Here is a 72,089-nt window from a genome sequence, read left to right on the forward strand (position 1 = left end):
GCCTCAGACAGTTCCCAGAGGGAGGGATGGACTCGGTGAGGGAATGGGAATTTTAGTGGTGACCGAAGACAATGGTTCTGGTCTTCCCAATTTTTAATTGGTGGAAATTTCTGCTCATCCAGTACTGGGTGTGTGATAAGCAGTTTGATAATTTAGTAACAATGGAGGAATGGAGAGGGATGGTGGTGAGGTAGAGCTGGGCATTGTCAGTGTCCATGTGAAAACTAACATGGTGCTTTTGGATAATGTCACCGAGTGACAGCATGTAGATGAGAAATAGGAGGGGCCAAGGATAGATCCTTGGGGGACACCAAGTACAAGGACTTTAGAGAGGAAAGGGAGGTTGAAGCTGGGGCAGTAGTTTGTGAAGACAATGGGGGATCAGAGGTTTTTTTAGGATGGGTGATGACGATGCATTGAAAGGTGAAGAGGGACAGTCCCAGAAGAGAGAGAGAGAACCATTAACAATATCAGCTACATGGAGAAATTAGATGATCAGCAGTTTAGTGGGAGTAGGATCGATGGGGCAGGAGCTGGGTCTCATGGACAAGATGAGCGCTGAGAGGGCACGAGGGGAGATGGGAGAGAAACTGGAGGAAGATGTGGGTTCAGAGCTCGGGCATGGGGGATCTTTAGAGACAGTTTGTCTCGGTGGGATAGTGGAAGGGAGGGAAGTAGCAGAGGCAGCTGATTGGATTGTCTCAATCTTAGTGGCAAAGAAGCTCCATGAGCTCCTCACACTTGTTGTTGGAGGTGAGGATGGAGGAGACAGGGGAGAGGGAGGGTCCTTCAAAATGAACTAACTTGTGTTAGAGCCACTAAAAAGACTCAACTCACTGTATTTCATACAAAGCTGATTTATTTGACTTTATCATATCATATATTTTTTTAATATTAACACCTATAACTGGGCTGATGTTTACTAACATCAGCAGAAACAGACTCCAATGTACATGGGTCAGTCCTGGATGTGACTAACAGGAAAATCCACTCAATGTTCTGAGTTACTTGTGAACTTGCTGGTGTCTCAGCAGGCTGGATCACCGAGTGAAACCCTTCCCACACTTGGAGCAGGTGAACGGTCTCTCCCCAGTGTGAGTTCGCAGGTGTAAAGTGAGCTGAGATGATTCCCTGAACCCAGTCCCACAGTGAGAGCACCTGAATGGTCTCTCGTCAGTGTGAATACGTTGATGTGTCAGCAGATGTGATAATTGAATGAATCCCATCTCACACTCGGAGCAGATGAACAGTCTCTCCCCTGTGTGAACCCGCTGGTGTCTGAGCAGGAAGGATGACTCAGTGAATCCCTTCCCACACTCAGAGCAGGTGAACGGTCTCTCCCCTGTGTGAAGTTGCTGATGTTGATGCAGCCCTGATGATTGGGTGAACTCCTGCCCACACTCGAGGCAGGTGAACGGTCTCTCCCCAGTGTGAACTCGCTGGTGTGTCAGCAGGCTGGACGATCGAGTAAATCCCTTCCCACATACGAAGCAGATGAACGGTCTCTCCCCAGTGTGACTGCGCCGATGAGTTTCCAGCTCAGACGGGAATCTGAATCCCATTCCACAATCCCCACATTTCCACGATGTCTCCCCACTGTGAACGGTGCTTTGTCCGTCCATGTTCAATAGGGCGACTCCGTCAGATCCTGATGTGATGTTTGGTTTCAGTTTCCCGACTGCAAATCCTCCCCTTCGAATCCCCTGTGAAATTGATTTAAAACAGAAAAAAGGGAGTGAGAGAGAACCCACAAAAACACAAAGGCAGGTTGTGAAATTGAGCTGAATGAATCTGGGAATTTGTGGGGCCGGCACGAGGAAAAAGTGACCATGAAAACTGCTGGATTGTCATAAAAACCCAACTGGTTCACTAATGTCAATCAGGGAAGGGAACCTGCCACCCCGTCTGGGCCAACACAAGACTCTGGTCTCTATAAGAACATACGAAATAGGAACAAGAGAAGTCCTGACACCCTGTCGAGCCTTCTCCACCATTCAATACGATCGTGGCTGATCTTGGGTTTCCCGCCCACTCTCCATATCCCTCGACTCCCTGAGAGACCAAAAATCTCTCCATCTCAGCCGGAATATATTCAATGATGGAGCATCCACAACCCGCTGGGCTGGAGAATTCTATGTGACAGAGAGAGAGAGAAGGGGAGTGGGAGAGACAGGGAAAAGCGGACTAGGAGAGGCAGAGAGAGAAGCTGAGTGGGAGAGGCAGAGAGCGAAGGGGAGTAGGAGAGGCAGAGAGAGAAGGGGAGTGGGAGAGGCAGAGAAGGGGAGTGGGAGAGGCAGGGAGAGAAGGGGAGTGGGAGAGGCAGAGAGAGAAGGGGAGTGGGAGAGTCAGAGAGAGAAGGGGAGTGGGAGAGGCAGAGGGAGAAGGGGAGTGGGAAAGGCAGAGAGAGAAGGGGATTGGGAGAGGCAGAGGGAGAAGGGGAGTGGGAGAGGCAGAGAGAGAAGGGGACTGGGAGAGGCAGAGAGAGAAGTGGAGTGGGAGAGGCAGAGAGAGAAGGGGAGAGGGAGAGGCAGAGGGAGAAGGGGAGTGGGAGAGGCAGAGAGAGAAGGGGAGTGGGAGGGGCAGAGAGAGAAGGGGAGTGGGAGAGGCAGAGGGAGAAGGGGAGTGGGAGAGGCAGAGAGAGAAGGGTAGTGGGAGAGGTAGGGGATGAGAGGGTTGTTATAGATCAACAACTAAACCAGAACTTTGACAAAACTTCCCAAACCCTCAACCTCCACTACCTAGAAGGACCAGGGTAACAGGTGTATGTGAACACCATCACCTCCAAGTTTCCCTCCAAGTCACACACCATCCTGGCTTGTCTGACATCCAGTACTGGATGTACAGAAATTTCCTCTATTCGAATATTGGGAAAACTGAATCCATTGTCTTCAGTCCCCACTACAAAATCCATTTCCTATCCACCGACTCCATCCCTCTCCCGACAACTGTCTGAGACTGAACCAGACTGTTCACAAACATGGTGAAATATTTCACCCCAAGATGACCTTCCAACCACATATCCACATCATCACCAAGACCGCCTATTTCCACCTCAGTAACATCGCCCGACTCCAGCCCAGTCTCAGCTCATCTGCTGCTGAAACTCTCATCCATTCCTTTGTTATCTCTAGACTTAACTATCCTAACACACTCCCGGCCGGCCTCCCACATTCAACCTCCCTGTAATCTTGAGGCCATCCAAAACTCTGCTGCCGGTGTGCTTACTCGCACCAAGTCTTGTTCACCCATCACCCCTGCGCTCACCGACCTACAAAGGCTCCGGGATAAGAAGCAAAATTTTAAATTTCTCATCCGTTTTTTCGAATCCCTCCAGGGTCTCACCCTCCCTATCTCTGTAATCCAGCCTCACAACACTCTGAGGTATCTCAGCTCCTCTAATTCCGGCCTCCTGAGAATTCCTGATTTTAATTGCTCCACCATTGGTGACCAATCTTTCATTTGCCTTGGCCACAAGCTCTGGAATTTCCTCCGTAAACTTCTCCACCTCTCTTTCTCCCCTGTAAGATGCTCCTTAAAACTGACCTATTTGACCAAGGTTTTGGTCACCTGCCCTAATATCTCCTCATGTGGTTCAGTGTTAAACCTTGCTTTGCAACGTTTCTGTGAAATGCCTTGGAATATTGTCTTACATTGAAAGTGCGACATAAATACAATAATTTGTCATATATCACTGTTCCTTCATCATCACTGGGTGAATAACCTGTAACTCCTTACCTAACAGCATTGTGGGAGCACCTTCACCACACGGACTGCAGCGGTTCAAGAAGATCAAACATCATCTTCCCCACAGGCAACTGGGGTTTGACAATATATGCTGGTATCTGTGGAGAGAGAAACAGAGTTAACATTTCAGGCCATGCAGAATGAATTACAGAGAATAAAAATTACACAGAATTTGATGGTCAATATAAGCTCAGAAGTGGAAGAGAAATGGACTATAGTGCAGGAAAAACAATTCCTGACTATGAAAGATGGGAATGTAAAGCTGGGAAGTCATCAGCACATGGTCGGGGTTGGGGAGCGATGGAAACTTCATTTAGACACTGTCCGCAGAAGTAACAGTAAAATCCCAAATGGAGTTAAAATACACCCATTATTAGAGACAGAGGAAGTTCGACAATGGCAGAGAGGTGATCAGGGAGGGCAGAGGTGAAACAGAGGAATGGATGAACATGGATTTAGATCCACAGTAAAGAAGTCACACCAGCCCCTGAGGCATGAAACCTCTTACAGATAACAGAGCACAGCACTAAAGGTCTCGATTGTAGATGAATGGGCAAAAACATGCAGCTCTGAAATAAGTTCAGAGTTTGCAATGTTAAACTCTCCTGCTGGATCCTGCAGCTAGAAAGATATCAGAAGCACTGGAGTCAGAGAAAAATCTCCCAGCTGAGGAAATACCCGGGGAGCGGGGTGATGTCACCGTGTAATTGTTGATGTGTGATGATGTCACAGTGTAATTGTCAAAGTGTGATGATGTCACAGACACGGACACAGAACATCTGGGTCTGTGCAAACCAATGATCACCACACATTGTGCAGGATGTGGAGGGTCCTTGAGAGGAGGCAGAGGAGATTTACCAGAATGGGTCGAGGGATGAGGAACGTTGTAAGGTTAGTTTGGAGAAACTGGGGTTGTTCTCCTTGGAAGAAAGTAGATTGAGGGAAGATTTGATAGAGGTGTAGCAGTTTACAATTGGCTTACATAACGTAGTTAAAGCAAAGCTGTTCACAGTATCTGATTGTAAAGGATTACAGGACTACAGATTTAAGAGATTACAGATTTAAGATTTGGGCAAGATCTACAGGGAGCATGTGAGGAAAAATTTTTACAAAGTGAGTGGCAATGACCTGGAACGCAATGCTTATCCTGAGAGGCCGATAACATCAAGTTCCAATGAATCAAGTAATTCTGTCAGATTTTAATGTGATGTTTGGTTTCTGTTTCCAATCTGCAAATCCTTCCCATTTATTATACCAGGGTGTTGCCTGGGATGAAACATTTAAGTTGTGAAGAGAGGCTGGATAGACTTAGGTTGTTTTTGTTGGAGCAGAGAAGACTGAGTGGCGACCTGATCGAGGTGAACAAGATTATGAAGGGCATGGACAGGGTGGATAGGGAGCAGCTGTTCCCCTTAGTTGAAGGGTCAGTCACCAGGGGACATAAATTCAAAGTGAGGGGCAGGAGGTTTAGGGGGAATGTGAGGAAAAACTTTTTTACCCAGAGGGTGGTGACGGTCTGGAATGAGCTGCCTGCGAGGGTGGTGGAGGCAGGTTGCCTGACATTATTTAAAAAGTACCTGGATGAGCAGTTGGCACGTCAGAACATTCAAGGCTATGGGCCAAGTGCTGGTAAATGCGATTAGGTAGGTAGGTCAGGTGCTTCTCACGTGTCGGTGCAGACTCGATGAGACGAATGGCCTCTTCAGCACTGTGTGATTCAGTGATTCTGTGAAAAAGTAGTTTACAAACAATCCATCACTGTTAATCCGGGACATAAATTGAGAAGAGACAAACATTTCTCTTGGCTTGAGTTTGCTGTGTGTAAATAATCCCCTTCTAACCCCCTGTAAAAGGAGTTTTCAAAATTCATCCCTGTCAGTCCAGGGCAGAAATTCACAACATTCTCTCCTCCTGCTACCTGGACCAAGATGCCCGCACATGCGCCCTGCTGCACATTTCCCCCTAAAAGATGGCGGCCGTTACCCAGGGCCTGGCGAAGAGAGAAAATCAGAGCTTTCCGGCTCGTTCTCTGCAACCGCAAACCCCGTACCTTGTTATCTGGGGTCTGCGGCCTGCACTGTGTCTTTATGAAGCCTCCGTGCCCACTCCGCTGGCTCCATTCCTCCTCACACACCCACTAACTCTGTTAGTTTGCTCCGCTCGACATTCTCGCACCCGCTCTGAGCAGCTTCAGTCACAGACCAGCACTGCGCATGCTCATGAAACTGACCGCACTGCACACGCTCCAAGCATATACAACAATGCGCATGTGCGAGGAACTGTTGTTGTGAGAATAGGACACATTCTGTCCCGCAACGAATGCTGGGTGACCGCTCCGCCATTGAAGGGCGAAAATGTAGGATAGAAACCTATGTCCTGTAATCAGATACGATGGGTGCCATTGCGGAAAGGCATCAAATTGTTGAATCAATTGATATAGCGACCAAATTACTCTGGACTCCACCATAATTCTCTCCTGGGTGTAATGACCAGCAGAACAAACCCCTAGAGTTAGAACTGAACTCAACGGAATCTCAGCAAATGGGGTGAGTTGGTGATGTTTAAACCGTATTTTGCCACTAGCAATCCCTTGATTGTGGATCAAATCCTTTGAACCTTTAAAGATGGAGTGTTAACATGTGGGCAAACTGAATAAAGCCCTTTGCTCACGTGAAGTATCTGAATGGTCTCCCACCGGTGTCATGAAGCTATTAATGTACATTATATTTTGGAAAATACTTTTCTTTTAAAATAGAGGTTTAGTCTGTGGGTGTGTCTTATTTGGATTAAGGCCAGCTAGCCTGGGTGCTTTGATGTGTGCTAGTTTTGAGATGTAAGAGGAATAACGTGCATTTGCAATTTTGTAATAGAGCATTCAAGAACTAGGGTGAAAATGGACACCTACCTAGCAGCTACCAAGCAATATATTTATATTTTTAAAATAAAATTGGTATTATGAAAGGACTTTCATTGTTTAAATGTGGTGTTCAAAGAGGCTGGTGGGAAAATGAGAATTTGCATTCAATCAGTGATAGTATGGATAACAAGACAATCATTTTGGGTGTGCAGAACAGAGGCAACGTGAGATCAAAAGGCAGCTGCAAGCCTCCAATTGACTCCACAAGGAACAAATGAAAAGAACCTCATTTTGAATTCGTACGGTGAAAATGCTTTGCCTGGTGTCTGGTTAAGTCTATGGGTTGCTGTTGCCTTAATGGAGATTAGTTTGGGAATTTGTTAAAAGTTCTGAGAGTAATAATTTGTAGCCATGTGTATATATATTTTAATCTGTGTAAATTAGTAAAATGTTTCATTTTGTTTAATTTAAAACTTCGAGAGCTGGTGGTCTGATTCCTGAATTTAGGGTCGCATCTCAAACATAATTATAGGCTGTGATAGTCGTTTAAGGTTTCCCCCTGGGAATTTTAAATAACTCCGCTTTACCAACTGCATCAGCCATAACACCGGCTAGACTGTGTTGCTGTGTCAGTAATTGGGATGATAGGGCGAATCCCTTTCCATCTCCACCTGGTGAACAATCTGTTTACAGTGTGAGCTTACCTGCACGTTTTCAGCTCAGACGTGGATCTCGAAATCTGCTGGTAATGGGTTCCACATCCTTAACACTACATAAGAACACGGAGCAGGAGTAGGCTATTAGGCCCCTCAAGCCTGCTCCATCATTTAATAAGATCATGGCTGACCTGACAGTAACCTGAAATCTGTACCCCGTCTACCCCTGATAACCTATCACGCCCTTGCTTACCAAGAATATATCCATCTCTGCCTTAAAAATATTCAAAGACTCTGCTTCCATAGTTTTTTCAGGAAGAGAGTTTCAATGACTCATGACTCTCTGAGAAAAAAAAACTTTGCCTCTCTGTTTTAAATGGGTGACCGCTTATATTTAAACAGTGACCCTAAGTTCTAGATTCTCCCACAAGAGATAACATCCTCTCAACATCCACCCTGCCAGGTAAACTCAGAATCTTATATGTTTCACTCATCAGGTAAAGAAAAGCAACATATTGCAGATGCTGGTCATCTGAAATAAAAACAGAAAATACTAGAATTCTCAGCAGACCTGGTAGCCTCTGTGGAGAGATAAACATAGTTTTCATTTCAGATCTGTAATCTTTCATCGGAACTGCATTACATCTGAACTATAAATTATGCCTCTCAAATCAAAGGTGCTGCCAGGTGTAGTCAGGGAACTCAAGGAGAAAATGAAAATCCGCTTTGAGGAATGGAATCAGAGAAGGAAGGGTGAACAGCCCGACTGACCAGAGACAGGCAAGACACCTTCCTCTTCTTTAAGACGATGGAACATTGACTCTGATGTTATCAGTGAAATTAACTGATCTGAGACATTTAAATGATTCTCGTTATTGCACATCAGGAATTCAAACCTAATATCGGCCTCGGGACAATCAGAATACTTGGTAACAGAAAAGAGACCGAGAGGCTTGAAGGGAGATGGCATCGGTTGTAGGAGAGCTGGTTCCCGGTGATATGGATGTGTCTGCAGTGGGCGGGATCAGACTGTTTCCATGTATCCACAATGAATGACCCAACTTTTAGTTTGGAAGCGCAAGACGGATAGAGAGTGACAGTTATCTGGGTAATAGCAATCTGAAGATTTGACTCACTGACACCCTGGTTAGGATACCTTGTAGACTGAACTTGTATAAGTCTCTGAGGCACAATTGGTCAGTGTGTTTTCTTGTTAACTGAAAGGTTGGTGATTCAAGACCATCCAGGAGTGAAGACTTTACTGTTTTCCCCCTATCAGCATTCTTTGTCACGCAGTTCAGGGTTGTCATTGGGTACGGTGGGCTACAAGATAATATCCCCAAAACGGTTCCAGATCTACTGTTGTCCAGTGAGCTCCCGCACAAACGGCTTTTTGAAAAATATTATTTTTTCTGTCCAATATAGTGAGAAAAGATTTGTACGAACTATGTACCTTCATCTAACCCAGTAGAAATGTAAGAAATTATTGGTTTCAGACAAACCCATCAATGATTCCCTCATCTTCAGCTCCACCGTGAGTGAGACAGGGAAAAGCAGCAATATTCCGGCCCTGCACTCTCCAATCACCCGCTGCCAGCAGAAAGCGGCGACTGCAGCTTCAATCAGCGGGTTACTGCCCATCCCTGGGACGCGAGATACTCCAACCCGGGCCAAACCTCCCAATACACCGAGCACAGGCTCAGGAAAACGCAGGTAAATTATATCCCGGTCACTGAACCTCGGAGCAGCATTTACAGAATTCCCGAGTGAGTGAGTCACAAATAAAAATCGCACCACCTTTCCAAGTCTTTTCACTGTAAAATTCCTTCATTTTATTGAAAATCTGACTGTTAAAGATCTGAAAATGAGCACCATGGGATTTGTGTAACTGAGTTACTTGTTTTCCATTGTTTGTCCGTCAGGTTTGCAATTCAATTTGTGTGGATGTTGAAGATAATCTGATTTCAAAATGAGTTCATAAAGCAGATAAATATTAAATCCAGGAACAAATCCTGAGGAAAATGGATCACAATGTTTGGAAGGGGGTGCAGCTAAGAAGTGGAAGATGTGAATGATGTTATTAATGATTGAGAGGAATGCATTGCAACCTTGGGGCTTTTGTAGGGTGATTACCTTACACACATTGATATTCAGAACAAGCTGAGGTATCAGGTTGAAAGCAACAAGTGTCTCCATGTGTGTTGGGATATGAAGCGGACCTTGATCACTTGCCCAGCTAGCTCAGTCGTTAGAACATGTGACTTTTAATCTCAGGGCCGTTGTTTTGAGCCCTCCGCTGGTCGCTGTGGGACTTTTAAAATCTTGCTTCATTCAAAAAGGGGAAAAAAACCTCCAACTAATCGCTGCAAGGCAGGCATTCACCATTGAAAGCAACTGGCAGACAGCAAATTCGAAGCACATTCACGTCGCATCTCTTTCTGCTTCTGTCATTGTCTCGTGTCCAGCTCTCAGGTCAATTAGCTGCTGGCTGCAGACAGAGTCAGTTCGTGGGAAAATAAGATGCAAGGCGATAAGTTTGCAGACAATCTTGCAGGGTAAAGAGACACCAGGATCTCATCTTCCTGATACTCCCAGATTCTGATTACAGGAATGTCCACAGTGCCTATTATCCACAGTCACACTCTCCTTCTAGTCCATTTGTACGTTGTACGAGCACATTCTAGTACGTTGTTCAGCTTTGAACTTGTTCATATTTTCACACTGGTTTTCAATGTGAAGAAAGCAGAGCTGTGATAAGCTTATATTGTTCAGCAGATGCACTACAAGAAGGTACATAACAGGGTGATGGTAACAGTGCTCTTTGGACGTGGTGAGCTCCAGTGAAGAATTGGCACCATTCATGTGTCGTTCAATTAGTCTCGTAACAAACCTGGTACTAGAAATGACAAGAAAATTCGCTGAATTTTCTCCGTGTTTTGGTTTGTTAAGAGCCGAATACAAGGTAAGAAAGTACATCTCGCTCGAGTGGGTTAATGAATGGCAGAATGACCCGTGTTGTTGGGAAACATAAAATTATAAAAGTTAGAGCAAAGAAAGAGGCCATTCGTGCTGCTTTCAAAGAGCAGGGTGATTGATCAGGAGTGATAGTTGTGACGGTACAATCAGTAGGGAGCAAAATTTGTCCTTCTCCCACCCATATTTTGCCTCGCACCAACATCTCTGGTCAATGCTTTACAACCAGCCCTACTCTTCAGCCATTCCCTCACTCCGCCTCTGTGTTATCCACTTGTTCCAAGTGTGATTTTTCCAGCTCCGCGGCGATACTCTCACTCTTCTGCTTCTGGCAGAGCTGCAAAATATTTTCAATCAGTAAGTTGTCAATACTTGCTTAAACAATTTCTCAAAATCCACAAACCTTCATTCTTTGACCGGGAATCAAACCCAGGCCGCAATAGTGAAAGCGCTAAATTCTAACCACTAGACCATCTTTTTGTCCCATCTCGAATCTCTTAAACCACAAAACTGCCTGTTTAGGTTCAATACAAACGACTTCTTCAGCCAATGAAAATAACGGTATCTGTGAGCTGGAACATGAAATTGACAGTGAAGTGAAATAGTCCCACAAGCTGCTCATGTGTAACTTTCAATTTCCAAAACCCTCCACCCTATTCGCTGTTGGTCCAATGGAAGCGTCGATTCCTGGTCAGTTGTCATCAGGGAAACTACCAATAAACTGGACATTTGGCTTTTTTTTCATTCCCGATCTCTTCACCAGAGAAAACTTTCTCCGACTAAATGTCTTGTTAAACTTGAACACAAGTGACTTCTTCACTAATGAGAAGCACCATTGCTGTTAGCTGGAACATGAAGTCGATACTTTCCTACTTTAAGACAGTTCTTAAAGTCTCCCCCTTTGACCGAGATTTTAGTCCTCTGACTGAATATGTGGCTCGGTGTCACACTTTGTTATATAATGCTCCTGGGGAGCGCCTTGTGACGCTTCAACAGGTTAAAGGCGCTTTATAAATATAAGTTGTTGTAGGATATACATAGAAAGGGCCAATCTCTTATTATATCTTTCATGCTGATATTTTTCTTTGTTTTATCCATTCTCGGGATGTGGGCATCGCTGGCTAGGCCAGCATTTATTGCCCGTCCCTAGTTGTCCTTGAGAAGGTAGTGGTGAACTGCCTTCTTAAACCGCTGCAGTCTGTGTAGTGTAGGCACACCCACAGTGCTGTTAGAAAGGGAGTTCCAGTATTTTGACCCAGCGACAGTGAAGGAATGGCATTATATTTGCAAGTCAAAATGGTGAGTGACTTGGAGGAGAACTTCCAGGTGGTGGCATTCCCATCTACCTGCTGCCCCTGTCCTTATAGATGGTTATGGTCGTGGGTTTGGAAGGTGCTGCCTAAGGAGCCTTGGTGAATTCCTGCAGTGCATCTATAACACTGCTACGGTGCGTCGGTGGTGGAGGGAGTGAATGTTTGTGGATGCGGTGCCAATCAATTGGGCTGCTTTGTCCTGGATGGTCTCAAGCTCCTTGAGTGTTGTGGGTGCTGCACTCAGCAAGGCAGGTGGAGAGTATTTCATCACACACCTGACTTGTGCCTTGTAGATGGCTTTGCGAGAGTTAGGAGATGAGTTACGCATCGCATGACTCCTCGCCTCTGACCCGTTCTTGTAGCTACAGTATTTATATGGCTAGTCCAGGTCAGTTTCTGGTCAATGGTAACAACGAAGATATTGACACTGGGGGATTCAGTGGTGGTAATGCCTTGAACATCAAGGGGCGATGAATGGATTCTCTCTTGATGGAGATGGTCATTGCCTGATACTTGTGTGGCACGAATGTTATCTGCCTCTTGTCATCCCAAGCCTGGATACTATCCAGGCCTTGCTGCATTTGGACATAGACTGCTTCAGTATCTGAGGAGTCGTGAATAGTGCTAAACATTGTGCAATCATCAGCGAACATCCCCACTTCTGACCTTATGATGGGCGGAAAGTCATTGATGGAGTAGCTGAAGATGGTTGGGCTGAGGACACTGCCCTGAGGAACTGCTGCAGTGATGTCCTGGAGCTGAGATGACTGACCTCGAACAAGCACAACCATCTTCCTTTATGCTCGACATGACTCCAACCAGTGGAGAGTATTCCCCGCTGATTCCCATTGACTCCAGTTTTGCTAGGGTTCCTTGATGCCACACTCGGTCAAATGTTGCATTGATGTCAAGGGCAGTCACTCTCACCTCACCTCTGGGGTTCAGCTCTTTTGTCCATGTTTGAACTAAGGTTGTAATGAGATCAGGAGCTGAGTGGCCCTGGCGGAACCCAAACCGGGCATCAGTGAGCAGGTTATTGCTAAGTAAGTGCTTGATAGCATTGTCAGTGACCCGTTCCATTACTTTACTGATGGCAGAGAGTAGACTGATGGGGCGGTAATTGACTGAGTTAGATTTGTCCTGCTTTTTGTGTAAAGGACATACCTGGGAAATTTTCCACATAGCCGGATGCCAGTGTTATAGCTGTACTGGAACAGCTTGGCTAAGGGTGCGGTAAGTTCTGGAGAACAAGTTTTCAGAAGTTTCCAGAATATTGTCGGGGTCCATAGCCTTTGAAGTACCCAGTGCCTTCAGTCGCTTCTTTATATCATGTGGGGTGAATCGAATTGGCTGAAGACTGGCATCTGTGATGCTGGGGACCTCTGGGGGATGCCGAGATCGACCATCCACTTGGCACTTCTGGCTGAAGTTTGTAGCAAATGCCTTATCTTTTCCACTGATGTACTGGGCTCCCCCATCATTGAGTTTGGGGATATTTGTGGAACCTCCATCTCCAGTGAGTCGTTTAATTGTCCACCACCATTCTCGACTGAATGTCACAAGACTGCAGAGCTTAGATCCGATTCATTGGTTGTGGGATCACTTAGCCCTGTCCATTATTTGCTGCTTATGCTGTTTGGCATGCAAGTAGCCCTGTGTTGTGTCTCCACCAGGCTGACACCTCATATTTAGGTATGCCTGGTCCTGCTCCTGACATGCCCTCCTGCACTCTTCACTGAATCAGGGTTGATCCCCTGGCTTGCTGGGGATGGTACAATGGGGGATATGCAGGGCCATGAGGTTACAGATTATGTTCAAGTACAATGCTGCTGTTACTGATGGCCCACAGCGTCTCATGGATGCCCAGCCTAGATCTATTCGAAATCTATCCCATTTAGCATGGTGGTAGTGCCACACCACACGATGGAGGACATTGTTAATGTGAAGACGGGACTTCGTCTCCGCAATGACTGTGCAGCAGTCACCCCTGTCAATCCTGTTATGGACAGATGCATCTGAGGCAGGCAGGTTGATGAGGATGAGGTCAAGTATGTTTTTCCCTCACCACTTGCTGTAGACCCAGTCTAGCAGCTATGTTATTTAGGACTAAGCCAGCTAGGTCAGTAGTGGCACTACCGAGCCATGCTTGGCGATGGACATTGAAGTCCCCCACCCAGAATACATTGTGTGCCCTTGCCACCTCCAAGTGGTGTTCAACATGGAGGAGCGTAGATTCATCAGCCGAGGGAAGATTATAAGTGGTAATCAACACAAGGCTTTCCTTGCCCACATTTGACCTGTTTCCAGGAGACTTCCTGGGGTCCGGAATCAATATTGAGGACTCCCAGGGCAATTCCCATCCGACTGTGCCGCCACCTCTGCTGGGCCTGTCCTCGGTGGGACAGGATATACCCAGAGATGGTGGTGTCTGAGGCATTATCTGTAAGGTACGATTCCATATGTCAGGCTGTTTGCTTCACTAGTCTGTTAGGCAGATGTTGGTCAGGAGTACTTTGCAGGGTCGACAGGGCTGAGATTGCCATTGTCGCTTCCAGTGCCTTGGTCAAATACTGGGTAGTCCGTTAATTTCTTTTATGTGTCTTTGTTACAATTGAGTGGTCATTTCAGGGGTATGTTTAGAGTCAACCACAGTGCTGTGGACCTGGAGTCACGTGTGGCCAGACGAGGAAAGATTTCCTTCCCTAAAGGGCATTAGTGAACCAGACGGGTTTTTACAGCAATCCACACTCGTTTCACCAATTACAGTGGAAATATCACAGTCGAGGACAAACACAGAGGCAGAGTGTGGGAATGAAAGAGGAAGAGAAGCACTGTTTGGGATTCGAACCCGGAGTGTTACCCTGGCTCCCTTGACTATTAGTCAAGTGGCAATACCATTCTATTAGCTTTCCTAATGATTTGCTATGTTTGCATGCTAACCATTACATCTCAGAGCCCGGCAATCTTTCACCATTTAGATAATATGCTTTTTTATTCTTCCTGCCAAAATGGACAATTTCACATTTGCCCACATTATATTCAATTTACCAGATCTTTATCCATTCACTTAATCTATATATGTCCCTTTTCAGGTCCTTATGTCAACTCCACAAATTACTCTCCCAACTATCTTTCTGTCGTCAGCATATTTAGCAACCATTCCTTGGGCCATTCATCCAACTCATTTATACACATTGTAAAAAGCCGAGGCCCCAGCACTGATCCCTGTGACATACCACTGATCCTGCCAACAGAAAGTGAGCCATTTTTCTAAATCTCTGCTTCCTGTTAGCTAGCCAATCTTCTATCCATTCCAATCTGTTACCCCCTCCACTATGAACTTTTACTTTCCACAAAAAACACTTGATGTGTCACTTTATCAAATGCCTTCTGGAAACCTAAGTACAGCACATCCACCAGTTCTCCATTATCCATAATATATGCTAGTTCAAAGAACTCTAACAAATTGGTCAAAGACGATTTTCCTTTAACAAAACCATGTTGACTCTGCCTGATTACCTTGGATTTTTTAATGTGTCCTGCCATAACGTCACTAAAAATAGCACCGAACCTTTTTCTTCTGACAGATGTTAAACTGACTGCCCTGCAATTTCGTGTTTCCTGTTTCTCTCACTTTTTGAGCCAACGTATTACATTTTTTGTTTTCCAATCTCATGGAATCTTGCCCAAATATAGGGAATTTGCAAAATTAAAACGAATACATCAAATATCTCACTCGTCACTTCTTTTAAGATGCTACGATAAAGCCCATCAGGACCCGAGGGTTTGTGAACCCGCACCTCCAACAATTTACTCGGTATCACTTCACTGGTGATTGTAATTTTCTTGAGTTTCCCTCGCTTCAATTTCCTGAGTTACAGATAAATCTGGGATGTTACTTGTCTCCTCTGAACTGCGCAGGCACCTGGTTGGAATGTTAAACGGTGACGTCATGCAGCAGCACTTTGGGTCTTTGTTTTGAAGAAATGGAATTCGGCTGTTCTCATTAGGAATGCTGGAGACAGACTGATCAACAATATCATCATCAAATGGAACAGCTCAGTAAGAGAGCCTCCCACTCATCCTTTCTATGCCTAAGCTTTTTACAAAGAACCTCCTCATTCATCCGATTTTCCTTCCTTCTCTGCATAACCCCGATTTCCCCCTCTCAACTCATTCTCCAATTTCACTTGGAAAATACTGATTTAATAAAAATGATATTGAAAGATGAGAAGGAGCTTCTACGGTGCCCAGTCTGCTAAATTCTGCAGCATTACCAAAGTTTCCATGACTCAATGACACCAAGAATTGCACTTATGATTATTACATAGTTTTTGAACAAAAAAAGTACTTAAACTGTTGATTTGGATTTAATTTTTTTAACGAAATTTATTCCGATCAAGCATCTCCTCATTTTCTCAGTCGATATATACAATCCAATTCCTCTTGCTGTACAACCTGTTGCAGAGGCCGTTACAGAAAAGAGGGAAAGCTTTGCTACAGCAATACAAAGCCCTGTTTAGGTCACAACTGGAGGACTGTGTATAGTTCTGGGAACGGCACCTTATAAAGGATCAATATTTGCATTGAAAGTTTCAGAGGAGCCGCATTGATTAAGTTGGTGGGTTTTGGAAATAGGAAGTTGTACATCTGTAACTATTACATTGAGGAGACCAAACGCAGACTGGGTGACCACTTTGCAGAACACCTTCAATCTGTCCACAAGCATGACCCAGGCCTTCCTGTCGGTTACCATTTCAACACCCCATCCTGCTCTCATGCCCACATGTCTGTCCTTGGCCTGCTGCAATGTTCCAGTGAAGCCCAACGCAAACTGGAGGAACAGCACCTCATCTTCCGCTTAGGTACTTTGCAGCCTTCTGGACTTAACATTGAGTTGAACAACTTCAGACCATGAACTCTCTCATCCATTTTCCCACTTTTTAAAATCCCTTCATAAAAATGTATTTTATTTACTTATTTTTTATTCATTTATTCGTTATTTCATCCCCCTTTTTATCCCCTTTTTAATCCTTTTTTCCCAACTACTTCCCTCTCACCCCATCCCACCCCAACTCCAAAAGCGCCATCTGTTTCTCGTTCCATGTTGTTTTTTCACAGAGTGCTGACCCTTGTTCTGTTATTCACATATTCTGCTTTCGTACTTTTATGCAACTATCAGCACCTTCTTCAGCCCTCACCACTGCCATTAACACTCCCTTTTTCTTGTGTCCATGATACGTTTGTCAGTCTCTCCTTAGCTCCCACCTCTCGCTGACCTTCCACCCAGATTCACCTGCTCTACCCTCCCCGCCCCCTCCCCGCCCTGCCCCACTTGAACAGTATAAACCCATCACTTTCTACTTCTCATCAGCTCTGAAGAGGGGTCACATGGAATCGAAAAGTTAACACTGTTTCTCTCTCCACAGATGCTGTCAGACCAGCTGAGTTTTCCCAGCATTTTCTGTTTTTATAATATATAAGAGGTGCTTGGCTAACAAGACGGCAGACGGAGAAAAATGTAGCAAAGACTGAAGTAACTCACTTGGTTGTAAAAGTAATTTTTAAAAAGCAACAAAGCAGGACATGTTTCAAAAGGTGAGAACGTTGTGCGTTGATTTACAAAGAGACTTGGCTGTGCTTGTACAAGGAAGATTGGAAGTTGTATCAGTTCCTGCAGCAAAATTGATTAGCGTGTTCTTCCAACTGAAAGTTTGGTGGTTCAAAACCACTCGGGGACGAAACTTCCGATGTTTTTTTCCCCCATCAACACTCATTGTCATACGGATCCTGGTTGTCAATGGCGGCAGGAAAGTTTTCCACAAATGTTGCCAGTTCTAATGTGAGTTTCCAACCAGAGAATCTTCCCCGTGTAAAGGAAATGTGATAACTACTAGGCTACGAAAGCAACATGCAGCTCCTTGCAGAATATCAAACTGTGCTGTCTTATTGCACTGCAGGACCTTGTTTTGTGGAAGTGAAATTCGGCGGAAAACCTGAGCCATGCGGCAGAGAAATTGATCTAACATTAGAATCATCAGGTGACAGAGCACATCAGCAGCTCATTCAACACCTCACACATGTGCGAACTACTTACAGCAAATCCGCCCCCATCTTTCCCTCTAATTTCCGAGCCATGCATTTTTCAGAATATAATTCAAAACCTGGAGAAGTATAAATATCACTTTGTTTTGAGATGATGCATCCAATTACTATTTAACAACAAACGGGAATGATGCAACCTTTCCCTACATTTAATACTGTTAATGCTTCAAGCGGCGAAATTTTCCGTGTGTGAGAGACCGTGAATTTCACACACAGAAGACAGAGAGCCGGGATTTTTCAGATTGGAAAGACGTAACTAGCGGAGTGCCACAAGGATCAATCCTAGGGCCTCAATTATTTACTATCTATATTAATAACTTGGAGGAGGGGGCAGAGTGTAATGTATCCAAATTTTCTGACGATACAAAAATAGATGGAGTGCATTTTGTGATGAGGACATAAGGAATCTGCAAGGGGGTATAGATAGGTTGAGTGAGTGGGCAAAAAACTTGGCAGATGGAGTTTAATGTAGGAAAGTGTGAGGTCATGCGCTTTGGACGGAAGAATCAAAAGACAGATTATTATTTAAATGGAGAGAGACTCCAAAAAAGTGCAGCACAGAGGGATCTGGGTGTTCTTGTGCATTAAACACAATAGGTTAGCATGCAGGTGCAGCAAGTAATTAAGAAGGTAAATGGAATGTTGGCCTGTTTTGCTCGTGGTTGGAGTTTAAAAATAGAGAAGTCTTGTTACAACTGTACAGGGTGTTGGTGAGGCCGCATCTGGAGTACTGTGTGCAATTTTGGCCCCGGTATTTAAGAAAGGATATACTGGCATTGGAGGCAGTTCAAAATAGATTCAGCAGGCTCATTTTTGGGATGAAGAACAGCGAAACAGGTTAAGTCTTTATTCATTAGAGTTTAGAAGAATGAGGGGTGATCTTATTGAAACCTACAAGATTCTGAGGAGACTTGACAGGTTCATGTAGAGAAGGCGTTTCCACTCGATCTAGGGAACATAGTTACAGAATAAGGGAGCACTGATTTAAAACTGAGATGCGAAGGAATTTCTTCTCTCAGAGGGTAGTAAATGTCTGGAATTCTCTACCCCAGAGAGTTGTGGAGGCTAGATCACTGAATGTATTTAAAGAGGGGGTAGATAGATTTTTAAAGTATCAGGGAGTTGGGGGCTATGAGGAGCTGGCACGAAAGAGGAGTTGAGGCCTGGGGCAGATCATCCATCATCTTATTGAGTGGCGGGGCAGGCTTGAGGGGCCGAGTGGTCAACTCCTGCTCCTTTATCTCATGTTCTTATGTTCATTTGAAACATGTCTCTGGTTTAAGGGGTCGGAAATAAAAAATAAAAGGCACAGGTAGCATAGATAGGCCAGGTTGTAAAAATTCAAAGCAGCTTCCCTGGTGGTCTAGTGGTCAGGATTCGGCGCTTTCACCGCCGTGGACTGGGTTCGATTCCCGGTCAGGGAATGATAATTTGCTGACCTCGTGCAAACTATGGAAATGAGTTTGGATAATTTCCTGAGAGAAATGTCGATCACCTTTGCCGGAATCAGTGTGAGCTCGAGTTTTGCACCAGAGTTGGAAATGTCATCCTGTCACAACCGGAAAGGAACAAACACAGAGGTGAAGATAGGGAATGAGAGAAGGGCTGTGATCGGCTGCGAAGCGCTGACAATAGAGAGGATGGTGCACGGCAAAACATAGCGGTAATAGTGAAGATTTTACTGTTTACATCGACACAAATATCTCCCAGATCTGGTCCCAAATCTCGGGTTAAATGAGGAGAAAACTCCTCGCTGAATCTTCCACTTTTTAGCTGCACCTCCTTCCAAACATTGCAAACTCCTCCTACATCTTCCATCCTGATATTTTTCTCTGTAACATTTTAATATGAAGCTGCACAACTAACGTGAATAAAGTGTGTGATGGGAAAAATGTGTTCACCACCGCCCCCCCCCTCCTCGGGGAACTGAACCACATTGACACACACAGAGGAACACACACAGACATATACACCGAGAGTGACAGAGGGCAAGGGTTAGTCTATAAGGAGAGACAAACACACAGAAAGCAAGCATTTCACCAATCTGGCTCCGTTTTTGTTCCTCTACGACTACAAGTTTTGTGAATGTTTTCGTGAATGAACGGAAATAGGAAAATCCCCTTGGATGCTTTGGTACTTGGATGGATTTGATTGAATCTAACCGAGAATTAACTCTGTACACACAGAGTTAAAACCAGGAATAATGAGCAGCGGGGAAACCCCAATGAATTTGAACTCCATCTCCGTAACCACTCGGCCACGGCAACTGGCCCTATGGACAGGTTAATGTTGTCGGTATATAAGATGGCTGCAGCAGAGAAGGCGGGTTTTCGGCCCATCTTCTCCGTGCTGGCTGTCTGGAAGAACAACTCAACTACTTCCACTGCCGTACATTCTCACACAAGCAATTGATATTTTTATTGCCTCTCCTCCTTTTCCCAGTTAAAATTAAACCAAATACACGCCCGCATTCACTTTGAGCTGGCACTTTGTCGTCAGAAGAGAGCATTCAAAGTGACCCAAAGGTGAACCACCTTTAACTTTGGCAGCGGTTCCATAAATAATGGAACCTGAATCCAGCGCCTGAGGCCATTCGGCCAGGTTACCTCTCTCAACCTGCTGTTTCCCGTCGCCTTGAAGGTGTTTCCACTGAAACAGAACATTAAAAACATCGAAAAATGAACAGGAATTGTCCATAAGCCCCCTCGAGCCTCCGCTACCAATTAATAAGTTCATGTCAGATCCCCAAACTCAGCACCAATTCCCCATCCAATCCCGTCAGCCCTTCATTCATTTGAAGTCCAAACATTTATCCATCTCAGCCTTCATTATACTCATCGGCTGAGGATCAACAGGCCTCTGGGCTACAGAATTCCAAAGATTCACAAACATTTGAGTAAAAAAATTTCTCCTCACCTCAGTCTTATATGGCTGACACATTATCCGGAGAATGTGAGCCCAGTTCTAGACGCTCCAGCCAGGGGAAAACAGCCTCTCAGCATGTTCACTGTCACTCAGGAATCAATCCAGTGAATCTTGGTTGCACACAGACAGCGAGTGAATGGAGGGAACAAAGAGCACAAAAGTGAACAGAGATAGAGACACGGGCAGAGAGACTGAGAGATTGAAAGAGAGCGAGGCAGATATACAGGGACAAAAAGCGGCAGACAGAGGGAGAGAGAGTGGTAGACACTGAAAGGGACAGATACACTTCACCATTCCACGTGATCGTTAACTTAGATTGACAGACAGAAAGAGAGAAATAAAGACTTACATTTAAACGGAGTCTTTCACCAACTCAGGACAACGGGAGGCCCTTTAGAGCCAATGAAATCTTTTTTGAAATGTAGTCACTGTTGTAATCTAAAAGCAGAGAGAGTTTGATAAAAATGCTGATTCAGTAGATGAGAAAATTCGATCTGAAGAAATCCATCACAATGTAGAAACTTTCTTTCTATCTCCCTAAGCATTTCATGGTTTGTTTGATGCCGATTCAGCAGATGTAAATCTGCAGCTGAGTGAATAAATTTCTACTCGAATCTCTGGTGAAACAGAGACAAAGCATCCCATTTCTATCAGGTCATCTCTCAGCCTTCTCTTTTCTAGAGATAAGAGCTTCAGGCTGTTCAGCCTTTCCTGGTGATAAGAACCTATCCGTTCCTGCAACATTTGTGAATCAACTTTTATTTTCCTGTTCCTCCCACACCCGACAGCAGTAGAAACAGTTCCTAATGTCCGAGTGATTTCAGTTTGGACTATTTGTATTTAAAAGTTCATTCTCTCGATGTGTCCATTGCCTTAGCCACTCAACCACCAGGACTCGGTGTCTGTCTGTTTAAATGTTGCTCTGTGACAATTTTGATCATCCTCCACTTTGTACCAAACCGACCCTCAGAAGCTGAAAAGTCTTCATTCAAAAAAAAGAAAGAAAACTCCTCTTGTATATTTTAAAACTGCTCTTTTTATTCTCTGTACCACCTTAATATGAAGCCACACAACTAACGTGAATAATGTTTGGATGGTGAAATGGGGAACTGAACCGCATTGACACACACACAGGCATATACACCGAGAGTGACAGAGGGCAAGGGGTTGTCTCTAAGGCGAGGCAAACACCCAGAAAGCAAGCATGACACCAACCTGGCTCTGTTTTTGTTCCATTTCTAACTGTAACTTTTGTGAACGCTTGCAGACGAATGGAAATTAGAGAACACTTGGGGTTTTGGATCTTTTTTTATTCAACTTAATCGACATTTAATTGTGCAGGCACACAGTAAAATTCAGGAATGATAAGAAGAGTATTTGTCAGGATTCCAGCCCACCTGTGGAGACCCTAATAGATTCAAAACCTGTTGCCTTAACAACTCAGTCGCGAATCCAAGCCCCAGATTTGCATGTATGTAGTTTGTATAAAATCATAGACGGCTGCATCAGACGGTCATTCAGCATGTCGTTCACATGCCGACTCTCTGGAAGAGCAACTCACCGACTGCAATTCCACACCCCGCCTTTTTCCTACAGCAACTCATATTTATATTGTCTCTCCTCATTCCCCCGATCAAAGTAAAACACCGCACACTCTGCTGGGTTTGATGTGAGTTGGTATCTGTTAGTTCAAATGGGACAGCTGCATATTCTAAAAGGAAGATAACGTGAACGCTTGGCGACGGTGGGATTCGAACCTCCGTTTCTATAGAGACTGCAGCCTTAATCCAGCGTCTTAGACCGCACAGCTACGCTATCATGTCGCAAAGGGCTCGTTATAATTTCCTTCACTGGTATTGTCAACGAAAAGAACAGAAGCAAAGGAGTAGGGGGAGGTCATTGGGAAACTCGAACCAGCTCCGCCAGTTAATCAGATCATCCTGCACTTTGTAACGTACAGAAATCATCTCTACTGCTAACTTCTTTTTTCAATGTTTCATTATTTCGATGTTTCAAATGATGTTTTTTATTTTCCTTTGTGACGCTGCGTGTTTACTCAATTAAATGTTAGTAATAGATAATGAGATTGCATATGTTGACTCAGAAAAATGAGGCGATGTTTGGTCAGGGTCAATATTTTTTGATAATTCGATTTGACATCAACGATTTTTAAAAAATTGAAAACTGTCAAAGGTTTCAGAATCCAACTCTTCATGTCATTGGGTCAGGAAAACTTTGTTAACTTTCATACATTGTGCATGGACAGAGCAGAAGGCCCTGCACCTCTTTCAATATTGTTTTTTCTTAATGCAGAGTTTTCAGAAGGAAATTGGACAATGGCTTGAAAGGGAGAAAAAGATCAGGGTTATGGAAAGAGACAAATCAATTGAGATTAACAAGAAAGCTTGTTGAACAAAACTGACATAGATTGATTGTCCGAAAGACCTCTTACTGCGCTGTGCCATTTGATGATGACATTGTTGATCAGTCTGTCTCCAGCATTCCTAATGAGAACAGCCAAATTCCATTTCTTCAAAACAAAGATCCAATGTGCTGCTGCATGACGTCACCGCTTAACATTTTAGTGAAGCCCATTGAGCCTTTGTGCTGTTTCCTGTTTCTGTGGTGCAGTGATTTTCATGCTTGCCTAGCACATGAAACGTTCTCCGGTTTAAAACTGGGCAGAGCCATAATCAGAATTTGTGGGTTCACGTTGAAGCCACGTGACCTGGTCAGTGTTTATCCTTCAACCAAGAACACATGGTCCGCTCATTGTGACGTGCCTGGTTTTGACTGTTTCCTGAGCGGTGATTGGCTGCCGTGTTCCCTACATTACAACAATGACTGCACTTCAATTAAAGCAAAACTGCGGAAATCTGGAAAGGAAAACAGAAAATACAGGAAAAACTCAGCAGGCCTGACAGCATCTTTTGAGAGAGAAACCTACTGAGTTTTTCCAACATTGTCTGTTTTTATTTCAAAAAGTACTTAATTGGCGGGAAAGTGGTTTGAGACATCCACTGGTCGGGAATAGCGTTATTAAAATGCAAGTCTGACCTTCTTTAATTATCTTAACTCCCAGTCCTCTGGTTACTGACCCCCGTCAGTGGAAACAGTCTCTCCCTATCTGCTCCATCAAACCGCCTCGTCCCCGTTGCCCCCACCACCGTCATTTTGAACAGCTCCGTGAAATCTCCGTTTAACCCTCTTTGCTCCACGGAGTACAATCTCGGACTCCATAAAATCTCCATTAACTTAATTTACTCATCCCTAGACATGATGCAAGGCGGAGGATTGAGAGATATTTTGGAATATATTGTCAGTTGGCAGGTGGGAAAATGGAGAAGGAACCAAAATAGAAATCTCAGTCTCCAGCTCTGTGAATCTTCAGATATTCTTTGGGAACCGGAATCAGAGGAGAATGAAGAGTGAACTGTCCGACTGACCAGAGACAGTCAAGGTACCTTTCCCTTCTTTAAGACGTTGGAACATTGACTCTATGTTATCAGTGAAATTAACTGATCTGAGACATTGAAAGGATTCTCGTTACTGCACATCAGGAATTCAAACCTAATTTCGGCTTCAGGACAATCAGAATACTTGGTAACAGACAAGACAGCGAAAGGCTCGAAGGGAGACGGCACCGGTTGCAGGAGAGCTGGTTCCCGGTGACATGATGTGTCTGCAGTGGATGGGATCAGACTGTTTCCATGTATCCACAATGAATGTCCTGCCCTTTATCTTGGAAGAGTAAAACTGATAGAGAACAATTGTCATTCCTGTAGCAGCAATCTGAAACTTTAACTCGATGACACCCTGTTTTGAGGTTGCGTCGGTCTCTGTGGCGCAATTGGTTAGCGCATTCGGCTGTTAACCGAAAGGTTGGTGGTTCGAGACCACCCAGGGACGAAGCTTCCCTTTTTTTTCCCCTATCAGCATTCATTGTCACTCAGTTCCCGGTTGTCATTGGCTACTTGAGCTGAATGTCAAGACCCCGGAAATGTTGCCGGCTCCACTGTTATCCAGTGAGCTCCCAAGTAAGCGGCTTTTTTTCGAATATTCATTTCAAATATAATGAGAAAACATTTAGACCTCCCATGCACTGATATCCAACACACTGGAAATTTATGAAGTTATTGGATTCAAACAAACCCATCAATTGTTCTTTCTTCCTTAGCTCCACCGTGAGTGAGACAGAGAAAAGAAGAAAAGCAGCAATATTCAGGCCCTGCACTCTCCAATCACCCGCTGCCAGCAGAAAGCGGCGACTGCAGCTTCACTCAGCGGGTTACTGCCCATCCCTGGAACACAAGATACTCCAACCCGGGCTAAACCTCCCAATACACCGAGCACAGGCTCAGGAAAACGCCGGTAGATTATATCCCGGTCACTAAACCTCCGAGCAGTATTTACAGAATACCCGAGTTAGTGAGTCACAAATAAAAGTCACACCAACTTTCTAAACTTTTCACTGTAAAATTCCTTCATTTTATTGAAAAGCTGACTGTTGTGAATCTGAAAATGAGCACCATGGGATTTGTGTTACCGAGTGACTTGTTTTCCATTGTTTGTCCGTCAGGTTTGCAATTCAATTTGTGTTGGATGTTGATGCCAATAATTTCAAAATGAGGACACAAAGCAGTTAAGTATTAAATACAGGAGAAAATCCTGAGGAAAATGGATCACAGTATTTGGAAGGAGGTGCCTTTGGAAGAAGTGGAAGATGTGAATGATGTTATTGATGATTGTGAGGAATGCATTGCAACCTTGGGGCTTTTGTCGGCCGATTACGCTCCACACTTTAAAATTCCGACCAAGCTGAGGTATCAGGTGGAAAGCAACAAAACCATCCATGCATGTTGGGATACGAAACAAGTCTGCACATTCCCCCCAATAACTTAGTTGGTGTAGCATGTGACTCTTAATCTCAGTGTCGTGGGCTCGAGCACCAAGCTGGGTGCTGTTTAAAAATCTGAATGGGCGTCGTACGGACTGGGAACGTTGACCCTGTTTCTCCTTCCAGCTGCTGAGTTTTTCCAGCATTTTCTGTTTTTGTTTCAGATTTCCATCATTTGCAGTAATTTGCTTTTATCTTTTTACTTTTACATCTTACTACTTAAAAAAACATCAACTAATCACTGCGGCTCCTGTGAAACTTACAGGACAGAAATTCATCAATGAAAGCAACTGACACACATCAAATTGAAAGTAATTTCATGTCGCATCTCTTTCTGCTTCTATCCCTGTCTCGCCCCCAGATCCCTCTGCCCGTCCAGCTCCCTGGTCAACTAGCTGCTTGATGCAGACACAGTCTGTTCGTTGGAATGGGTAAAACTCGTGGGTAAAGAGACACCTGGATCTCACCTTCCTGGTTCTCCCAAATACTGATTACAGGAAGGTGCACAGTGCCGATTATCCACAATCACTCTCCTCCCAGTTGTTCAGCTTTTGAAACTGATTTTCACACTGGGTTTCAATGTGAAGAAAGCAGAGCTGTGATAAGCTTATATTTGTTCAGTAGATGTACTGCAAGAAGGTGTATAACAGGCTGATGATAACAGTGCTCTTTCGACGCGGTGAGCTCCAGTGAAGGATTGGCACCATTAATGTGTCGCTCACTTAGTCTCTCGACAAATCTCGTGCTGCAAATGACAAGAAAACTCACTGAATTTGCTCCGTGTTTTGGTTTCAAAAGAGCCGAATACAAGGTAAGAAAGTGCATCTCTCTCGAGTGTGTTATAAAATGACAGAATGACCCGTGCTGTTGGGAAACATAAAATTATAGAAAGTCACAGCACAGAAAATGGCCATTCGGCCGGGCTTGCTGCTTTCAAAGAGCAGTAGTGATTGGTTTGTGGTGAAAGAGATCTGAACTGAAAAACAATAGGCAAAAGCAGCGTAGATAAGCCGAATCGAAAACTGTTGGCGTGGCTACCCTGGTGGTCTAGTGGTAAGGATTCGGCGGACTCACCGCCGCAGCCCGGGTTCGATTCCCGGTCAGGTCGATATCGGTTTATTGTATTTCTTGAAACGAGTGTTGATCACTCATTGATCAGAAGAGTTTAAAAGATTTTGGGTTTGGAGAATCTTGTGTCCCAGGGATGGGCAGTAACCCGCTGCTGAAAGCTGCAGTCGCCGCTTTCTGCTGGCAGCGTGTGATTGGAGAGTGCGGGGCCGGGATATTGCTGCTTTTCTTCTTTTCCCTGTCTCACTCACTTTGGAAATGAGGAAGAGGGAAGAATTGATGGATTTGTTTGAATCCAATAACTTCACAGATTTCCATTGTGTTGGATATCGGTACATGGTAGGCCTAATTGTTTTCCCATTACATTTGAAATGAATATTCGAAAAAAAGCCGCTTGCCTGGGAGCTCACTGGATAATAGTGGAGCCGGCAACATCAGGAGTGATACTTGTGCCAATGCAAACAGTAGGCAGCAAAATTCGCACTGCTCCCACCCATATTTTGCCTCACACCAACATTTCTATGGTCAGTGCCTTGCAAACAGCCCTTTTCCTCTCCTCTTACCTTCACTACCACTCACGAGTGTGATGTCTTCCAGATCTGAGGCGAAACTTAAACTCTCACTCCACTGAATATGGTGGGGTTTTTAAACGCTTCTAATCAATGAGTGATCAACACTCGTTTCAAGAAATACAATAAATCAACATTCCCTGACCGGGAATCGAACCCGGGCCGCGGCGGTGAGAGCGCCGAATCCTAACCACTAGACCACCAGGGAAGCTGCAATTCCACTTTTCGATTCGGCTTATCTTTGCTGCTTTTGCCTATTGTTTTTCAGTTCAGATCTCTTTCACCACAAAACTGCCTGTTTAGGTTCAAGATAAACGACTTCGTCAGCCAATGAAAACAACGGTTGCTGTGATCTGGAGCATGAAACCAACAGTGAGATGAAATAGTCCCACAAGCTGCACATGCGTAACTTTCAATTTCCAAAACCCTCCACCCTATTCGCTGTTGGTCCAAAGGAATCGCCAATCCCGAGTCACTGGACATCAGGGAAACTACCACTAAGGCTTGACATTTGGATTATGGAGGCAACTTTTGACTTTTTTTTTCATTCCTGATCTCCTTCACCAGAGACAAGTTTCTCCGACCGAATGGTCTGTTTCGGTTGAATACAAGTGACTTCTTCACCAATGAGAAGAACCTTTGCTGTTAAGCTGGAACATGTAATCTTAACTTTACTCCTTTAAGACAGTTCTTAAAGCCTGCCCCTTTGACCGAGCTTTTTGTCATCTGACCGAACATGTGGATCAGTGTCACACTTTGTTATATAATGATCCTGGGTAACGCCTTGTGACGTTCCAACAGGTGAAAGGCGCTTTATATATACAAGTTGTTGCTGTTGTAGGATATATTTAGAAAGGGCTAATCTCCTCTTTTATCTTTCACGCTGATACTTTTCTCATCGACATTTTAACCTGAACTAATGTGAATCAAGTTTGCGACGTTAAAAAAGTTTTAACCCCCTCAGGGAACTGAACCTCATTGACAATCACAGAGGAACAGACACAGAGAGATATACACCGAGAGTGACAGAGGCTTAAGGAGCGACACACATCAAGAAAGCAAGGAAGTCATCAACTTGGCTCAGTGTTTGTTCCATTTCCGAAAGCAAATTTCTTGAATGCTGACAAATGAATGGAAATAAGAAAATACCGACGTATTTGGATGGGTTTCCTTCTAATTAACTGATAATTAATTTGGTTAAAATCACAAATGGTGAAAACTTTAATCCGCAGGATTCCAACCGTCGTGTTCATATTTACAACAAACGTAACTTATCGAACTTTCACTCACTTGAATAAACAAGCCTGGATAATGCTCTTACCAGGTTTCAAACCACAGCACCATCATACGTGAAGCGAATATGACCCCACTCGCCTCTATAAACCCTGCGCTGTAAAGAGCCCAATGGAGCTGTCTGGAATGTTAAGCGGTGACGTCATGCAGCAGCACTTTGGGTCTTTGTTTTGAAGAAATGGAATTCGGCTGTTCTCATTAGGAATGCTGGAGACAGACTGATCAACAATGTCATCATCAAATGGCACAGAACTATAAGAGGATCTTCCACCCATCGTCTCCATGTCAGTTTTGTACAAAGAGCTTTATAATTAATGACAATTTCCTTCTCTTCCTCCTTAATCCTGTTTTTTTTTTTCGCTTTCAAGCCATTGCACAATTCCCGTTTGGAAACTCGGTGTTAAGAAAACCAATATTGAAAGTTTCAGCTGGTTCCTCACTTGAGAAAATACGTCAGACTTGCTCCGGGACTGACGTTTGCAGAGCTTTACTTTGGTCAGAGGAACAAGACAATATAATTTGCAGGCTAACCTGGATCTTTTAAAAAATACATTCACATAATGTGGGCTTCGCTGTCTGGGCCAGAATTTATTGCCCATTCCTAATTGCCCTTGGGAAGGCGGCCTGCCTTCTTGAACCGCTGCAGTCCATGTGGTGTAGGTATACCCACAGTGCTGTTAGGAAGGTAGTTCCAGGATTTTGACCCAGTGACAATGAAGGAACGACGATATATTTCCTAGTCAGGATGGTGAGTGACTTGGAGGAGAACTTCCAGGTGGTGGTGTTCCTATCTATCTGCTGCCCTTGTCCTTCTAGCTGGTAATGGTCGTAGGTTTGGACGCTGCTGTCTCAGGAGCCTTGGTGAATTCCTGCAGTGAATCTTGTAGATGGTACACACTGCTGCTACTGCGCATCAGTGATGAAGAGAATGAATGTGGATGTGGTGCCAGTCAAGCAGACTGCTTTGCCCATGATGGTGTCCATTGTCTTCACTCTCACCACATCTTTGGAGTTCAGCTCTTTTGTCTATGTTTGAACCAAGGCTGTAATGAGGTCAGGAGCTGAGTGGCCCTTGCAGAACCCAAACTGGACATCAGTGAGCAGGTTATTGCTAAGTCAGTGCCGCTTGATGACCCCTTCCATTACCTTACTGATGATGGTGAGTAGACTGATGGGGCGGTAATTGGCCAGGTTACATCATTCTCACTCTTTCATTCCCAATTTGGTGGGAAGAACGAGGAGAGGCAGCATAAATTGCAGGGATCCGGGGGAAAGGCCAGGTAATGGCCATGACAAGACGGGCAGAAAGACCGCTTTCTCTGCTGTAACTTTTATGATTTCATACAACTAATAGTGGCATAGGAGCAACTTCTGCTGTCGTGGCCGAGTGATTAAATCGATGGATTGGAAATCCATTGGGGTTACCCCACGCAGCTTCGAATCTTGCTGACTACGTTTCCTGTTATTTCTGACTTTAACTGCACACAGGCAGAACTAATTGTCGTTTGAATTGAGGAAAAGTGATCCAAACACATCCGTGATCTCTTATGTCCATTCATTGTCAGCCTTCTGCAAATCTCCAGTCGGAAATGGAAAAAAAATGAGCTAATTTTGTGACATGATTTCATCCTGGCATTTGTTTCTCCTTAGGCCTCTGTCAGTCTCGGTGTATACAGCTGTTTGTTTTCCTCTGTGTGGGTCAATGTGGTTCAGTTCCCTGAGGGGGTGAACACATTTTCACGAGCATAAACTGTATTCACATTCGTGGTGCAACTTCACATTACAATGTTACAGTGAAAAATATCAGGATGAAAAAGACAACAGGAGTCTGTCTTTTTCTACGTATGGACTACAACAACAACTTATATTTATAAAGCTCCTTTTACCTCATGAAACGTCACAAGACGTTGCCCAGGATCATTATATAACAAAGTGTGACACTGAGCCACATATTCGGTCAGATGACTAAAATCTCGGTCAAAGGGGGAGGCTTTAAGAACTGTCCTAAAGGAGGAAAGTATTGATTTCATGTTCCAGCGAACAGCAATAGTTCTTCTCATTGGCTGAAGACGTCACTTGTGTTCAAACGACACAGACCACTTGGTCAAAGAAAGCTGTCCCTGGTAAAAGGGATCTGGAAAGGGAAAATGCCATAAGAAGCCTGCATGTGTAAAACTGCTAGGTTAGTGGTTAGAATGTGGTAACTTTATCAGTACAGCCTGCGTTCGTTTCCTGGTTAGGGATTTGAAACTTATTCCTCCTGGGCGAGCTGTTCAAATCAATGTGATTGATTTGCTGGTTGAAAATAACACTGTAAAGCTCGGCTAGAATTGGTGGAGTGAGAGTGGAAGTTTCACATCAGAGCTGGAAATGTCAGAAGGGCAAAACTCGGGAACAAACCCAGAATCGGAGTGACAGAGTGAAAATAAAAGAGAAGAGCTGTGATACGTTGCAAAGCACTGACTATAGAGCTGGTGGTGCGAGGCAGAATATTATTCCTGTATTACCCATGTCACATGCAGCTCTAATTTCCTGATTTATCCCATGCTCAACATACCCACTGCAGTTTGGTGGCCTATAAACAACTCCCACCAATGTTTGCTGCCTCTTGCTGTTTCTTAGCTCCACCCAAACTAATTCCACATATTGATCCTTCAATCTAAGATCCTCTGTCACTAATGTACCGATCTCGTTCCTTATTAACAGCGCGACCCCGCCTCGATTTCCTTTTTGTCCATTCTTCCTAAAAGTATACAGATCAACCAATCACACTGCTCTTTGAAAGCAGCACACAGGGCCGAATGGCCTCTTTTCTTTGCTGTAACTTTCTGTCATTTTATTTTTCCTAATACCACGGTTAAGATGAACTTTCTTACCTTCCATACGATGCTTTGAATTCAAGGCATTCAGCAAATTCAGCGAGTTGTCTTTTCATTTATGGCAGGGAATTTGGAATCGGACTCGTTGAGCGGCAACTAAATGTTTTCAATCGTCAGATGGAGCTCACTGAGTCCAAACAGGCACTGTTAGCATCAGCCTGTTATGTACATTCTTGCTGTACATCTTCTGAGCTATAAGCTGATCACAGCTCCACTTTCTGCACATTGAAAGACAGTGTGAAAATAAGCACAATTTCAAATCTTAACAAGGTGCATATTTGTGATTTTCTGTGTGTGTCAATGTGGTTCAGTTTCCCATTTTCACCACCCAAACATTGGCCATGTTAGTTCTGTGGCTTCATGTCAAGGTGGTACAGGGAAAAAAAGAGCAGTTTTAAAACATCTCTCTCTTTTCTTTGAATGGAAACTGTTCAGCAACTAAACGTTCGGATGTTACTGGGTGATGATTGAAGTTTTCACGTGACCTTATTAAGTAGCTGAGAACGCTCGAATGGCCAATTCCTGATCATATTTTTTAATATTCTAATTCAGTGTCAATGTTGGTGAAGACAATGTTTGTGTCTAATCTGAATGTGGTAGTGAGGCCGAGTGGGCTCAGCCGCTGGTTCAGGTTTCGATCTCGCTGGTGATTTGGGCTTCAGTCCCACCGCTGCCAAACTTTCTGGTGGTTTGTTATTTGAGGCGCTTCCAAGTAATTCTCCGTGGGGTGGAGGGGCAGCTGAGCTGTGCCGTGTTGTATTTCAGTTGGAAGAATGAGGAGAGACAGTGTAAATCCCAGGTTGACTGGGAAAAGGTGGGGCAATGGCACGGACTGGAAGACCTTCTTTCACTGGAACTCCCTGTATTCATTCTATTATTTTAAACAAACAACTTGCAGCCTTTACCCAATTGTCCTGGCCGAGTGCTTAAGGCATTTTTACACATGGTTCGAATCCTGCCAACTCCCCTTCTTCTCATTCCTGACTGACCCAAACTGTCTGGAGAATAAATTATCAGTCAAATGAAAAAGAAAACCACCCAAACACCCCCGTGTTTCTTACTATTGTTCATCTGGAAACATTCACTACATTTGGCCCCTGAAATGGAACAATAATTGACCAAGTTGGTGACATCCTTGCTTTCTGGGTGTTTGTCTCTCCTGAGGCCTCTGTCACTCTCGGTGTATGTGTCGGTGTGTGTTCCTCTGTGTGTGACAATGCGGTTCAGTTCAAGGGGATGGACACGTTTTCACTTCATAAACTTGACTCACATTAATTGTGCAGCTTCGTATTAAAATGTCCAAGAGAAAAATATCAGGATGAAAGATGCAAGAGGAGTTTGCAATGTTTGGAAGGAGGTGCAGCTAAGAAGTGGAAGATGTGAATGATGTTATTGATGATTGAGAGGAATGTATTGTAACCTTGGGGCTTGTGTAGGCCGATTACCTTCCACACTTTGAAATTCAGAACAAGCTGAGGCTCCAGGGAGGAAGGAACATTGATCTCCCTGAATTTTTGCATAGGGAACGATGACTGTGCATTCCCGGCTAGTTTACCCGGTAAAGCGTGAGACTTTTAATCTCAGCATCGTGGCTTCGAGCCCCACTCTGGGCGCCGCCGTTTTTTTAAAGCTTTGATGGGTGATCCCCAACTCCCCATCCCTCCAGCAGTGTCACCGCTCAAACTGAGTCTTTCTCCATCCCGCTTTGTTAATATCACAGCCGCTGGCTTCTGAGTCTTACTCTTCTGGAAACTAACTCACCTGGTCCCACTCCCCCGCCTTTTCCCCGGAGACCTGAATTTTCTGTCTAATTCTCTGTTGAAATCCGCGATTGAATCTGCCTCCCCCACACTCTCAGTTGGTGCATTCCAGATCCTAACCACTCCCTGTGTAACAGAGAAACCTCTTTAGAACTATCGGCTTCGGGACAACCAGAATACTTGGCAACAGACAAAACACAGAAAGGCTCGAAGGTAGACGGTACCGGTTGTAGGAGAGCTGGTTCCCGGTGACATGGATGTGTCTGCAGTGGGTGGGAAAAGACTTTTTCCATGTGTCCACAATGAATGTCCCAACCTTTATTTGGGAAGAGTAAAACTGATAGGGAATAATTGTCATTGCAGTCACGGCAATATGAAGCTTTCTCTCGCTGAGCCATTGGTTTAGGATATCTTACAGAGTGCAAGTCCCTCTATCAAGTCTCTGTGGCACAATTGGTCAGCGCGTTCGGCTGTTAACCGAAAGGTTGGTGGTTCGAGACCACCCAGGGACGAAGCTGGCACTTTTTTCTCCCCATCATTACTCATTAATGCTCTGATTTGTTTCGGGGCCCTGAAACTACAAGAAAATCCATCCCACCCCCCCACGTTGAAAACTCGGCTGTCACCCACTGAGTTCCCACACCAAGCTCTGTTTATGGATATTCATTTCAGATCTCACAAAGAATATGAACGATCGTGAACCCCCATCTAAATCAATAGAGATCTATGAAGCTATTGGATTGAAACAAGCCCATCAATTCGTCGCTCTTGCTCAGCTCCACAGTGAGTGAGACAAGAACAAGTAACAGTATTCCAGCCCCGCACTCTCCAATCACCCGCTGCCAGCGGAAACATCTTATTTTGCTGAATGTTATCTTCAGAAATGGTGAAGAGCGAATCTAATGTGGCTGCAAGATCCAGCATTCAGTTCACATTCAACAACAAACAGGAATGGGAGCGATACAACTTTTCCACACAGCTGGGTGATAATGTTTGCCCCGAGCATCGAATGGAGTAACTTGCAGAAGGGAAATGAGTGGGGTAACCACAACGCTACAGGAACATTTCCCTGCCTGGATCCCAATGGAGCTGTCTGGAATGTTAAACGGTGACGTCATGCAGCAGCACTTTGGGTCTTTGTTTTGAAGAAATGGAAGTCGGCTGTTCTCATTAGGAATGCTGGAGACAGATTGATCAACAATGTCATCATCAAATGGCACAGCGCAGTAAGAGGACCTTCCGCCCATTCTACTTGTACCCAGCCTTTTACAAAGATCTTGCCAATTAGTCCCAGTTTCCCTCTCCCTTTCCATGAATCAGAAATCTCTCCCTTTCAACTATTGCCAAATTCCCTTTTGAAGAAGGAGTTTCTGCAGAATCCATGCAGTTTGCCTTAATGAACATTTCCCTTACCCAATGAAATGAAGAGTTGGACGATGGTTCCTTCTGAAGTTTTTGCTATAGACATTAGTTATTTGTACAATTAATTTCGTACTGAATTTACAAAAGACGTTTATTCTGATCCAACATGTCTTCAAAATTTTCTCAGTCATGATGACCATGAAACTATCACTGATTGCTGTACAAACCCATTCACCAGTCCTTTAGGGAATTCAATCGGTCGCCCTTACCCGGTCTGACCCGCCTGTGACTCCAGACCAACAGTGATGTGGTTGATTCTTAACTGCCCTCCGAAATGGTTTAACAAGTTACACAGCTCAAGGACAATTCTGGATGGGCAACAAATGCTGGTTAGTGATGCTCATGAAAGAATGAAGATCCATGATGAGGAGCGATGAAAAGTGATTTTGTACCATCTCTCCTATTCTCTTGTGTTCAATCACAGTATCAGTTACGTCTGCCTTTAGGGTAATGCTAGTCTTTGGATCACACTAGTAGTCATCTTTCAGTCAATAGGTAACTGTGAATTTTCATTTGTAAACTCATTAATTCCTGTTGTTGACTAAAGAAACTGGTATTTTTTGTGTGCCTAGTCAGTTTCATCCTTCCTGAATTTGAGAATGCTTTTTGAAGTTGGCGAAGGGCAAATTTAATGTGGTGGCAAGGAACTATATCCAGTTAATATTCAGCAACAAATGTGAATTATGGAACTTTCCCTCACACTTAGATGTGTCAATCTCGATAATGTTTTTACCCATTTCCAGACAGGGGACTTTTTGCATGTACTTGATAACCACTACACTACAGAAACAATGGACAGAACCACAGGGAGTGACGTAGAATATCAAACCCTGCAGTCTTACTGCACTCCCGAACCCTGGTTTGTGGAAGTGCAGTTCGACTGAAAAACATAGCCATGCGGCAGAGAAATTGATCTGAAATTAGAATCATAAAATGCCACAACACATCAGCAGGTCATTCAGCACTTCAGACATGTGCGAACTATCCCACTGTAATTCGTCTCATTTTTGTCTCTTTCTCATAGCTGTGCCTTTTGGAGAAAATCATTCAAAGCCTGGGGAAGTGCCAGTGTCACGTGGCTGTGAGATAATATATTCAGTTATTGTTTAGCAACAAACGGGAATTGTCCAACTTCTCGCAATTAGATGATTCAGTTTTGATAATGTCTTTGCCAGCTTTCGGACCAGTGACCTTGCGCAAGTGAAGCGAATGTGATAACCACTATTTGTATTTTTATTCATTTATGGGACGTTGGCATCGCTGGCGATGCACCACAGAAACAATTTGCGAGAAAATGCCAAAGGGACTTGTATAGAATTTCAAACTGTGTAGACATGCTGCACTGCAAGATCCTGTTTCACAGGTATAAAATTGGGGCGGGGCATTTTGGAATGCTGCAGAGAAATTGATCTAATTGTAAACTGACACCGCGCATTAGGAGGCCATTCGACCCATCGGGTATGTGCTTTCTTCAAAGAGCTAACTTAGTTCCAATATCATTCTCTTCCTTCATAATCCTGCAGGTTTTTTTTCCATTTCAAATAATTATGAATTCCTTTTTGAAAACTCTGAGTTAGGGAAAACAATATTGAAAGAGGTGCAGGAGCTTCTGCAGTGTCCATGCTCAGTGTGTGAAAATTAACAAAGATTCCCTGACCCAATGACACTGAGAGTTGGACTGGGGATTCACATGTTGTCTTCGAAATGAAGAGGAATATTTATTTATGCAATTGATTTCCTATTGAATATTTAAGTTTATTCTGACCAAACATCTCAGTCGATATATACAATGTAATTCCCCTTATTGTACAGCCTGTTACAGAGGCTGTTATAGAAAAGAGGGAAAGGTTTACTATAGCTAAACAAAGCCCTGGTTAGATCACACCTGGAGGACTGTGTATAGTTCTGGGAACGGCACCTTATAAAGGATCAATATTGGTCTTGGAAACAGGGCAATGCTGATCCAGCAGAATGTCAGTTCTGGAATGTAAGTGGACATTCTCCCCTCCGTAAATTGAGGTCATCCAAAACTGCTGTCCGTGTCTTCACTCACAGCAAGTCCCATTCCCCTATCACCATCTACTCGTTGACCTACATTGGTTCCCGGTCAAAGAATGCATTTACTTCAAACTTTCTTATCCTTGTGTTCAAATCTCCCGTTGTTCTCGCCCCTCCCTGTCTCTGAGATCTCCTCGAACCCCACACGTCTCTGAGATATATGTGCCCCTCTAACCCTGGCCTGTTGTACATTCCCAATCAGAATCGCTCCACCATTGGTGACCGAGGTTTCAGTTACCGATGCCCCAAGCTCTGGAATTCCCTCCCTCCACCTCGACCTCTCTTTCCTCCTTTAAGATTCTCCGTAAAACCTATCTCTTTGAACAAGCTTTTGTTCACCTGGCCCCACGTCTCCATATGTGTGTCAGTGTCAGACTCTGTTACATAATGATCCTGTCAACAATCTTTGGAGGTTTCATTACGTTAAAAGCGCTATCTAAATGTAAGCTGTTGTTGTAATGGGGCATATAGAGAAGGAGGCAAGTTCCTCTTCCAACTTTCACCCTGATATTTTTTGATCTGAAGTTGCACAACTAATGTGAATAAAGTTTGTTCTGTTAAAAATGTGTCCATTCCCTCGGGGAACTGAACCACATTGACACACACAGACGAACGGAAAGAAGAAACCACGGGAGTGTTTGTATGGTTTTGATTCCGTTTATCCATCAATTAATTCCATGGGCACTTTATTAAAATCAGGAATGATGAGAACTGGAGACGGTAGGATTTGTACCTCTGTGAGGAGACCCCACAGGATTCCAACTCCATCCCCTTATCCACTCCGCCGTGAATACAGGACCTGCACTGACATCACTGCTGTTTGTATAAAATCACAGACGGCTCCATCAGACGGTCATTCAGCATGTCGTCTCTATGGAAGAGCAACTCAACTACTGTAATTCCACACCCCACCTTTTCCCCACAGCAACACTCCTCGTTCTTCCTGTCAAAATACAACACCGTGCATTCAATATGAGGTGGCATCTGCTTGTCCTAATGGGGCTGCTAAATGTTAAGCAGTGGTGGGACGCAAACTTACGACTCCATAAATACCTCAAGCCAGTGCCTTAGCCATCCCAGCCATGCTGGGCAAAATTTATGAATCATTTCCTTCACAAGTTTTGGCACTGAAATAGAACAAAAGCAATAGAGTAGGAATAGGCAAAATACTGTGGATGCTGGAAATCTTAAACAAAAGCAAAAAATGCTGGAAAATTCAGCAGGTCTGACAGCATCTGTGGAGAGAAAGGCAGAATTAACGTTTCGAGCCCGTATGACTCTTCTTCAGAGCTAAAGGGATGTAGAAATATGAAGTCCTACTTCCCTTTAGTTCTGAAGAAGAGTCATACAGACTCGAAACGTTAACTCTGTCTTTCTCTCCACAGATGCTGTCAGACCTGCTGAGTTTTTCCAGCATTTTTTGTTTTTGTTTCAGAGTAGGATTAGGTCATTCGGAACCTCAAACCTGCTCCGTCAGTTCATCAGATCATCCTGCACTTCGTAACTAACAGAAATCATCTCCACTCAAAAACACAATGAGCTGCAGTGAAGGGTTGGCACCATTTAAACTCTCACTGAACTGATCTGGCTCCAAATCTCATGTTAGAAATGACAAGAAAACCTCTCACTGAATTCACTCCGGGTCTTGACTTCAGGAGGACAGGACACAAGGTAACAAAGTACATTTCGATAGAATGGGTTACAAAATGGCAGAATGACTGGGAAAGTGCATCCGTGGTGTTGGGAAACATAAAATTATAGAAAGTTACAGCAAAGAAAGAGGCCACTCGGCCCGGTGCGCTGCTGTCAAAGAGCAGTTGTGATTGGTTGATTAGGAGTGGTCAATTACTCTTCCATTTCACACTGCGAATTTAGTGAATGTTTGCAGATGATCAGAAATAGGAAACACGGGGTATTTGGATGTTTTTTATTCAACTTAACCGATAATTAATTCCACAGACCGTCAGTTAAAATCTGGAATGATAAGAAGCATAAACTACAGGGCTCAAACCTGCTTGAGAAAACTCCAGCCGATTTCCAGTCCATCAGTTTAACCAATTCGCCACAATACCTAGTGAAATTTCGCTATTGTTTGTGTAAAATAATAGAATGGAGACAGGGAGTAACAGAGAAAAAAGATTTTCAGTCTGTGCCATTGCCCCAACCACCTCTCCCCATTCTCCCAAACAAAATGCAACACTGCACAGATCAGCCGTCCCCTGGCCTCGTGAAGGATTTTGTGTCTCAAGCAACAAAGTTTAACAGCCGCGGGACTGGAGCCCAAAGCAGGAAAGCCTCGGCCAGCATCTTAGCCCCCTCGGCGACTCAGTACCACATTTAGAGCAGAAACAACCATTGCCTTGATCGGCATCGGCTCTGAATTAGAGTGTGGGAAAAATATGATCAGGAATAGGCCATTCGGCCCCTCTGGCATTCTCAGCTACTTCATAAGATCATGTGAAAACTTCAATCATCATCCGCTTTGTAACATCCGGGCATTTAGTAGCTGAACAGTCTCCACCCAAAAAGAAACAGAAAGAAATGTCCTCTTGCATCTTTTAAAACAGCGCTTTTCTTTTCTCTGGACCATCTTAATCTGAAGCCACAAAACTATCATAAACAATATTTGGGTGGTAAAAATGATGAACTGAACCACATTGACACACACAGAGGAAAACACACAGACATTTACACCGAGAGTGACAGAGGACAAGGGTTTGTTTCTAAGGAGAGACAAACACCCAAAAAGCAAGCCTGACACCAACGAGGCTCCGTTTTTGTTCCATTTCCGACTAGAAGTTTCGTGAATATTTTCGTGAATATTTTCGTGAATGAACAGAAATAGGAAAACGCCCGAGTGTTTGGATGGACTTGATTCAATGTAACCGATAATTACTCTGTAAACACAGAGTTAAAACCAGGAATAATGAGAAGCGGGAAATCCCAATGGATTTGGACTCCATCGCCTTCACCGCTCAGTCACCACGACTGACTCAATGCACAGGGTGATGTTGTTAGTATGAAATCATGGGTGGCTACAGCAGAGAAGGAGAACATTCTTGTCCGTGCCGGCTCTCTGGAAGAGCAGTTTAACTCATTCCATAACCCTCGTCTTTTTCCTCGCAGCAATTTATTTTGAATCTGTCTCTCCTCGTCCTTCCTGTTAAAATGAAACACCGCACACAAACCGTACAATTCGATTTGAGCTGGCACTTGTTCGACTCGCTTTTCAAGCTGCTCATGTAGAACTTTCAATTTCCGAAACCCACTAACCTCATCACTGCGGCTCCTGTGAAACTGACAAGGGAACACACGGCAGAAATTCATCACTGAAAGTAACTGACACACATCAAATTCCAAACACGTTCACCTTGGTAGGAGGCTGTGGCACAGTGGTACTTTCACTGGTTTGGGATTCTGGGGATCAAATCTCACCATGGCAAATGGTGAAATTTGTTTTCAATAAAAAATCTTGTGAACATCACTAATGGCAGTAGGGACGAAAACCGGCTGTCCCAGCAATAACTCTTATATACTCTCTGGAAGAGGGCTGACCTAGCCAGGGACTACCCACCCATCCAGTTTATGAACTCAATCTTTCCCTGGAAAGCAGGGAATGGGAATGTAAGACACGAGAAGGGTTCACAGGACCTGATTGTCCCAGACACTGATTATAGGAATGTGCACAGTATTAATTATCCACATTCTTGTGTATGTTGTTAAACTTTGAAATTATTTTGAACTGATTTTCAATGTGAAGAATCGGAATGAGCTTATTTTGTTCGGTAGATATACAAGAAGGTACATGCTCATGTGCGAACACTGCGTGTTTGAAACTCAAGTGAATGGTTCAGATCATTTCTGCAGTTGTACTAGTCTGGTTTCAAATTCAGTTCCTAATCTGTTTAGTGTCTGGAATTCAAAGTGTTGGATAGAAGGGCAAGATGTACATCTCGTTAGATTGAGTTATGAAATGCCAGAATAACTTAGAGAGAGGCAACCGGGGTGTTAGGAAACACAAAATGACAGAAAGTTACAGCAAATAAAGAGGCCATTCGGCCCTCTGTGCTGCTTTCAAAGAGCAGTGTGATTGATGTGAATATTCGAGGGTGTTCGTAATTTAGGAAGGATGGGCAAAAAGAGAAAGGAGGCGGAGTCGCACAGTTAATAACGACAAGATCGGAACATTCAAGAGAGAGGGTCATAGGTTGAAGGATCAAGATGTAGAATCAATTTTGGTGGAGCTAAGAAACAGCAAGAGGCAGCAAACATTGGTGCGAGTTGTTTATTGGTCACCAAACTGCAGTGGTAATGTTGGGCACTGTAATAAATCAGGAAATTAGATCTGCAAGTAACATGGGTAACACAGGAATAATATTCGGCTGTGCACCACCAGCTCTATAGTCAGTGCTTTGTAACCCATCACAGCCCTTCTCTTTCATTTTCACGCCCTCTGCATCTGTTCTTGACTTGTTGCACGTGTGACTTTTCCAGCTCTGACGTGAAACTTTAACTCTCACTCCCCTAACTCTGACAGAGATGTTCTGTGTTGCTTTCAGCCAGGAAGACAATAACATTGGTTTTAACAGTTCGCCCAAGGGCAGTAAATCTCAATTTCCTGACAGGGAATCAAACCTGAGGTGCAGCAGTGAAAGTGCTGAACCCTAACCAGTCGGCCATCAGGGAAGATGCTAACAGGGCTGGAAATTTGGCTCATGAAGGCTGATTTTGGCATTTTTTCATTCCCGATTCCTTTCACCAGAGATAAATTTCTCTGACCAAATGGTCTGTTCAGGTTGAACACTATGAGCCAACGAGAAGGACCATTGCTGTTATCTGGAACATGAAATCGATAGCTTCCTCCTTTAATACAGTTCTTCGTCTTTGACAGAGCTGTTAGTCATCTGACCGAATATGTGACTCGGTGTCACACTTTGTTATATAATGATCCTGGGGAACACCTTGTGGCGTTTCATTAGGTTAAAGGCGCTTTATAAATATAAATTGTTGTTGCAGTTTAACAGACAGAGAAATAGACAAACTCCTCTTGCACCTTTTACCCTGAGAGTTTTTCCTTGTAACATTTTAAAATGAAGTTGCACAACTAAATTAAATAAAGTTTGTGCTGGTAAAATGTGTTCAACCCCTTGGGGAACTGAAACACATTGGCACATACAGAGGAACACACACAGACGGATACATCGAGTGTGACAGAGGCCTAAGGAGAAACAAACGCCCATAAAACAAGATGTCACCAACTTGGCTCAGTTTTTGTTTCATATCCGACTGGAGACTTGCAGAAGACTGACACAGAAATGGATTTGTTTGGATGTTTTTTCTTCTATTTGAATTAGAATTAATTCTACAGACAAGCAGAAATAACGAGAAGAACAGTGAGCAAGATTCAAACCTACATCGGGAGGCCCCAATGGATTTTAAGCCCATTCACCTTAAACACTGGGCCACAACTACAGAACTTGCTAACATGCTAATATTATTTGTTTAAAATCATAGAATGGTTACAGCAGGGAAAGTGGGCCTTCTGCCCATCCTATCATTGCCATTACCTGACCTTTTCTCTAGAACCCTGGAATTTACAGTCTCTCGTCGTTCTTCCTACAAAATAATAGCATGTTTAGTTAAAACACAGAAGTCTCGTTCAGCCAATAACAGCATCGAGTGTGTTAGACATGAACATGAAGTGAACAGTGAGGTGAAATACTGCCACAAGCTGCGGATGTACAACTTCCAATTTCCAAAACCCACCAACCTCATCAATGCGGCTCCTCTGGAACTTTCAAGGGAAATATTGATCCTTAAAAGGGGCCGCTCCCAGAACTATACACAGTCCTCCAGGTGTGATCTAACCAGGGCTTTGTATAGCTGTAGCAAACCTTTCCCTCTTTTCTATAACAATCTCTGTAACAGGTTGTACAGCAAAAGATATTAGATTGTATATTTCGACTGAGAAAAACGAGGAGGTGCTTGATCTCACAGCCATGTGTCCTGGTCAATGTTCACGAATATTAATCCGCAATATAATGAAAAAAACATTTAGGCCGGCATCGAGCCCATTCGAAATCTATAGAATTATTGGATTCAAACAAACCCATCAATTATTCTCTCTTCCTCAGCTCCACAGTGAGTGAGACAGGGAAAAGCAGAAAAGCAGCAATATTCCGGCCCCGCACTCTCCAATCACCCGCTGCCAGCAGAAAGCAGCGACTGCAGCTTGAATGAGTGGGTTACTGCCCATCCCTGGAACACAAGATACTCCAACCCGGGCCAAACTTCCCAATTCACCGAACACAGGCTCAAGGAAACGCAGGTAGATTATATCCCGGTCCCTAACCTCCGAGCAGCATTTACTGAATACCCGAGGGAACGAGTCACAAACAAAAGTAACACCAACTTTCTAAATCTTTTTATTGGATGTGTTCATTTCATTTTAAGTTCTGCAGATGGGAAAATGGCCGAAATAGAGGTTGGTGAATAACAGCTTGGAACCATGTTCCTCTCGCCCACTGCAATGCTGATCCTTCCAATTTACAGGTATTTGGGGGCAATTATCAGTTTGATACTCAGATTAGCTCCGTCTCCATATTATAAGATGAATCTAGCACTGGAGAAGGTAGAACCATAGAACCATAGAACACTACAGCACAGAAAACAGGCCATTCGGCCCTTCTAGTCTGTGCAGAAATATTATTCCACTAGTCCCATTGACCTGCACCTAGTCCATAGCCCTCCAGACCTATCCCATCTATGTATCTATCTAATTTATTCTTAAAACTTAAGAGTGAGCCCGCATTTACCAGGTCAGATGGTAGCTCGTTCCACACTCTAACCACTCTCTGAGTGAAGAAGTTCCCCCTAATGTTCCCCCTAAACCTTTCCCCTTTCAACCTAAAGCCATGTCCTCTCGTGTTTATTTCTCCTAATCTAAGTGGAAAGAGCCTACTCGCATCTACTCTGCCTTTTCCCCTCACAATTTTGTTAACTTCTATCAAATCTCCCCTCATTCTTCTACGCTCCAAGGAATAAAGTCCTAATCTGTTTAATCTTTCCCTGTAACTCAACTCCTTAAGACCCGGCAACAATAAAGATTTACTGGATTGATGTTAGAACTGAAGAGTTTTAACATTCAACAAAGATTGAATTGATTAAACAGGTTTTCTCTAGAAAACAGGGTGAGGCATGACCTGATCGAAGCCTTTAATATTCCGAAAGGGTTTGGAAGATGCTTCCACTTACGGATAGACAAGAATAAATAAAAGTTGGTCACCAGGAAATCCAATGTCCAATTCAGAAGCAACGTCTTTAATCAAATATAAAAGCAGAAAATGATGGAAATATTCAGAAAATACGGGAATATGTCTCTCCTCAGACGCTACCAGACCTGTTTAGAATTCTAAGTTCTGTTTTTATTTCAGATTTACAGCATCGCCTTTCATTTTTTTCTTCAGAAGAGAATGTAGAGCCCATTGCCAGAGGATTAGAAATCCAAGTCTGTGCTGGACACGCCTAGGTAAAGTCACACTGTGAAAACATCATTCAGCAGCTAATTATGGAAAAAGGTTTACTCGATCATCTGATTAGTTGACACAGCAACAGTCACATCTGATGGAGAAAATTTAGAGATTTCTTGCGTGTGAAGGCATTTACTCAGTTTGGCCACCAGTGAACAATCCAGCTATAAAAGTTCAAAGGATTTGCTCCGCAATAGGCGCATTCTTACTGACAAGACGGAGTTTAAATGTTTGGTGTATGGAAGGAGAAATCACTTCTTCACCTCAAATGCGAAGAATCCAGTGAATTCACATCTAACTGTAGGGGTTTGTTTTGTTGTTAATTACACCCAGGACAGAAGCATGGTAGAGGCCGATACAATTTATCGTATCAATTGATTGTATAATTTAAACCTTGACCATAAAGCTGCAATTACTATCGGATCATAAAAATTTATTGGATATGCAATTACGTCCTCCCACCCAGCATTCAATGCGGGACAGAATGTGCCCTATCCAGAGCGCCAGGGTCGTACGCATGCGCATTGCGGAGTCTGATTCGCACCTGCGCATTGCGGGCTCTTGGCTGAGCATGCGCAGTGCTGTCCTGTGACTCGTGTGACAGAGTGGGTGAGAAAATGGCGACTGGAGCAAAATAACAGAGTTAGTGGGTGTGCGGGAGGAATGGAGTCAGCGGAGTGGGCAGGGAGGTTTTATAAACACTTGGTGCAGCCCGCAGAGCCTTAATCAGAAACTACAGGCCCCGCGTTTGCAGCGAACAGACCGGATATGGCTGGGTCTCCCTCTGCTCGGCCCGGGGACGCGGCTGTGCAGCAGAGCGCATGCGCGGTCATCCTGGTCCAGGTAGCAGGAGGACAGAATGTTGTGAATATCCTGGACTGACAGGGATGGATTTTGGAAACTCCTTTTACAGGGGGTTAGAAGGGGAGGATTTACACACAACAAACTCAAACCAAGAGAAATATTTCTCATTTTCTGTCCTGGACTGACAGTGATTGATTGTTTTGTAATCTTTTCATAGGATATCACATGGGAAGGATTTGCAGACGGGAAACTCAAACCAAACATCAGATCAAGATCTGACAGACTCACTCGATTCATCAACCTTTGAGAGTAAGTAATGAGTTTCAGGTCATTATCACTCATTGTGTAAAATTTTTGCTCACACCCCTCCTGTAAATCTTGCTTCTTAACTTAAATCTGTGTCCCATAACCCTTTTATGATCAGATAATGTGAACAGCTTTTCTTTAACTACCTCATGTAAACCAATCATTAACTTGTATACCTCTATCAAATTTCCCCTCAATCTACTTTGCTCCAAGGAGAACAACACCAGTTTTTCCAAACTAATCTAAAATCCTTCACCCGTTGAACCACTCTGGTAAGTCTCCTCTGCACCCTCTTAAGGACCCTCTCATCCTTCATAATGTGTTGTGATCAGTGGTTTACACAAACCCAGATGTTCTGTGTCCATGTCTGTGATGTCATCACACATCGACAATTACACTGTGACATCAGCACACATCGATAATTACACTGTGACATCAGCACACGCCGACAATTGCGCGGTGACATCACCCCGCTCCCAGGGTATTTCCTCAACTGGGAGATTTTTCTCTGACTTCAGTGCTTCTGATTCTTTCCAGCTACAGCCTCCGGCAGGAGTTTCCAAAGCTGAAAAGAGTTAAATTGTTTCACAGGTGAGTAGTTTTGACAATTCATCTACAATTTGGAGCTTTTAGTCTCTGTTATCTGTGTGAGGTCCGACAGCTCTGCGGCTGGTGTGACTCCTTTACTGTGGATCTGATTCTGTGTCTATCCATTGCTCTGTTTCACCTCTGCCCTCCCTGATCGCCTCTCTGCTGTTGTCTAACTTTCTCTGTCTCTAACAGTGGGTGTATTTTAGCTCTGTTTAGGATTTTACGGTTACTTCTGCCAACTGCTGCCCTGACCATGTGCTGCTGGCTTACCAGTTATAGCTTCCCACCATATCTTTCATAGTCAGGAGTTGTTTTTCCTGCGATATAGTCCATCTCGCTTCTACCCCTGAGCTTATATTGATCATCAGCTTCTGTATCATTTTTGTTCCCTGTAGTTCATTCTGCACCCCTGAAATGTTAACTCTGTTTCTCTCTCCACAGATACTGCCTGACCTGCTGTGTATTTCCAGCATTTTCTCTTTTTATTTCAGATTTCCAGCAGCTGCAGTATTTTGCTATTATTTTATTTGGCAGGCAAAGTTACGGAGGTGGAAATAGGCGGTCTTAGTGATATGTAGTCAGAAGCTCAGCTTAGGGTGAAATATGACACTAAGGTTGTGAACAGTTTGGCTCAGCCTCAGAGTTGTCAGAGAGATGGATGGCATTGATGGTTAGGGAGTGGAGTTTGTAGCAGGGACTGAAGACAATGGCTTCAATCTTCCCAATATTTAAATGGAGGAAATTTCTGTTCATCCAACACTGGATGTTAAACAAGTCAGGATGGTGTGTGACTTGGAGGGGAACTTGGTGGAGGTGATGGTGTTCACCTACATCTACCCTGGTCTTTCTAGGGGATGGAGGTTGAGGGTTTGGGAGATGTTGGTAGAATTGCAGATGCATAAAATTCCTTTCCTTCACCCCCTGCCTCTCCCATCTCCCTCTCTATTTCCCCCAGTAGATGCTGGTGTTTTGTATAGTCCCTGACCAGTTGGCAGGTTTTTCTTCCCTGAAGGACATTAGTGAACCAGTTGGGTTTTTATAACAATCCAGCAGTTTTCATGGTCACTTTTTCCTGGTACTGGCCCCACAAATTCCCAGATTCATTCACCTCAATTTCACAACCTGTTTTTGTGATATTGTGGTTTCTCTCTCATTCACTTTTGTCTGTTTAAACTATTTCCCCAGGATTTTCAATTGGGAAACCCAACGTTTCATCAGAATCTGACGGTGTCGCACAATTAGTCGTAACCTGAATTTCATCGGATTTTGAAGATGGAAGGAAAAAGCACCGTTCACCGTGGGGAGAAACCGTACACGTGTTCTGTGTGTGGACGAGGCTTCAGCCGATCATCTGGCCTGTCAAAACATAAATGCAGTTACAGTGGGGAGAAACCATGGAAATGTGGAGACTGTGGCAAAGGATTCAATTATCCATCCAGGCTGGATACTCACCAGCGCACACACACTGGGGAGAGGCCTTTCACTTGTTCTGTATGTATGAAGGGATTTATTGATTCATCCACCCTCCTGAGACACCAGCTCATTCACACTGAAGAGAGGCCGTTCACCTGCTCCGAGTGTGGAAAGGGATTCACTTGGACATCCAGCCTGCTGAGGCACCAGCGAATTCACTCTGGGGGGATGCCATTTACCTGCTCCGAGTGTGGGAAGGGATTCATTCAGTTATCCAACTTGCTGACACACCAGAGAGTTCACACTGGGGAGAGGCCATTTACCTGCTCCGAGTGTGGGAAGGCATTCACTCAGTTATCCAACCTGCTAACACACCAGCGAGTTCACACTGGTGAGAGGCCATTTACCTGCTCGGAGTGTGGGAAGGGATTCAGTCAGTCATCCACCCTGCTGAAACACCAGAGAGTTCACTCTGGGGAGAGACCGTTCACCTGCTCCGAGTGTGGGAAGAGATTCACTCAGTCATCAAACCTGCTGATACACCGGAGAGTTCACTCTGGAGAGAGACCGTTCACCTGCTCCGAGTGTGGGAAGAGATTCACTCAGTCATCAAACCTGCTGACACACCTGCGAGTTCACACTGGGGAGAGACCATTTATCTGCTCCGAGTGTGAGAAGGGATTCGTTAATTTATCCGATCTGTTGAGACACCAGCAAATTCACACTGTGGAGAGACAGTTCACCTGCTCCCACTGTGGGAAGGGCTTCACACAGTCATCCCACTTGCTGAGACATCAGCGAATTCATACTGGAGAGAGGCCGTTCATCTGTCCTGTATGTGGGAAGGGATTCACTGTGTTCTCTGACCTCCTGAAGCACCAGCAAATTCACACTGAGGAGAGGCCGTTCAGCTGCTCCAAGTGTGGGAAGGGATTCACCTGGTCATCCCAACTGATGAGACACCAGCGAGTTCACAAATAATGAACAGGATGTTGCTGTTAATCACATCCAGGACTGAACCTTGTTCATTGTAGTCTGTTTCTGCTGATGTTAATAAACTCTAGCCCAGTTATTGGGGCTAATATTCTGGATAAGGACAAATAAAATATATTTGTGTTAAATATAGCATATTGAGTCTTGTTAATATCTCTAACACAAGTTAGTTTCTCTGGAAGGGCTCTCCCTCTCCCCTCTCTCCTCCATCCTCACCTCTAACAACAAGTGTAAGGAGCTCATGCACCTTCTTTGTCACTAAGATTGAGGCAATCCGATCAGCTGCCTCTGCTGCTTCCCTCCCTTCCACTAGCCTACTGGGACAAACTGCCTCTATAATGTTCCACCTTGTCCAAGCCGTGAACCCACATCTTTCATTAGCTTCTCTCCCATCCCCCTTCCTGCCCTCTCAATGCTCATCTTGTCCATGAGACTCACCTCCTGCTCCATCGACCGTATTCCCACTAAACTGCTGATCCCCCAACTTCCCCATGTTCACTGATATTGTTCACAGTTCTCTCTCTTCTGGTACTATCCCTCTCTCCTTCAAATCATCACACTTTCCTCAAAAAACAATTACTTAACTCTTACTGTCCTTGCAAAGTATTGACCCATCTTCAATCCCCAGTTCCTCTCTGAACTCTTGAAAAGTGTTCACACCTCCCAAATCCATCTCCATCTTTCCCAGAACTCCCTGCTTGAATCCATCCAATCAGGTTTCTGCCCCTGCCACTGTACTGAAACAGCTCAGATCAAAGCCACCAATGACATCCTATGTGACAGTGGCAAAGGGAAACTATCCCTTCTTGACCTGCTTTGACAAGGTTGACCACACCATTCTGCTCCAACACCTCTCCACTGTCGTCCATGGGTGGGGCTGCTCTCTCCTGGTTCCATTCTCTATCTAATCATAGTCAGAGAATCACTTGGATTGTCTTCCCTTCCCACTCCCACAGTTACCTCTGGTGTCCCCAGAGGATCCAGCCTTGGCCTCCATTTATTTCTCAGCAACATTCTCCCCACAGCGACATCATCTGAAAACACAGTGTCAGTTATCACATGGACACTGACAGTGCCCAGCTCTACCTCAGCAACACCTCTCTCGACTTCTCCACTTTTGTTAAATTATCAGAATGTTTGTGGATGTGCAGAAATTTTCTCCAATTAAATTTTGGGAAGATTGAAGCCATTGTTTTCATTCCTGAGCTACCAACTCCATTCTTTATCCTATTTCTATCAGGTCATCTCTCAGCCTTCTCTTTTCCAGAGAAAAGAGCTTCAGGCTATTTAGCCTTTCCTGGCGATTATAACCTATCCGTTCCTGTAACATTTGTGAATGAACTTTTATGTCTTTGGCCCTTGCGACGCCTGACAGCAGTTTCGAGTCTGTATGACCCTTCTTCAGAGGGCGTTTCTATTGGACAGAGTGGTTTCTGGGCCGCAGAGAATTGTGGGATTTTGAAAATGGGAGAAGAAAGCACCATTCACAGTGTTCTGCATGTGGATGAGATTTCAGCCGATCATCTGGCATGGTCAAAACATAAATGCAGTCACAACTGAAAGCAGTTGTGCAAATGTTGACACTGGGAAGGGATTCATTTACCTATAGAAATTGGAAACTCATCGGAGCGTTCACACTGGGGAGAGGCCATTGACCTGCTTAAAGTGTCAGAAGGGATTCACTCCGTTATCCCACCTGCAGACACACCAGCGAGTTCACACTGGGGAGAGGCCATTCATCTGTGCTGTGTGGAAAGGGATTCATTAATTTATCCAACCTGATTGCACATCAAAGAGAGCTTTTAAATTTCAAGACTGTGGGAAGTCCTTTATAAGTTCTCAGGAACTGATCCGCCAGCAATGTATTCATACTGATGAGAGACCGTTCAGATTCCTTCTTTACGGGACTGGATTCAGGCAATCATCCCACCTCTCTCTGCACAAGCGCTCTCATACTGGGGAGATGCTGTACACCTGCACCGAGTGTGGGAAGATATGCATTCACTCATCCCACCTGCCGAGACATCAACGAGTTCACAGTGAACTACAGTGATTGGATTTTCCTGTTAATAATGTACAAGAATGAACTATACCCATTGGGGTCTGTTTCAGCTGATGTTAATAAACTCCAGCCCAGTTATAAGGTTAATATTCTGGATAAAGGTCAAATAAATCAACATTCTGTCAAACACAGAGGATGTTGAATTTTTAAAAACATCTCTAACACAAGTTAGTCCTTGTTTCGGACTCTCCATCTCCCTTGTCTCCTGCATCCACACCTCCAACAAGTGTGAGGAGCTCATGGAGCTTATTTGTCACTAAGATTGAGACAATCTTGAAAATCTTGAGACAATTGAGATCAGATGCCTCTCCTGCTTCTCTCCCTCCCATGAGTACATCCTTGTCCCCGACATCCTTGCAATTTGCATCCAATCTCCGACCAGTCTTCCGTCTCCAAAACCATGCTTACCTCCCAAATCCATGCACAATGGTCCTGGAACTTAGGGGTAAAATGACATTGTGAAAGGATTGTTCACCGGCTGAATTGTCACGTACTTACTGACAAGACGGAGTTTAAATGTTCTGTATATGGGAAGAAAAAATAATTGTTCACACCGCCGACTGAGACTCCAGTGAGTTCACATCTAAATGTAGGTAGTTTTACTGCAGTTATTTACACCTGGGACAGTATTATGGCAGAGGACCCATGCACTTTGTTTGTCATACCAATTGACTGAATAATTTTATATATTGGTCTTGGGCTTCGTTCGTCATCGGATCACAAAACATAATTTTCTATTCAAAAAAACGACCTCTCAATGGCAGCCTGGTTACCCAGCCTTCAACAGGGGCCAGAATTTGCCCTATCCTCACAACGGGAGCTCCCTACACATGCGTATTAGGGTGTGTGCTTGGAGCATGCGTAGTGCGGCCTGTTTCATGAGCATGCGCAGTGCTGGTCTGTGACTGAAGCTGCTCAGAGCGGGTGAGTGAATGTCGAGTGGAGCAAACTAACAGAGTTAGTGGGTGTGTGAGGAGGAATGGAGCCAGCGGAGTGGGCAGGGAGGCTTCATAAAGACACAGTGCAGGCCTCAGACCCCAAATAACAAGGTACCGGTCTTGTATTTACAGAAAAAGTCTGGATTTCTCCCTGCGCAGGCCCGGGGTAACGGCCGCCATCTTTATAGTGGGCAATGTGCAGCAGGGCGCATGCGCGATCATCCTGGTCCAGGTAGCAGGAGGAGAGAATGTTGTGAAATTCTATCCTGGACTGACAGGGATGGATTTTGGAAACTCCTTTTACAGGGGGTTAGAAGAGGAACATTCACAGACGGTTGAGATCTGACAGAGTCACTCAATTCATCAGGACCTGGATCCTCCTTTTTTAAAGCTCTGTACGAACCGTTTCCCAAACTTGCCACACTCAGTCCAGGATAGAAATTCAGGACCTGGATTCTATCGGCCTCTGAGTGTAAGCATTGAGTTCCAGGTCATTACCACTCACTGTGCAAACATTTCTTTCTCACATCCCTCCTGTACATCTTACCCAAAATCTTAAATCTGTGACCCATAATCCTTTCACGATCTGCTACTGTGAACAGCTTTTCTTTAGCTACTTTATGTAAACCTTACATAATTTTGTGCACCTTTTGTTAAAACTTCCCTCAATCTACTTTGCTCCAAGGAGAACAATCCCAGTTTCTCCAACCTAACCTTGCAACTAAAATCCCTCATTCCTCGACCCATTCTGGTAAACCTCCTCTGCCCCCTCTCAAGGACCCTCCCATCCTTGATAATGTTTGGTGATCACTGGTTTGCACAGACGAGATGTTCCTTGTTCGTTTGTGTGACATCATCACACATCAACAATCACTCTGTGACATCATCACACTTCGACAATTACACTGTGACACCATCACACATCAACAATCACACTGTGACATCACCCCGCTCCCCGGGTATTTCCTCAACTGGGAGATTTTTCTCTGATTCCAGTGCTTCTGATATCTTTCTAGCTACAGGCTCCGGCAGGAGATTTTAAAGTTTGAAACTGAAATTGTTTCAGAATTGAGTATTTTTGACCATTCATCTACAATTTGGAGCTTTTAGTTCTCTGCTCTGTTATCTTTTAGAGGTTCCATCGCTCTGGGGCTAGTGTGGCTCCTTTCCTGTGGATCTGAATCCATGTCCATCTTTTGCTCTGTTTCACCTCTGCCCTCCCTGATCACCTCTCTGCCATTGTTTACCTCCCTCTGTCTCTAATACTGGGTGCACTTTAGCTGTGTTTGGCATTTAACTGTTACTTCTGCTGATTTTGTCCAAATAAGGTTTCCTCCACTGTCCATCCCCAGACCATGTGCTGCAGTCTTACCAGCTTTATCTTCCCACAGTATCTTTCACAGTCAGGAATTGTTTTTCCTGTGCTATAATCCATTTCTCTTCCACTTCTGAGCTTATATTGACCATCAAATTCTACGCCATTTTTATTCCCTGTAATCCATTCTGCACACCCTGAAACGTTAACTCTGTTTCTATCTCCACAGATACTGTCTGATCTGCTGAGTATTTCCAGCATTTTCTCTTTTTATTTCAGATTTCCAGCAGCTGCAGTATTTTGCTATTATTTTATTGCAGGCATTGCTCACGGAACCGAGTCTAGAAACACAGATGGACCAATTTAGAGCCGGTTTGTATCAGGGTGGGTGTTGGTTACAGAAGTTGGTCCCTGGCCTCCAGTGTAGGTCCTTTCTCATCAAGTCATAAAATCATTGAATGATTTCAATACAGACGGAGGCCATTTAGCCCATTGTGCACATGCTGGCTCTCTGCAAGAGCAAGTCAGCTAGTCCCACTCCCCTGACCTTTCACTAACAAGACCAGCAAATATTGTAAATCCCCAGTTGCCTGTGGAGAAGATGATGTTTGACATTCTTGAACCACTGCAGTCTGTGTGGTGAAGGTGCTCCCACAATGCTGTTAGGTAAGGAGTTATAGGTTATTCACCCAGCGATAATGAAGGAATTGTGATATATGTCCAAATCAACAACAGCAATTTGTGTTTATATAGCACCTTTAACGTAATAAAACTTTCCAAGGCATTTCAAAGAACAGTATGCGTTTATAAAAAGCTTTAGTGATTAGGACTGTACAATCAAAGCTCTCTGCTGTTGACTGAGTTCTGGATTGGCTGATTGATGGACACTGTAACCAGGTCAGTCTGAGTTTCCTCACGGTGAGTCTGCAGTGGTGACTTGAGTCTGAGGACGACGAGAGATTAACCATATGAAGACAGAGTAAAACAGAACAACTGCGCTTCCACAACGGCAGCAAACACAGCCTTTAAAATAAGGATGACAATTTTATAATTTAGGTTCTCCTCAACCCGGAGCCATAAGACCATAAGACATAGGAACAGAAATTAGGCCATTCGGCCCATCGCGTCTGCTCCGTCATTCAATCATGGCTGTTAAGTTTCTCAACCCCATTCTCCCGCCTTCTCCCCGTAACCTTTGATCCCCTTACCAATCAAGAACCTATCTATCTCGGTCTTAAATACACTCAATAACCTGGCCTCCACAGCCTTCTGTGGCAATGAATTCCATAGATTCACCACTCTCTGGCTAAAGAAGTTTCTCCTCATCTCTCTTCTAAAAGGTCTTCCGTTTACTCTGAGGCTTTGCCCTCGGGTCCTAGTCTCTCCTACTAATGGAAACATCTTCCCCACATCCACTCTATCCAGGCCTTTCTGTATTCTGTAAGTTTCAATCAGATCCCCCCTCATCCTTCTAAACTCCATCGAGTATAGACCCAGAGTCCTCAAACATTCCTCATATGTTAAGCCTTTCATTCCTGGGATCGTTCTCGTGAACCTCCTCTGGACCCTCTCCAGGGCCAGCACATCCTTCCTGAGATACCGGGCCCAAAATTGCTCACAATATTCTAAATGTTGTCTGACCAGAGCCTTATAAAGCCTCAGCAGCACATCCCTGCTTTTATATTCTAGTCCTCTCGAAATAAATGCCAACATTGCATTTGCCTTCCTAACTACTGACTCAACCTGCAAGTTAACCTTAAGAGAATCCAGGACTAGGACTCCCAAGTCCCTTTGCACTCCAGATTTCTGAATTCTCTCCCCATTTAGAAAATAGTCTATGCCTCTATTCTTCCTACCAAAGTGCATGACCTCACACTTCCGCACGTTGTATTCCATCTGCCACTTCTTTGCCCATTCTCCTAACCTGTCCAAATCCTTCTGCAGCCTCCCTGGTTCCTCAATACTACCTGTCCCTCCACCTATCTTTGTATCATCTGCAAAGTTAGCCAGGATGCCCTCAGTTCCTTCATCTAGATCATTAATGTATAAAGTGAAAAGTTGTGGTCCCAAGACTGACCCCTGCGGAACTCCACTAGTCACCGGCCGCCATCCTGAGAAGGACCCCCTTATCCCCACTCTCTGCCTCCTGCCAGACAACCAATCTTCTATCCATGCTTGTACCTTGCCTCTAACACCATGGGCTCTTATCTTACTGAGCAGCCTCCTGTGCGGCACCTTGTCAAAGGCCTTCTGGAAGTCCAAGTAGATAACATCCATTGGCTCTCCTTTGTCTAACCTACTCGTTACCTCCTCAAAGAATTTTAACAGATTTGTCTGAGCCTGTGTAGGTCAGTGAACACAGGAGTGATGGGTGAACAAGACTTGGTGCGAGTAAGCACACAGGCAGCAGGGTTTTGGATGACCTCAAGATTACAGGGAGGTTGAATATGGGAGGCCGGCCGGGAGTGCGTTAGGAAAGTTAAATCTAGAGGTAACAAAGGAATGGATGAGAGTTTCAGCAGCAGATGAGCTGAGACTGGGGTGGAGTTGGGCGATGTTACTGAGATGGAAATAGGCGGTCTTGGTGATGATGTGGATATGTGGTTGGAAGCTCATCTTGGGGTGAAATATTTTACTATGGTTGTGAACAGTCTGGTTCAGCCTCACACAGTTGTTAGCGAGAGGTGCAGAGTCAGTGTCTGGGGAGTGGAGTTTGTAGTGGCGACTGAAGACAATGGCTTCAATCTTCCCATTATTTGATGGAATAATTTTCTGCTCATCCAGTGCTGGATGTCAGACAAGTCAGGACGGTGTGTGACTTGGAAGGGAACTTGGAGGTGATGGTGTTCACATACACCTGCTACCCTGGTCCTTCTAGGGGGTGGAGGTTGAGGGTTTGGGAGATTCTGTCAGGGTTCTCCTGCATTCCTCACTTCTCTCTCGCTCTTTCTCCCTCCTCCCCTAGAAGCCCGAATCTTGTGTAGGCCCAGACCGGGTGGCAGGTTCCCTTCCCTGAAGGACATTAGTGAACCAGTTGGGTTTTTATGACAATCCAGCAGTTTTCATGGTCACTTTTTCCTAGTGCCGACCCCACAAATTCCCAGATTCATTCAGCTCAATTTCACAACCTGCCTTTGTGTTTTTGTGGGTTCTCTCTCATTCCCTTTTTTCTGTTTTAAATCAACTTCACAGGGTATTAGAAGGGGAAGGTTTGCTGTTGGGAAACTCACACCAAGACCTGAGAGAGTCACTTGGTTCATCAGGACCTGAATATTATTGGCCTTTGAACATGGAAGCAGAAAGCGGTGCTCACGCTGGGGAGAAACCGTGTAAATGCGGGGACTGTGGGAAGGGATTCAATTACCCGTCTGACCTGGAAACTCATCGACGCAGTCACACTGGGGAGAAGCCATTCACCTGCCCTAAGTGTGGGAAGGGATTTACTCAGTCATCCACTCTGCTGACACACCAGCGAGTTCACACTGGGGAGAGACCGTTCACCTGCTCCGAGTGTGGGATGGGATTCATTACTTCAACCAACCTGCTGACACACCAGAGAGTTCACACCGGGGAGAGAACGTTCACCTGCTCTGAGCGTGGGATGGCATTCATTACTTCAACCAACCTACTGACACACCAGCGAGTTCACACTGGGGAGAGACCATACACCTGCTCTGAGTGTAGGAAGGGATTCACTAGGTCATCCCACCTACTGAGACATCAGCTGGTTCACTCAGACCAGAGACAATTTACATGCTCAGTCTGCGGGAAATGCTATAAAAGTTACCAGGACCTGATCTTGCATCAAAGTGTTCACACTGATGAGAGACCGTTCAGGTGCCCTCACTGCAGAACTGGGTTCAGGCGATCATCTGACCTCATTGTACATCAGCGCAGTCACACCGGGGAGAGGCCGTTCACCTGTTCCATATGTGGGAAGGGATTCACTTAGTCATCCAACCTCCTGAGACACCAGCGAATTCACACTGGAGAATGGGCTGCTCACTTGCCCTGACTGTAGGAAGGGATTCATTCATTGAACCTACCCACTGAAACACCACCGAGTTCACACTGGGGAGAGACCAGTCAGCTGGTCTGTGTGTGGAAAGCGATTCACTCAGTCATTTGTGCTGCTGAGACACCAGCGAGTTGACAAGTAACAGCAAAATCAATCACTGTAGTTAATCACATCCTAGACAGAACCATGTTCATTGGGTTCTGTTTCTGCTGATGTTAATAAACTCTAGCCCCATTATAGAGGCTAATATTGTTGATACATATCAATTAAATCAACTTGGTGTGAAATATAAGGTGTGTTGAATCTTTTTAATATCTCCAATACTCTGCTTCTCCCCTGTCACCTCCAACCTCATGTCCAGCAACAAGTATGAGGAGCTCATGGAGCTTCTTTGTCACTAAGATTGAGACAATCCATTCAGCTGCCTCTGCTGCTTCCCTCCCTTCCACTAACCCACCAGGACAAACTGTCTCTAAAGTTCCCTCTTGTCTGAGCCCTGAACCCACATCTTTCTCCGGTTTCTCTCCCATTTCCCCTCATACCCTCTCAGTGCTCATCTTGACCATGAGGCCCTCCTTCTGCTTGCTTGACCTTATTCTCAATAAATTGCTGATTATCCAACTTCCCCATGTTCGCTGATATTGTTAATGTTTCTCTCTCTCCTGGTAATGTACCTTTTATCATCAAATCTATCATCATCACCCATCCTAAGAATAGCTCTTGATCTGACCATCTTTTCAAACTACTGCCCCATCTCCAACATCCATTTCTTCTCCAAGATCCTTGTACTTGGTGTCCCAGAAGATTCAATCCTTGGCCCCTCCTATTTCTCATCTACATGCTGTCACTCGGTGACATCATCCAAAAGCACCGTGTTAGTTTTCACATGTACACTGACAACACCCAGCTCTACCTCACCACCATCCCTCTCCATTCCTCCACTGTTACTAAATGATCAAACTGCTTATCCCAAATTCAGTACTGGATGAGCAGAAATTTCCTCCAATTAAAAATTGGGAAGACCAAAGCCATTGTCTTCGGTCACCACTACAAATTCCGTTCCCTAACTACCGATTCCATCCCTCTCCCGGGGAACTGTCTGCAGCTGTACTGCACCGTTCACAATCTCGGTCTTTTATTTGACCCCAAGATTAGTTTCTGACCACATATCCACACCATCACTAACACCAGATATTTCAATCTCCATAACGTTATCTGTCTCCATCCCACCCCCAGCTCATCTGCTGCTCAAACCCTCATCCATGTCTGTGTTACCTTTAGACTTGACAATTCCAATACATTCCTGGCCGGCCTCTCACATTCACCCCACCCCCACACGGAAACGTGAGATCCTCCAAAACCCTGCTGCCCATGTGCTTTCTCACGCCAAGTCCTGTTCACCCTTCACCCCTGTAGCCATTGACCTAAATTGGCTCCTGTTCAAGCAATGCCTCAATTTTAAAATTTGTAACCTTGTTTACAAATCCTTCCATGGCCACGTCCCTCCCTATCTCTGTAACTCCCAGTTGCACAACCCTCTGAGATATCTGTGCTATCTCATCCCGTACTCTTTAGCATCCCTGATTTTCATTACTCCACCATTGGTGGCCGTGCCTAGGTGCAAAGTTCCGGAATTTCCTCCCGAAACCCCTCCAGCTCTCTCTCCTGATTAAAGATGCTTGTTAATATCTGCCTCTCCAATCAAGGTTCTGTCCATTTACCCTAATATCGACCCATGTCACTCGATGTCAAATGTTTCTTTATGAAAGTCCTGTGAAGTACCTTGGCACGTTTTGTTACATTAAAGGTATTATATAAATACAAGTTGTTTCTGTTTCATAACAGCCAGTTTGTGCACAGTAAGATTCCATAAACAGCAGTCAGACTAACTGATTAATCTAGTATTTTTTGGTGGTGTTAGTTAAAGCACGAATGTTGGTCCCACAGCACCAGGAGAACTCCCCTGTCGACAGGATGTGGAGTTGTTGAGCTCTCCTGAGCTGAGAGTGGAGCTGAATGAGCTGTCGGGCCTGCAGTGAACCTTGCAGAACCGTTGCCTGGGATCTTTCCTCTTAATTCACTGACTCCCAGTTGCAATTGTTGCTGCAGTTAAATAGTTAACTTTGAATATCAATCCCAATTTAATCTTTGGAGCAAAATCAACAACTTTAAATCGGCTGCAGAAGAGAAAGAAATTTTTTTCTGTTTATTTAGCATATTTCACAATTTCAAAACATCCCAAAGATTCACAGTCAATGATGTATTTTGGAAGTAAGAATGAGGAAAAGCAGAATAAACTAAATGGTACAATTTTAAACAGAATTCAGCAACAGAGTGACTTGGGAGTGTATATACACAAATATTTATATGTGACAGAACAGAATGTTATTATCTATTGCGAGAGGAATTGAATTCAAAAGTAGGGAGGTTGTGCTCCAATGCACTAGTGAGGCCACATCTGGATTACAGTGTACAGGATTGGTCACCTTATTTAAGGAAAGATGTAAACATGTTGGAAGCAGTTCAGAGAAGGTTTACCAGGCTAATACCTGGACTGGGTGGGTGTCTTGTGCGGAGAGGTTGGACAGACTAGGCTTGTATCCACTGCAGTTTAGAAGATTAAGAGGCGACTTGATTGAAACATATAAGATCCTGAGGGGTCTTGACAGGGTGCATGTGGAGAGGATGTTTCTTCATATGGGAGAATCTAGAACTAGGGGTCCATGTTTAAAAATAAGGGGTCACCCATTTAAAACAGAGATGAGGCGGGATCGTGAATCTTTGGAACTCTCTTCCTCAAAAGGGTGGTGGAAGCAGAGCCTTTGAATATTTTTAAGGCAGAGGTGGGTAGATTCTTGGTAAACAAGGGGGTGATTGGTTATCAGCGGTAGGTGTGATGAAAATATCAGGTTACCATCAGATCACCCATGACCTTATTGAATGGCAGAGCAGGCTCAAGGGGCTGAATGACCTACTCCTGCTCCTTGTTTGTATGAAGTAGAGGATGGTGAATAACAGCTCGAAACCACAGTCCTCCCTCCCACTGAGATACTGATCCTTCCAACATGGAGGAATTTGGGCTAGAGTGGCTTTGATGCTCAGATTTGCTCTGTTTCCATATGATCAGATTGATCGAGAAGCACTGGGGAAGGTGCGAGGAAGATTTACTGGAATTTTGCCAGAACTGGAAAGTTATGTCAATCCACAGAGATTGAACAGGTTGAAAAAGGTTTTGTTGAAGAAAATGAGTAAGGGATGACCTGACCGAGGCCTTTAAGATAATGAGAGGGTTTGACAGGGTAGACAAGTGGAAGACGTTTCCACTTGCGAATGAATGAGAATAAACATAAGTTAGTCACAAATAAATCTAATCTCCATTTCATAAGCAACTTCATTAACCAGAAATAAAGCAGAAAATGCTGGAAACATTCGTCACATCTAGGAGCATCTGTGAATTGAGAAACAGTATTAACTTTTCAAGTCTGTTCACTGATGCAGTGCAATTGTGATGTAAAGTCATAGCCTATGTTTAGCTCTCCACAGACACTATCAGATCTGATGAAAATTCCAGCATTTTCTGTTTTTATTTCAGATTTATAGACCAGATTTTCTCCAACTGTAGTCGGTTAAGAATGTAGAACTCATGATCAAAAGAGCTTGAGATCCCAGTGTGAGCTAGAAACTCATGGGCAAAATCACACCATGAAAAGATCATTCACTGGCTGAATTGCTGGCAGTGCGGAGTTTAAATGTTCTGTGCATGGGAAGAAAAGCCATTTGTTCACACCGCCTGCTGAGGCTCCAGTGAGTTAAGATCTAACTGTAGGAGTTTGTTCTGCTGTTCATTACATCCAGGAGAGAATTATGATGGAGCCATATTGAATTGAATTAATAATTTTATATCAAAAACAAAAATACCTGGAAAAACTCAGCAGGTGTGACAGCATCCGCGGAGAGGAACACAGTTAACGTTTCGAGTCCGTATGACTCTTCAACAGAACTAATTATTCTATTTTTCCTTGGTTTTGTTGAAGAGTCATACGGACTCGAAACGTTAACTGTGTTCCTCTCCGCAGATGCTGTCAGACCTGCTGAGTTTTTCCAGGTATTTTTCTTTTTGTTTTGGATTTCCAGCATCCGCAGTTTTTTGCTTTTATAATAATTTTATATCTTGGCCCTGTGGCTCCATTCGTCATCGGATCACAAAACATAATTTTCTATTTAACAAAGGAGGTTTTCAATGGCGGCGGACGTACCCAGCATTCAATGGGAGGCAGGATGTGCCCGAACAGCACTGCGAGCTCCTCGCGCAGGCGCAGTACCGCTCATTGGTTGGAACATGCGCATTGCAGACTCCGACTGGAGCATGCGCAGTGCGGTCTGTACCTGGAGCTGTTCGAAGGGGTTGAGAAATGACGAACACGAGCGAGTAAATAGTGCCGGTGAGTGGGGAGGAATGGAGGCGGCAGAATGGGCGGGGAGGCTTCATGAACATCCAGTGAAGGCCCGAAACTGCGAAATGAAGCGGCCAGTCCCGCGGTTGCACCGAATGGGACGACGACAGAAACTGTGGCCCGAGTCTCCGCTCGGAGTCAGGCCCGGGGTAACGGCCGCCATCTTTCTCGGGGCAATGTGCAGCAGGGCGCATGCGCGGTCATCCTGGTCCAGGTAGCAGGAGGAGAGAATGTTGTGCATTTCTATCCTGGACTGACAGGGATGGATTTTGGAAACTCCTTTTACAGGGGGTTAGAAGGGGAGGATTTACACACACCAAACTCAAACCAAGAGGAATGTTTGCCTCTTGTCAATTTCCATCCTGAACTGATAGTAATGGATTTTGTAAATTTCTCTTACGAGTTCCTAGGAGTGGAAGATTGACAAACGGGAAACTCAAACCAAAATCACATCAAGATCTGACAGAGTCAGAAATTCACAGCAATCTCTCTTCCTGCCCCCTGGGCAAGGATGACCATGCATGTGCCCTACTGCACATTTCCCCCAATAAAGATGTCAGCTCCTTGGTTTCATCTCAAAAATAGCCTGAAAGGAATACTTTATTGGAAGTTACAAAGTAAAGCAAACTGATTTTCAGAATATTAAACTTCAGCCCAGTTACAAGGATTATTAACATCAGCAGAAACAGACCCAAACTGTCAGAAAGAACATGGTTCATTCCTGGATGTGATTAACAGCAGCAATAACAGCAGAATCCCACCCCTGCTGTCACTTGTGAACTCGCTGGTTTCTCAGCAGTTGGACTATCAATTAAATCCCTTCTCATACACGGAGAAGGTGAATGGCCTCTCCCCAGTGTGAACTCCCTGGTCTGTGTCTTGGAGATGATGGTTTTCCCATGTACCAGCTGCTCTTGTCCTTCCTGGTGGTGAGGAGTGTGGGTTTGGCAGAATCTGTCAACATTCTTGTTGCGTTGCAGTTGGATGAAGTCCATCTTGTATTCCTCCATTGCTCTCTCTCCTTCTCTCATGTTCTCTCTCTCTATCTTCTCTCACAGAGTCTTGTATAGGCCCAGACTGAGTGTAGGTTCCCTTCCCTGAGGGACATTAGTGAACCAGTTCGGTTTTTATGACAATCCAGCAGTTTTCATGGTCACTTTTTCCTAGTGCCGGCCTCACAAATTACCAGATTCATTCAGCTCAATTTCACAACCTGCCATTGTGTTTTTGTGGGTTCTCTCTCACTCCCTTTTTTCTGTTTTAAATCAATTTCACAGAGTATCACAAGGGGAGGATTTGCAGTCGGGAAACTCAAACCAAACATCAGATAAGACCAGACAGATGCATTGTATTCATTTGGATCAGAATATCATTGGATTTTGAACATGGAAGTAAAAGGCACCGTTCACAGTGGGGAGAAACCGTACACGTGTTCTGTGTGTGGACGAAGCTTCTGTCAATCATCTGGCCTGTCTAAACATAAGCGTAGTCACACTGGAGAGAAGCTGTGGAAATGTGGGGACTGTGGGAAGGGATTCAATTACCCGTCTGACCTGGAAACTCATCGGCGCAGTCACACAGGGGAGAGGCCATTCACCTGCTTGCAGTGTGGGAAGGGATTCACTCAGTCATCTGACCTGCTGAAACATCAGCGAGTTCACACTGGAGAGAGACCATTTACCTGCTCTGAGTGTGGGAGCAGATTCACTGAGTCATCCACCCTGTTGAAACACCAGCGAGTTCACAAGCAACTACAGTGAATGGATTTTGCTGTTAATCACATCCAGGACTAAACCATGTTCATTGGGGTTTGTTTCTGTAACTGATGTTAATAAACTCCAGTCCAGTTATAAGTGTTAATATTCTGGCCAAAAATCAAATACATTAGCTTTGTGTTAAACACCATGTGTCGAGGCTTTTTAATATCTCCAACACAAGTTAGTTCCTTTTGAAGGGCCCTCCCTCTCCCCTGTCTCCTCCACCCTCACCTCCAACAACAAGTGTGAGGAGCTCATGGAGCTTCTTTGTCACTAAAACTGAGACAATCCGATCAGCTGCGTCTGCTGCTTCCCTGCCTCCCACGAGCCCACCAGGACAAACTGTCTCTAAAATTCCCCCTTGTCCGAGCCCTGAACCCACATCTTTCCCCATTTTCCCTTCCATCTCCCCTCATGCCCTCTCAGTGCTCATCTTATCCATGAGACCCACCTTCTGCTGTACTGATCCCACTCTCACTGAATGACTGACCACCCAACTTCCCCGTATTCACTAATATTGTTAACGGTTCTTTCTCTAAGGTACTGTCCCTCTCTGCTCCAAATATCCAATCATCACCCCTTCCTCAAAAAAACAAACGTTTGTACCCACTGTCCTTTGCAAACTACTGCCCCATCTCCAAAACCCCTCTCCTCTCTACACTGTTGGAAGATGCTGTCACTTCCCAAATACTGGGATTGTCAGTGTGAACAGGGTGGGATGTGTTTGGAGACGGGATGCCCCAGTTTTCCACCCTGGGATTCTCAGTGTGAACAGGGTGGGATGTGTTTGGAGACAGGATGCCCCAGTTCTCCACCTTTAAAGGGACAGGGAGAGGACCAGCTGGGCTGAATGACGCTGCTTTATGACATCACTGCAGTGTCTAGTAACCATTCTCCCTGAGCCCTGCTCATTATGGGCTGGCTTTAGCTCAGTGCTGTTACTGGGAGGGAAACAGGAGGAGGATTCGAGCTGTGTAGAGCTCAGGATTAATGGGGAGAGATACAGGATCAACTTCTACCTTACTGAGTGAGAAATGTCATTGTCCCGGACACTCCCTGTCCCTCAGTATCTGTATCCGGGGGACAGGCTGATGGGTTTACTCTGTATCTAATCCGTGCTGTGTTTGACTGGAGAGTGTTTGATTCTGACAATGATTGTTCACCTCGATGATGATGAGATAAACCCATCAGCTTCTTCCCTGGACACAGATCCTGAAGGGCAAGGAGTGTCTGTAATATTTTGGACCATGTCCTTGACCCAGTTTTGAACTTCTTGCTCACATATCCTTTCATCCTGCTTTGTTCTACTGTAAAGACCCCCCAGTTTCTCCAGTCTCTCCTCAATGGAAACAGTTGAATTAAGTTAGAAACTTAAGCAGGAGCTTCACAGCAGACAGGTCACCATGAGAAAACATTTCATTCCACAGTCAGTTGTTATCATCTGGAATACACTGTCTGAAAGTTTGGTAGGTGCAGGTTCAACAGTAATTTTAAAAGGGAATTGGAGAAATGCTTGAAAGAAAACATTGACAGAACCATGGGGAAACAGCAGGGTAGAGGACTATTCAGATAGCTCATCCAAAGAGCTGGCAAAGGCACGATGGGGCGAATGGCCTCATTTTGTGCTGTATCTTCTCATCCATGGTATCATCTCTGTGAATCTCTCCTGCACCCTCTCCATGGCCCTGACATCATCCTGTTGTAAGATGCGAGAATTTGACTCAATATTCTAAATGCAGCCTAATCAATGATTTACAAAATAATTTTGCAGAGAAAATTGGAGTAATAGGTTCAAACAGCATTTTAAACTTTTCCTTCACATTTAAAGATTTGTGTACCTGAACCCCTTGTAACATGGTTAAAAGACATTGAGGTAAAATGCTTGATATAATGTGTATTATGGGATAGAGAAGTTTAGTCTGAGTTCGAAACTCAAACAGGCTCTTCACTGCAGATAGGTCACCATGGCAACACTGATAAGACATTCCATTGCACAGAATCAGCTCATTGGAAACTCGAATCAGATCAGGGAAAAGGACAGAGTTTGTCTGTTATTAACCACAATAAAAACTGAAACCAGAGTGAGGAATAGAATAGATCAGATTATAACGTGTGATGTTCATACCTATAATTGTGAAACTATCAGAATTAACAGTGGGCAGGGGAGTTTAGGGAGAATGAGAAAATTCCAGAAGAAAAGTAACTGCTGGGGACCAGGGAATGTGTCCTTGTAAATCACAGATTAGAGAAATTCCAGCTCTCTTTTCCTCACTTCCTGCCAAAACCCAGCAGAGAAGACAAAGAAGAGCCAGGGGCCAGATCTGGATCACTACAGGGTATAAAAGTGAGCGGATACTGATGTAAGGGGGCAGTCGGGACTGGAGACACCAGAAATCAAACTCAGGGTGCCCGAGGTTCCATCCAGCGGGCTGACCTCGTGTAAGTGACTGTGGACACACGGGACTTGCATGTTTACTCTGATTTATGGATCAATATGAGATACGGTAGAGGACAGAGAATCTGCTCAGCTTATATTTCTAAATAAAGTATTAAAGTTGCTGATACTGGACTCTCAAACCCACTGATCATGAAGAGAACGTTTAAGCTGGAATTTTCCACCTTTTTACTGTTCTGATCGTCTACTCCTTTAAACTGTTATTGTACCGAGAGAGAGAGAGAATTAATTTACAGACAAAAAGGAAGCCAGCTCAAGGGGCTGAATGGCCTACTCATGCCCATATTTCTTCTGCACTTTCATCGACTCCTCATTAAGGAAGGTTCTTGAATTGTTACTGTCAGGGCTTCACAGGTTTATTCAGTGTATATATTAGTAAAACCGCGCACTTTAATATGATATTGTCCCCAGCTCAGTGTTCAGATCGATCAGACCCTTCAAATCCAAACTCTCAGCACAATTCATGTACCTCCCTCTTGCCTCAATATATGATCATCAACTAATGTGATCTTCAACTTGTTCTCATACTACATTGTGATCCAAAAGTTAACAACTCATCCAAATAAGTGAAACTGCAGAGACTCTCTAACTTTAGAATAACTCAATGAATTAAACTGAATTCTTCACAAATGCAATGTTTTATGGATTCAATGGAACATCCTATTTCATTATCTTATTGCTCATTCCTCTCTTGTCATTTAATCATTGTTCTATAAGTGAAACATTTAATTCTGAGTCTGTTACAGAATCAAAGACATTCAGGCCCCACTACCCTTGTTGTAAGCTCTAATGAGAAAGATATTGTTTCTCAAAGTTATCCTTTCCTTATCATTATTTCACAAGCTCTCAAACTCTCTCACTGAAAAGTTTCAGTTTCAAATGGTGATGTCCTGCTCGAAGCTGCTGGTGCTGTGAGAGTCAATCTAAGTTTAAATCTTCAGGGTCACCATCTTATTGTGACTGTGGAGGTCTATAATGAGAATTACTTGAAGATATTACAACATTACAGTTTTAGAGTCATGCTTCCCTCTTTAACAAAGGTTAAAAGTTAAACAAATGATGATTTAAAGTTGAATCATCAGTGTTATTAGATCAACACCATCAGGTCATTTCAACTGAATTTTAAAACTCTGTTGCTGATATGATTAACCCTTTCCTTAAAGGAATAAAAAAAAACCCTGCACTAACCTTCTCTGTATCTCCAGATTATGACCCCAGCACTGAACACGTCACTCAATTCTCAGACCGTAACTGACCTCATTCCTTCTGGAGGAGAATCCTGTCATCATAGAACTGAATTTGGATTTGTCCAGCCTGAGCATGGGCCTCACTCACATCCTTGCATATTGTCTTCAAATCAGGAACACCCCTGGTTCCTGATGGTGCTCTGCTCCTTATTCAGGCTGCTGTCAGAATCTCTCTCTGCTTCTACAAGCTGCTGAGGACACAGACTGACCCCCAGACTGACATTTACTGCAGAAATATGGTGAACTTTCCCCTCTCAACCCATTTCCATTATCACATGATACACATGGCCTGTCTTTAGAAATAAATGGAAATTATTTATCTTTAACTTTAAACCACTTCTTTGATCTGAAAAGTATATGGATATTTTGAAACCATCTCTTGGTTACCAGTGGCCTTCAACTTTCTCTGATCTGGGGGAAATTATTAATAATATAAACCCTCACAGACAGTCCGTCTCCTCAAGAGACAGTTACCGAGACCTCCATTGTTTAACTTTTAACACCTCCCATTTTGTCTTCACGGACATAACATGGGACCTCACTTTGATCTGAAATTACCCCAGACCTGTTTACCTTCCCTTCAGGCCAGGTGCTCTTTCATTTATCCTACATTTAAAAATTACAATTTCCAAACCAAAAATAAGCTTATGCACATTTGTAACATAAGTCAGTCATTTTTATCAAAAAACAGCAGAGATCCTGGCGCTGAACCCTGGGAACTGCACTGTAAATCTCACTTCATTCCAAAGGAAATTCCATTCACCCTAGCTCTCTGATTGCTATCACTTACATATCTTTGTATCCATGCTACTGCTGATGTTTTGATCAGATGGGCATCAAGTTTACTAATAAAATTAATAAATGGTACTTGATCCAATGTCTGCAAACACAGCACAAACTGCAATGGCCTCAACCTCTCTCCCTGTTAAACTTGTCAAAAAGCTCCATCAGGTTATTTAACAAGTACTGAGACTCCATTCCCTCAGCATTTTATCAGAAGCTTATTAAAAAACAAATGAGGTTTGGAACACAAATCAGTGTCCCTTGGGTAGTAGGAGCGGCCCATTTCACATTCCATCTATACACTTACCTACCTTCACCTGTTTGGATCAGGATCACATTGAGAGGGACAAACAACATTTTGGTCATTCTTGTCTCTCTTCACTGGCAGGAAAATCTCTGTGTGGGTTAATCCCTGAGATGTGTATGAAATCTGTCCTGGCCGCTCTGTTCCAGGGTTCAGATCTCCTAGACATGATACAGAAGATTCCTTTACAGCTGTGTTTTGAGTCAGGAAGAACAACAGTGAATGCTGGAAAAGTGTTGTCAAATCAGAAACAAAAATACCCGGAAAAGCTCAGCAGGTCTGACAGCATCTGCGGAGAGGATTACAGTTAATGTTTCGAGTCCGAATGACTCTTCATCAGAACTAAGGAAAAATAGAAAAGAGATGAAATATAAGCTGGTTTAAGGGGGGGTGAAGGTACAGCTGGATAGAGGGCCAGTGATAGGTGGAGATAACCAAAAGATGTCATAGACAAAAGGTCAAAGAGGTGTTGACGATGGTGATATTAGCTAAGAAATGTGCTAATGATGACAATAAGGGTAGAAAGCAGGACGAGCAAGGTATAGATAGCCCTAGTGGGGGTGGGGTGGGGGGAAGGAATCGAAATAGGCTAAAAGGTAGAAATAAAACAATGGGTAGAAATATATTTTAAAATAATGGAAATAGGTGGGAAAAGAAAAACCTATATAAATTATTGGAAAAGTGGGGATCGGAAAGGGGGTGGGGATGGAGGATAGAGTTCATGATCTAAAGTTGTTGAACTCAATATTCAGTCCGGAAGGCTGTAAAGTGCCTAGTCAGAAGATGAGGTACTGTTCCTTCAGTTTGCATTGAGCTTCACTGGAACATTGCAGCAGGCCAAGGACGGACATGTGGGCATGACAGCAGGGTGGTGTGTTGAAATGGCAAGCGACAGGGAGGTCTGGGTCATGCTTGCGGACAGACAGTAGGTGTTCCGCAAAGCGGTCACCCAGTCTGCGTTTGGTCTCTCCAGTGTATAGGAAACTGCATTGGGAGCAGCAAATGCAGTAAACTAAATTGAGGGAAGTGCAAGTGAAATGCTGCTTCACTTGAAAGGAATGTTTAGGCCCTTTGACGGGGAGGAGGGGGAAAGTAAAGGGGCAGGTGTTGCACCTTCTGCAGTTGCGTGGGAAGGTGCCGTGGGAGGGGGTTGAGTTGTAGGGGGTGATGGAGGAGTGGACCAGGGTGTCCCAGAGGGAACAATCCCTGCGGAATGCCGCCCTGGGGGTGAAGGGAAGTTGTGTTTGGTGGTGGCATCTTGCTGGAGTTGGCGGAAATGGTGGAGGATGATCCTTTGAATGCGGAGGCTGGTGGGGTGATAAGTGAGGATAAGGGGAACACCATCATGGTTCTGGGAGGGAGAGGAAGGTGTGAGGGCAGATGCGTGGGAGATGGGCCGGACACAGTTGAGCGCCCTGTCAACCACCGTTGGTTGAAAACCTCGGTTAAGGAAGAAGGAAGAAATGTCAGAGGAACTGTTTGTGAAAGTGGCATCATATAACAGATGCGACGGAGGCGATGGAACTGAGAGAATGGGTTGGAGTCCTTACAGGAAGCGGGGTGTGAGGAACTGTAGTCGAGGTAGCTGTGGGAGTCGGTAGGCTTGTAATGGATATTGGTGGACAGTCTATCATCAGAAATTGAGAGAGAGGTGTCAAGGAAGGGAAGGGAAGTGTCAGAAGTGAACCATGTGAAAATTATGGAGGGGTGGAAATTGGCAGCAAAATTAATAAATTTTTCCAGGTCCAGACAAGAGCATGAAGCAGCACTGAAGCAGTCATCGATGTACTGGAGAAAGAGTTGTGGGAGGGGGCCTGAGTAGGACTGGAACAAGGAATGCTCCACATACCCCATAAAGATACAAGCATAACTGGGGCCCATGTGGGTACCCATAGCCACACCCTTTATTTGGAGGAAGGGAGAGGAGTTTAAGGAGAAATTGTTCAGTGAGAGAACAAGTTCAGCCAGACGGAGGAGAGTAGTGATGGATGGGGATTTTTCAGGCCTCTGTTCGAGAAAGAAGCGGAGAGCCCTCAGACCATCCTGGTGGGGGATGGAGATGTAGAGGGGTTGGACGCCCATGGTGAAGAGGAGGTGGTTGGGGCCAGGGAACTGGAAATTGTTGATATGATGTAGGGTGTCAGTGGGATCGCGGATGTAGGTGGGAAGAGTCTGGACAAGGGGAGAGAGAATGGAGTCAAGATAGCAAAAAGGAACAGGCTGACATGATCGCTCTGCCAGGACAGTCCTGTTTGTGGATTTTGGGTAGGAGGTAGAAGCGGGCTGTCCAAGGTTGGGAGACTATGAGGTTGGAAGCTGTGGAAGGAAGATCTCCAGAGGTGATGAGGTCAGTGACAGTCCTAGAAACAATGGCTTGATGTTCAGAGGTGGGGTCATGGTCCAGGGGCAGGTAAGAGGAAGTGTCTGCGAGTTGACGCTCAGCCTCTGCGAGGTGGAGGTCAGTGCGCCAGACAACAACAGCACCACCCTTGTCAGCAGGTTTGGTGACAATGTCAGTGTTGGACCTGAGAGAACGGAGTCCCACCTGTACCACCACCCCCCCGCCCCCACCTTAAACTAGCTTGTATTTCACCTCTTTTCTATCTTTTCTTAGTTCTGATGAAGAGTCATTCGGACTCGAAACGTTAACTGTATTCCTCTCCGCAGATGCTGTCAGACCTGCTGAGTTTTTCCAGGTATTTTTGTTTTGGATTTCCAGCATCCGCAGTTTTTTTGCTTTTGTCAAATCAGACATTGGTGTAAAACTGTGATTTGTTCCTGACTGAAGGTTAAACGGCAGCTTTAAGTTTCCAGTCTGAAAATAACTGTATTAAGTATTCTATGAATTAATATTTCTGAATGAAAGAAAGATTTAATGTGTGTGTGTGTGTAACAGTCCTCTGTCTTTCATTTTAAGGCAGTTGTTAACTCTGACAAAGCCTAATGATTGAAATGTTAACTTTCTCTCTCCAGAAATGCTCCCTGACCAGCTGAGAGTTTCCAACATTTCCTGTTTGATCCCTGGGAAAATGGTTTGCTAAATAAACAGCCTCACTCCCCCGCCCCCAAATCCAGTATAAAAAGAGTATTGTTTTAGAAACAAATATTTTTCAACAGGCTTTTCACTCTTGGCGTGTGGGTGTTGGTAGCAAGTGTATTGCCTATCCCCAGTTATCCTTTGAGAAGGTAATGGTGGACAACCTTCTTCTCAACCCACTGTCTAGTGAAGGTGCTCCCACAAGGCCATGAGGTAAATTTCTGAGTTCCACCATTTTCACTCAGTAATGAAGAAGCAGTGAGAATATACCCAAGGCAGGATGGTGTGTGATTGAGATGGAAACTTGGGGATGAGGATGTTCCTCTGCTGCCTCTCTTCTATGTGGTGTAAACCTTTGGTTTGGGAGGTTCTGTCAAAGTTCCGGTTATGTTGCTAATATATAAAATCCTTCGTCTTCACCCTGTCGCATCTCCCTCACGTGGGCACACAGACCAGGTGGCAGGTTCCCCTCCCGTGCACTTGCTGGCTGCGTCAATTGACATTAAAATCATACTTTAGGCTCTAATCATGTCCGAATAGCACAGAAAATGATTTTGTATTCAACAACATCATAGTGGAATGCAGCGGTTCAAGAAAACAGCTCACCACCAATTGTTAAGGGCAACTAGGGATGGGCCAGCCAGCGAATCCCACATCCCATGGGTGAATATAAAAGCTACAATGGCGCTTCGGTTACCCAGCATTCACCGAGGGGCAGAATATGCTCCATCCTCGCTGAGGTAGATCACCGCGCAGGCGCAGCACAAAGCTGTGAACGGAGCATGCGCAATAGCGGTTCTGGGAGGAGAGTCGCTGATGTGTTGCATCAGCCCGGAGAGCAGAAGAAGTCAGGAATGCGGCTGGGTGAGGGCGAATGGGAGCCGACAAGTGGACGGGGAGGCTTCATAAACATCTACTGCAGGCCTCAAAGTGCGAATATTAAGTTTCCGATCCCGCGTTTGGACCGAATTGGCGACCGCGGCGTTAATCCCGACAGCAGAGTTAGTGGGTGTGTGAGGAGGAATGGAGCCAGCGGAGTGGGCAGGAAAGCTTCATAAAGACACAGTGCAGGCCGCAGACTACAAATAACAAGGTACCGGTCTTGTGTTTGCAGAGAACGGGCCGAAAAAGTCTGGATTTCTCCCTTCGCCAGGCCCGGGGCAACGGCCGCCATCTTTATAGGGGGCAATGTGCAGCAGGGCGCATGCGCGGTCATCCTGGTCCAGGTAGCAGGAGGAGACAATGTTGTGTATTTCGATCCTGGACTGACAGGGATGGATTTTGGAAATTCCTTTTACAGGGGGTTAGAAGAGGAGGATTTACAGACGGGAAAGTCAGGCCAAACATCACATTAGGATCTGACAGAGTCACTCGATTCATCACGACCTGGATCCTCCTTTTCTAATGCTCTGTACAAACTGTTTCCCAAACCTGTCACTGTCAGTCCAAGATAGAAATTCAGGACCTGGATATTATTGGTCTCTGAGTGTAAGCATTGAGTTCCAGGTCATCAACACTCATATTCTTCCTCGCATCCCTCCATACCGCTTGCCAAAAACCTGAA

At 44.4% G+C, this 72,089-nt stretch overlaps 4 non-coding genes across 4 annotated transcripts; 3 read left to right on the top strand and 1 right to left on the bottom strand.

Moving 5' to 3' along the window:
- The first annotated feature begins 19,000 nt into the window (after positions 1 to 19,000).
- trnae-uuc (transfer RNA glutamic acid (anticodon UUC)) lies at positions 19,001 to 19,072 on the top strand. Its single transcript has one exon. It is a non-coding gene; the product is annotated as a tRNA-Glu (tRNA).
- Positions 19,073 to 24,408: 5,336 nt separating this feature from the next.
- On the top strand, positions 24,409 to 24,482 carry trnan-guu (transfer RNA asparagine (anticodon GUU)). The gene has a single exon. It is a non-coding gene; the product is annotated as a tRNA-Asn (tRNA).
- Positions 24,483 to 27,243: 2,761 nt separating this feature from the next.
- Positions 27,244 to 27,315, bottom strand: trnae-cuc (transfer RNA glutamic acid (anticodon CUC)). Its single transcript has one exon. It is a non-coding gene; the product is annotated as a tRNA-Glu (tRNA).
- Positions 27,316 to 33,477: 6,162 nt separating this feature from the next.
- Positions 33,478 to 33,551, top strand: trnan-guu (transfer RNA asparagine (anticodon GUU)). The gene has a single exon. It is a non-coding gene; the product is annotated as a tRNA-Asn (tRNA).
- Positions 33,552 to 72,089: the final 38,538 nt, after the last annotated feature.

Source organism: Cetorhinus maximus, chromosome 23 (assembly GCF_964194155.1).
Source record: "Cetorhinus maximus chromosome 23, sCetMax3.hap1.1, whole genome shotgun sequence".
NCBI classification, from domain to species: domain Eukaryota; kingdom Metazoa; phylum Chordata; class Chondrichthyes; order Lamniformes; family Cetorhinidae; genus Cetorhinus; species Cetorhinus maximus.